General features: G+C 40.3%; 1 pseudogene; it reads left to right on the top strand.

Annotated features, from left to right (window-relative positions):
• Positions 1 to 56,597: 56,597 nt before the first annotated feature.
• On the top strand, positions 56,598 to 57,663 carry LOC145157697 (histone H2B.3-like; annotated as a pseudogene).
• Positions 57,664 to 72,089: the final 14,426 nt, after the last annotated feature.

The raw sequence follows: 72,089 nt of genomic DNA, 5'->3' as shown, positions 1-72,089 counted from the left end.
GGCCTTATGTTATGTTCTTGTTTGATTGGGAGCTTAGGGTAGGATTGGATATTCGAAAGTGTATGGGGTCCAGCGTTATGTATGGCTAGCATACACTAATGCTGCAGGGTTGGTGGAAGTTTCATAGACGGGTGGTTGTGTGAGACCGGTAGATCAGGTGTGAGACAGTTAGCCTTCCTCTAGGGGCGAGGTTGAGCGACCACCATGTGTATGTATAGTGTTAGGGTGTTGTGGTGATACTTGAGACAAATATGGGTAGGTGTGGAAGGTAGTATGGGTCCCGTACTACTGAAAGCACAGGACCCATATGCGTAGCAAGGAAGTCACAACCCCTAGGGTTCAGCAGGGAGTTGGTTCCCGGTTATTTATGTGGATTGTCTGATATCTTCCTGTTATATTTTCAGTATTGTGGTTACGAGGCGTTTTGTGACTAGATCCGGATCGGGATCCGGACAGGGTGATCAGGAGGCCCCAGCGGCGCCTGAGATTATCAGCCAGGAGGAGCCAGTGTTGACAGTGGATCGGGTCAGGGAGATCATCCGCGAGGAGGTGGTCGAGATTGTCGGGGGTCAGATTCTGGAATTGTTTGGGACTATTAAGTCTGCTATGATGGAGTACTTTAATGACAGATACGCATCCCTTGCTGAGACGGCTGCCGCTGCAGCTACCGCGGCTGTAACAGCGGCGGGAGGGGGTGGAGCCAGTCGAGGCTACCAGTACCGGGACTTCCATAATACGAAGCCCCCGACTTTCGATGGGATTCAGGACCCTATCATAGCCATGAGGTGGCTGTCGGACATCAAGGGATGCTTTTTCACATGTTCCTGCCCGACTGACCAGAAGGTCAGGTGTGCCCTGAACATGCTGAGGTTCGGGGCGAAGGACTGGTGGAGGTTGATGACGGGGTCTTATTCGGATGAGCAGAGAGCTGCAATTTATTGGGATCGGTTTAGGGAGATGTTTTGCTCCCGCTACATTCCACGACTCGAGCGTGAGCGGCTAGCTCAGGAGTTCTTGGAGTTGAGATAGGGTACGGAGTCGGTGACGGAGATCACTCGTATGTTCGCTGAGAGGGCGATGTTCTGCCCGGAGTTTGCTTCCAGGCAGGCTCAGATGACGCATTATCTGAGCATGCTCAAGGCTGACATTAGATAGTTTGTTACTACCCAGCGATATGATACGTTGCTGGACTTATAGGAGGCCGCTACGCGGCATGAGCTGGAGATTGAGTTACAGTTGCGAAAGTAGAGACAGGCCCCGGTGCAGTCGCAGCCGGTGCCAAAGCGGTCTAAGACCGCTGATTCTAGGTTTTGAGGCCAGAGCGGCCGCACATGTAAGAAGAGCGGGAAGGGTCACTCCGGAGTTTTTAGGTCTGGTGGTGCGTGCCGCAAGTGCGGAAAGGAGGGGCATTATCCGAGGGATTGTGGCCAGTTGGCCCCGGTTCAGAACATGAGGATCTGTTATCACTGCCATCAGGTTGGTCACGTGAAGACTAACTGTCCATAGCTTGTTGCAAGATCGTTGCAGGCTCCAGCGCCGGCTACATTGAGGATTACTGGTGAGGTCAGGGTGGAGCAGAGCCTCTGAGGGCTCAGGGACGTGCCTTCCAGCTTACAGCAGAAGAGGTCATGACAGCGCCAGATGCAGCTGCTGGTATGTTTCTATCTTTTATCTTATTGTTTATTATTATATTGTGAATTTTTCCATCCCTTTCTGCATATGACATAGGGACATTGGAGAGTTTAAGGAATTTAGTATCGAGGGGTGGTAGACGGTTAGTATCCAGGGGTGTTGGTGATCAGAAGTTAGGATATAGGATCTCTGTTCCAGGACTAGTAGCTGTGAATCAGAGATGCATAAGTGTTCAGCTGGGATTCGGGTTTCTTTTGAAGTTCGGTTGCACCATGATGAAAGGGTTATTCTGCGGAGGCTGTTCACTCCAGGGTTAATCGATCCATAGTTAAGTATGATAATACCTAGTAGGGACGGTTAAGCTGTGTTGGTTTCGCCGCCAGCAGGTAGTAGCTAGTGTCCCAAGTGGCGGAGAATTGTAAATTCTCAGATGGAGCATCGATCATTGAGGGTTCTGTTAGCTGCCGGGGTTAGACAGTACTTTCAGCACAGGTATGCGGGTACTTAGCGCATGTGGTAGATGTGCGGGTCAGGGATTGAACCACGGCTTTCTGAGTGGGTGGACGATCGACATGAGGCTGAGGGTTAGGCAAGGGTTATAGTCCGCAGAATGGATCAGGAGTTCGTAGCCCCAAGTGGGTGCGAATAGGATGTATAGGAGAGAGAGCACCAGGAGGGGGTGGGCCAGTGTGATGCTCAATAGTTTAGAGTGGTCCGGATAGACTGAAGGCTGGTGGGGCGTACCAGTCAGGCCGAAGGCTCGGAGAATGGTCCAGACAGGCTGAAGGCCCAGAGAGGCGGTCCAGACATGCTGAGGGTTCTGAGAGTGGTCCAGATTGGCTGAAGGCCTGGTGAGGCGGTCCAGTCATGATGCAGACTCTGTATGTGTTGTAGATCTATGTGCGGGTATTGAGTAAACTGTTATGCTATAGCAATTAGTAGGACTGTCCCAGGTATTGAGCATGCTGCTGGAGTGGACTGAAGACTTCGGTGTATTTCTGGTTTGATCGGAAGTCGTTATTAGAGATCGGATGGAGTACAGAGGATCTTGGTGATCTCATCAGTTCGGAATGTCTCCGAGGTTTCATCTTCTTGGATCGGGTAATACTCCAGTTGGGGACTGGGAGTAGATCCGGATGGGTATTCATCAGCTTTATGAAGGCTTGGAATTAGAATGTCCTGTCAGTCAGGTTCTGGGAACCGGGTTAGATCTTTCTCCTGATCGTCTATGGACACATTGCACGTGGGTAGGGTTGAGGCGGTCCTGCTCTATGCAGTAGGCCAAGATACCCGGTGTGGCCCGACAGAAAGTCGTAGGCACGAATGCTCAAGGGGAGTGGTAGGGTTGAGGCGGTAGGCCAACAAACCCTGAGAATTTCAACCTGATGGTTGAATTGACTTGGCAAATTGGTATTCCAACCCGAAGGGGTGATATGGACTATTATGAGTGTCGTACTGGTTGACCGGTAGAGGTAGGTATGTTGTTGGTGGTAACTGCTTGCAGGACTGTATTCTATGGAAGTGATGGGCGACAAGGAGCGACATGGTGGATTATCGTCGATATAATGTGAACATATTATCCTGATGGTCTATTAGATGGCAAGGTATGCTGATCGGACTGAGGCGGTCCTGCTCTATGCATTAGGCCAAGATACACAGCGCGGGCAAATGGTAAGTTGTAGGCACAGGGGTTCAGCAGAATATGACCCATGGTTCTATTTATGGGTAGAAACCTCAGGTTCCCAGGGTTGAGTAGTTCGTTAGTAGTAATGGGAAGGGAACTAGCGAGGATTGGTATGTGTGGTCTGTTAGGGAGACGGACCAAATTCAAGTTTCCAGATGGCGGATTTTAGGTGGAGTAGGGTTGTGTGCCGCATGGGTTTATGGATTCGTTTTCCCTGGAAGGAAAGATTCCCATTGGGTTTAGTCCCCTTCGAAAGTTGTTGGATGTCATGGTTGTGGAGGTGCCCCTCAGGATGTCAGGTTACCATGGATGGTAAGGAATGATTTCGAGGACGAAATCGAATTTAAGTGGGGGAGAGTTGTAACATCCCAAGTTTTGTCATTTGTAGTCCCTGGAGATGGAAGGTTAAAGCCATGAAGAGCCTAAGGTCTAAATTGTAATTTTGGGACCAGGAGGAGTATGTTGCGCGTACATAAGGCTACATTGAGCGTACTAAGGCGCGCCTTAGTACACTGGGCGTACTCATAACAGAAGGAAACCCTAATATCTCGGGTTGGGGGCTATATAAACATCCTTATGGCTCATTTTCTCTCCTTCTTCTCAGCATCCATCTTCCAGAAACGTCCCCAAACCCTAGTTCTTGTGTGTGAGAGTGAGTTGGTGGGTATTTTGAGCTCTTGAAGGTGAAGCCATTGCAACAAATAGTTGAAGAAGGAGATTGGCTTGTAAATCGGAAGTTGTGTTGTGCCCTAAAAGCTCCAGAAGGTCAAAAGCTTTAAACTTTATGCTTGTAGGTCATAGATCTAGCCTTTCTAGCATTATGAAACCATTTCTTGTCCCAAAAACCCCAATATGGTAAATGATGCATTTTGGACGAGATAAGCTGTCCTTTCTGGACCTTGAAGACGTCTTAAGTGATAAAAATGAGGTTCCAATGGCTTAAGATGTCCCATGTATGTAGTAGAAGGGTCTTAATGGATTAAGACCTTGGATTAAGAGCTTTCTGGACGTCCAAAGTGCTAAAGTTTGAGACTTTATGAGTCCTAGGCACATTTGGTCACTGGATATGGAGTTTAGGATTAAATGCTTAAGCCATTAAGCACTTATTAGGGTTTTGGTGAAACCCTGCGTATGCCCAGCGTAAGGTTCTGTACGCCCAGCATACTGAGTCAATGACCCCGTTTTCCAGTCAATACGAGACTCATGTACGACTCGCGTAGCCTTGGGGTACGCCCATCATACGCCTTCTGTGGACTTTTGGTGATTTGGGCTTTGGCTTTGGGCTACTTTTTGGGCTAGTAGGGTTTGGGCCTTACTGGACTTTCTGAGTAGATATGTTTTGGACCAATTTTGGTGATAGTGGATCATGGGGTTAAACCCAATAAGGAAGTTGGGCCCAATTTAGTAAATTGGGCCAATAATGGGCCTTGCATAAAGACTTTCAAGGTTATGGACTTGGAATTGGGCCTTGGCCCAATAAAAGAGAATGGACATGATGGATTGAGTGGACCCTTAGCCTAGACTGTTATGTTCTGTATCGACTCGGCATTTAATATGTGATAGTTTGGGTTTTCCGGTGAGACAGCGATCAGAGGTTTTTGGTGCAGCAACACTACTTGCGAGGTGAGTTATCCTCACTATATCAACAGGGTCTAAGGCACCAAGGCCAGCCCTTTCTCGGATCATTTACTGGTTGTATTTGATATGTTTATTGATCTGTTAGATCTGCATCCTGGTAGTTAGGATGATATTATGTTTAGTGACCGGGTTAGGTCGGTATCCTGGTATATAGGATGATGCTATGTTAGTGACCAGTTAGGTCGGTATCCTGGTTAGGATGTTGCTATGCTATATGATCTGCTAGATCAGTTTGTTTGTCTATGGACTGTTATGTGATTATCTGTTATATGTGCATATGGTTGTTTGATTGGGGTTGGGTTGACGCGGGTCCTGCTTTGTGCTGTAGGCCAACATACCCAGGGCGGACCGGATAGACTGCAGACCCAGGAGGGCACATAGTCAGGCCCAACGCCCGACGAGCGGTCCGGATAGGCTGAAGGCTCCGAGAGGGCGGTCCAGACGTGCCGAGGCTTGGAGAGTGGGCCAGATAGACTGAAGGCCCGACGCGGGCGGTCCATTCAGACTGTAGACTTAGAGAGTGGACCAGGTGGACTGAAGGCCCGGTGCGGGCGGACCAGTCACACTGTAGACTCAAGATGCATAGATGTTCTATGTTTGTTATATGATATGGTTATGGTATTGTTGAGGTTGGTATTTTGGGGGTAACTCACTACGCCTTGAGCTTACATCTATCGATTATTGTTTCAAGTACATCGGATGGTCGCGGGAAGGCAAAGGCGTGACCGTAGTGTTCCTCGATTTATGATTATGATTTTTGGGAACTCTGATATGATACTATTTTGAAGACAAATTGTAAGTGAGTATCTGATTCGAATTAGCAGTAAGTGAGTATCTGATTCGAATATGTGTTCACAGTCCAATATGATTTCCAAATCCAAGATAAGTTCTAGTTCCGAGATGAATTCCAAGACCAAAATGAGTTCAAATTCCTTGATGAGTTCCAAATCCGAGATGAGTTCCATTTCCGAGATGAATTCCAATTCTGGGATGAATTCCAATTCTGAGATGAATTCCATGTCCAAAATGAGTTCAAGTTCCAAGCCAATCCTTAGTTGCGATTGAGTGCAAACGGTCGCAATGAATTGCAGTCTAGTGTTTCGGGATGCAAATGCAAGCCTTGGAATGTTAATGAATGCAAACGGGGAGTTGGATGTGATTGGATGCGAATGATTGCAATAAATCACAATCTAGTGTTTTGGGATGCGAACGAAGCCTTGGAATTGAAAGTGCAAGACTTAGTGTGCGGACAAGGTTTGAAAATTGAAACCTTGAATTAACATAAGATCAATGTCTGCTGCTAATATTTGGGTCCAGTCAAATCTGGTAAACCGGACTTGTCTTGAATTAAGAAGATCAACAAAGTTTTCAAAATAATATTTAAGTAAGATAAAATGAGTACGTGCAAAGTAAAGACAACTTAAGAACAATGAGAATAATGGAGAAAGAGATTTGACTTGCAAGATACTTAGTATTTGATGTGAAGAGAATATTGCTTCTTAAAAAGATTACAATGCATGGAAGACCCATCTCCTTAAATAGGAAAGGAGTGATAAAAAGATAAAATACAAGACTTGCATGGAGAATGTAAATATGATAAGTCAGAAAAGCTGACACACAGGATTTACTCAATTTTGTCCCATGAACTGTATAATCAACAAGTACTAAACGACAAGAAGCATTAAATGCTTTTACAGACTCAATAACATCTAAAACTAGGAATGTCTTGGATAAGTCTTCATCTCGAAAGAAGCTTGACTTCGGAACTCTTCACATCTCAGAATGCACTTAGACTTCGGTTCTGGTTTGGCTTCGGATTGCTGGAGGTTCACTTTCATGTATCAACAATCTCCCCCTAAGTGAACTTAGCAATCAATCAACTTCCTCACTTGGATTCATCAAACACAAAGGGATGGGCACTTTGGAGCCAGCTTCAGACTTCTAAGTACCACATGAGATGTTCGAGGAACTTCTTCTTGACATGCTCAGGAGAATCACTTTTTGCAGCATTGGAAATGAACTTTTGAAGGATCTTTGTCAGAACAAGATGTTTGTAAAGAAATCTAAAGAATTCTTTTCGGTTATTCTTTTTTTTGAGATAGACATAGCCGAGTTCCGGTTCTTCAATGGGGCCTTCTGCCAAGATTTGTGCTTCAGGGAGTTCGGTAGTGATTTTTGCCAAAATGTTCTCGGTTTCGAATAGGTGAGCAAATTCAATGTCGGACCTACAAAACTCAGCAATATAGTCCTTCAAGAAATTGATTGCAACATTGTAAGCTCCGATTCTCATGTCACTGGATTGGCATTCTCGGAAGTGAGCAGAAATGGTGAGAATTTCATTTGGGATGATTGAGGAAAAGTGGGCATCCATGATGGTGATGGTTGATTCTTTGTTCCGAGAGACATAATATATGTACAACATACAGTTAAGATCAAACTTGCTCTGAACCTTGTTACCGTATCCAATGATCTTGGTAATCCTATTCCGAGACCATACTTCTTTTTGAGGTCTGGCATTGACGGAGTAAAAGGTCCGCAATCGCTCACGCTCTGTCCTGATGATTAATTAAGGATCATTATTCGGATTAAGAGGATTATACTTGATATAGAAGTGACTATGAGGAGAGATTGGTAGGTCAAGTTGATCGGCATCCTGTGTTGGAAGATCATAATACATGAAGGGCACAAAGTGTATTTCGTAAATTACTCCTTCTCGAAAAGAGGAGATATGCCCAAAATCGGATTCAAATCGTCTTTCAACGCTTGAATTTGGATGCTTTCTTCCAAAGCTAGATCGATTTGTTCTTGAGACCAGCCCTCGGACTTTTTCAACGTCTTCACTGGGTTGTCCGATTCAGTAACAATCTGCTTTCCTTTGTCTTGTGGAGGTACGTTCATGCTAGAGATGATTTGTTGACCCGATTCGGTGATGATAAATTTCGGTGAAGGAGGAAGATCATCAGGTTTCCGGGTTGGAGAACCTACATCAATTTGAGTGATCCTCGGAGCAAGGATTGAAGAAAGCATAGATTGAGTAGCTCGGAAAGCGTCGACGGTTAGCTTTGTCTTGATTTTTTCCATATCTCGAATTCTTCTGAATGTTTTTGATAATGATGATGGCCACGTAACCGAGGACCATTTCAACTTATTTGCATCCGAAAGGACCTTCACAGGTTGTTCCCTGATAGCTTGAAGTCCTAAAATCCCATTTTCAACCAGTTCTTCATCCTCTTCATCATTTGACTAAAGAGGTTCAAGAGTTTCAACCTCAAATATTTCTTCATCAGACGATTCATCTCTGAGCACAAACTCTGAGACAGGTTTCTACTCAAGTTGTCTTTCTCTTTTACTAACGCCTTGTCACACCCCCGAACCGAAATGGCGGAAACGTCCAAGGGTGGATGACGTCATTTCACAGTATCATAACAACTGGATATACATGAATCCTAGCAACCTAAAACATCATACATTAAGATTACATGTTTACATTGTTTACAAACGTTGTTTGTTCAAAATTCAAATACAAGTAACTGAAAAGTAGAAATCATGATGCAGCAATGCCTACCCTCAAAATGGTTTGAATACCTGTTTACTGGTTTCTGAGAATACAAGTGATTTTGAAAAGTGTCAACAATTAAGTTGGTGAGTTCATAAGCATTTTGTATGAGAAGGATTTGTAACGCTTTCGTATAAAATGATTTTGTATACTTCTAGAAAATCTGATACTTTCTTTAAAGACGAGTTGTAAGTTTCATACTCAAGACTAGAGTGTATTTATTTCCTTTGTATCTCTTTCTTGAAAAATGATAGTGTATGTTTCCAGAAAATCCAATATTTTCTTAAATGTGAACTGTAGTCTTAACCCCACGACAAAAATGAAAGAAATGTTGTACTGCAAAATAGTATGTAGTTTTATCTTCTTATAAAATTAGCGAAGTGTAAGTTACCCCGTAAACCGAGTAGTTTCGTTAATCCCTATGTCAGTTATTATAACCATGCTTAATATGGCTGATATGACTGATATGCCCGAACGACGTTCTTTAGGCATCAGAGCTGGTGGACTTTTCTTAACCTATACTTGTCGGTCTAATTGTAGCGAACAACTGAGGTGCAGGGTTGTCAATCCCTTATAGATCTATACATAATTATCTCGCTCTCCCTCATGGAGACTCTGGTTATAATGCAGGACTTAAGTTGTACGCTAGGTAGGTACGGTGAAGAGAATGTCTCACAAGAGCTTCAACTGATTTACGTGAACTATGACTCATTTTTCTTGTAAAATGAAATAATTATACCTTTGGATAATTATATGGTTCTTCTGAAATGAAAGTGTGGTTTTATGACTCTCAAACTATACCAATTATAGCTTGTCTTATATGTTTGTTCAAACTATTTATATAATCTTTTATATAAAAATAAAGTTGTAATCTTGCCTAATGTTAAAATATGTAGTCAAAATATAATGTATTTGGGTTGTAACCCACCAAAATAGTAAATAACTATATTGTAACCGTTTTTGCTAGAAAAGCTATCTTTAGGTAAAAGTTGTCAAAACCTTGTAGTTTTACAAATTATATTTTCATGATGATATTTGTATCATATAATGAGTTAGTATTTTTGTTAACTTTGCATATCAAAACTAATACTCCCTCTGTCCTAAAATTATAGTCCATCTTTCCTTTTTGGTTTGTCCCAAAATAATAGTCCGCTTCTAAAAATAAATAATATTTTTACCAAAATACCCCCTCATTATTACTTAACCAACTAAGCATTTAATGGAACATTAAATGCAAAGTGAGGATAAAACTGTCATTTTATTGTATTAAGTTACTGGTAATTAATGTTTCCTTAATCTGTGTGTTTTTTGTCTGTGGAAAATAATTTTGGGACGGAGGGAGTATATCACAAATATTGTATAAAAAGTAGTGATAATCATAACTTTGAGCAAATAATGGTTTATACTTCAACATTGAGAAGTAACAAACAAGTACTTATGTAACAAATAAATTTTGACTTGTATCCCCCCCCCCCTAAAAACATGAAAATCTCGAAAAAGTGGGGGTATGAACTCAGCTTGGGTGGTTTTGGTGGGTTGCTTGAGGTGATGAAGTGAAGATTTCAAGCCTAAACTCTTGAATGGGGTTGATGAACTTCCGTCGAGGTGATATTATCCTAAGGGTTTAACACATTTTAATGTGTGTAAATAGGATGATATGGACATGAAAATGTATTAAATCACTAGGAAATCACGAAATACTTACTAATGTTTAAGAACCCACTTGAAGGATTTGGTATTTGGAAGCTTTGGTTTTCTTTTGAGAGGATTTGAAGTTGCAGCAACAAGTAATGAAATGGATGGGGATTTTGGGGTGGTGATTTCGTTCATTATAAGGAGGATATTAGATATGACCTTTTCCTAGTTACCTGTTGGGTAATATGTTTATTTGTTAAATGTTTTGCTTGGAATATTGTCGAGTTTGCATGGGAAATAGGGTGGGATATCACATCTTAAAGTCAAACCTTATCCTTTATATCCCACTGGAATCACTCTAGGATGAATCACCCTTGAGTTTTTGGCCGTAAAGAAGGTGATTTCGGCTTAGGCATTGCTGAAATCCCTTGTTACACACTCCTATTGATGATTTCGGTCCTAAAGTGCTACAAACAAGTGATTTCGGTTTTATATGGAAGCGTTTTCGGCCTTAATGGGCTATACACTAGAGATTTTGGTCTTGTAGTAATCTCGTGGATGTGTTTTCGGTCTTGAGGAATAGAAATCACTAGGATGGTGGCCTTAGACTCGAGAATTTAATGTAATGGCATAAATACATGTTTTTATGATAAAACCATTTGATTCTTGTTTGACTTGCATTGACCTTTCAAGGTTCATTTCAACATGAATTTCCAAGTGTATATTATCTTTAATCATACAAATGGTGCCCTCTTGGCTTTCAATAAACATTATTGCATCAAAGTTACATAGATATACATTGTGGATACACCTATACACAAGACCCCTTAGACTTGGTTTGACCCAAAATTTTCTAGTTGTCACATCATCCCCCAGTCAGAGGGAATTTCGTCCCGAAATTGGCATCTTGGACGGGCTCTTGCAACTAGAGAAAAAGTTGTGGGTACTTCTGTTTCATTTGATCTTCGCGCTCCCAAGTGAATTCGGGTCCCCGTTTGGCATTCCAACAGACCTTCACTATGGATATTCGGCTCTGCTTTGTCCTCTTGACCTCCCTGTCCATTATTTCTACGAGCTCCTCAACGAAGTGGAGATTCTCGTTTACTTCAAATTGGACACGTGGAAAGTAGGATCTATGTTGCTGATTTCTTGTGGTAACCGAAGTCTATAGGCCACTGGACCGATCCTGGCGAGGATCTCAAATGGTCCAATGTACCTCAGATTTAATTTTCCAAGCTTCCCAAAGCGTATCATCCCTTTCCAGGGTGAGACCTTTAACATCACGCAATCTTCGACTTGGAATTCCAAGGGTTTCTGTCGTTTATCTGCGTAGCTCTTTTATCGTTCTCTGGATGCCTTTAGTTGTTCCTAAATTTAGACGATCTTCTCGGTGGTCTCTCTAATGATCTCGGGACCGGTGAGAGTGCTGTCGGGTACTTGCCCTCTTTCTAACTGTGTGTCACCCACCTCGGCCCAGCGCAGACGGGATCTACACTTGCGTCCGTATAGGGCTTCGAATGGTGCAACTTTGATGCTAGTGTGATAGCTGTTATTGTAAGAGAATTCGATGAGTGGTAAGTGGGTATCCCAGTCCTTACCAAAGTCTATCACACAAGCTCTTAACATATCTTCTAGCGTTTGTATGGTTCTTTCGCATTGACCGTCTGTTTGAGGATGGTATGTTGTACTCATATCGAGTTTGGTTCCCAGGGAATTTTGCAGCGACTGCCAAAACCGTGAGGTAAGTCTACTATCTCTGTCGGAGATAATAGATATTGGCACGCCATGTAATCGTACGATTTCCTTTATGTACATCATGGTTAGCTTCTACATCTTGCCTATCTCTTTTATTGGCAGGAAGTGGGCGGATTTGGTTAACCTGTCAACGATCACCCAGATGGTGTCAAGTCCGCCCGCTGTCTTGAGCAACTTGGTTATGAAGTTCGTGGTTATCCGCTCTCACTTCCACTCGGGTATGTCTGGTTCTTGTAGCAAACCCAAGGGCTTCTGATATTCTACCTTGAGTTTAGCACAAGTCAGACACTTGCCCACGTAGGTAGAGATCTCGGCTTTCAAGTTCGACCACCAATAAAGTTTCTTGAGGTCCAGGTACATCTTGTCCGAACGTGGATGGACGGAGTACTTTGTCTTGTGGGCTTCGTTCATGACAACGTCTCTGTACCCACCAAACGTCGGTGTCCAGATTCGATCCATGAGGTAGTAGGCTTCGTCATCTTTGATTGTAAGGTTCTTATCCATCCCTCACAAGGCTTCGTTTATGACATTCTGGAGTTTCAAGGCTTCCAATTGAGCCTCTATGATCTGCGAAGGCAGTTGGGAATGGATAGTCAAGGTTAGTGACTTTAGTCGGTGACCCGAGTATTCTTTTCGGCTCAGGGCATTTGCTACTACATTGGCCTTGCCCGGATGATATCAAATCTCGCATTCGTAGTCATTCAGTAGCTCTACCCATCGCCTCTATCTCATGTTGAGCTCCTTCTAATTGAGAATGTGCTGGAGGATCTTGTGATCCGTGAAAATGGTGCACTTTGTACCATAAAGGTAGTGCCTCCATATCTTCAGAGCAAACACTACTTCTCCCAGTTGAAGGCTACACCCTTCTGGGTTAGGGCAGTGAGTGGCTTAGCGATCTTGGAGAAATTCTGTATGAACCTCCTGTAGTAGCCAGCGAGGCCTAAGAATTGTCTGATCTCCTTTGGGGTTCTTGGTGTTGCCCAGCCCGCGATTGCCTTGATTTTGGAAGGGTCCAAGTGCCCAGACCACGTGACCTAGGAAATCCACTCTTCGGATCCAGAATTCGCATTTGGAGAACTTTTCATACAACTTCTCCGCCTTTAATGTGTCCAAGACCTGCCGTAGGTGTTGACTGTGTTCTTCCTTACTTCGTGAGTAGACGAGTATGTCATCGATGAATACAATCATTAATTTTTCTAAGTAAGGTCGACACACACGGTTCATTAGGTCCATGAATGCCGCATGCGCATTTGTTAGACCGAAGGGCATTACTACGAATTCATAGTGACAGTAGCGAGTTCGGAATGCGGTCTTGGGGATATCTTCCTCCCAGATCCGCAGTTGGTGGTACTCGGATCTTAGATCTATCTTCGAGAAGTAACTCGATCCTTGTAGCTGGTCGAATAGGTCGTCGATTCGGGGAAGAGGGTATCGGTTTTTGACAGTGAGTTTGTTTAGTTCTAGGTAATCGATGCACACGCGGAACGATCTGTCCTTCTTCTTTACAAATAAGACTGGAGCTCCCCAAGGCGAGAAACTTGGCCTTATGAACCCCTTGTTCACTCAGTTTACTGGAAAGTTCTTGCATCTCCACAGGAGCTAAGCGGTTTGGCGACTTGGCGATTGGTGTGGCTCTGAGTATCAAGTCGATTCTGAATTCAACTTGTCGTTCGGGAGGTACCCCCGGGAGATCTTCGGGAAATACATCGGGTAAGTTGCAGACCTCTGGGATGTCCTTCATGTCCCTTTCTCCTTTCTTCTCATCGACAATGTGAGCTAAAAAGGCGTGGTTCTTCTTGTGTAAGCACTTCTGGGCCTTGATACACGAGATGATTCGGAGGTTTGTATTGGGTTTGTCAGTGTATATGACCAAGGTTTCGTTACTTGGGAGGTGAAGCCGAACGACCTTCTCGTAACACATAATATAGACACGGTGAGTACTTAGCCAGTCAATGCCGATGATAACATCAAAACTCCTTATGGTAACTGGCATTAAGTCGATTTGGAAGGAGTGGTTGTTCAAAGTTAGCGTGCATCTGATGTATACATCATTTGTTGTTTCAGTTTTTCCATTTGCCATTTCTACGGTGAATATTTCGTTTAGTGTTTGAGGGTTTTATTTGAGTAGATGTTTAAACTTATGACTCACAAAGCTTCTCTCCGCACCACTATCAAATAGTATTCATGCATAAATGTTATTGAAGATGAATGTACCGGTGACCACTGCAGGGTCCTTCATCGCCTCCTCGTGTCCTATTGCTAGGAATTTTCGTGTTCCGCCAGTATTTTTGTTGTTGGCCTTCGGACATTTCCTCTTGTAGTGCCCCGTTTCCCCACAACCATAGCACGCTTGGCTCACCCCAGCATTTGTGGGTTGGGTTGCCTGTCGTGCGGATGTTCTGCAGTATCGGGCAGTGTGCCCTTTCCTGTTGTAGTTTGTATAGTGCATTTCCCAACATGCGCCATTGTGGTTAAAATGGCACTTGTCACACTTTGGGAGTGTATCGGCATATGGCTTGGTAGGTGCCGGTGCGGCAGGGGCGGCAACGGCATGAACCGCCACGATCCGCTATTTCTTTGCGGGCTCCTGGGTTGGTTGACCCTTCTTCTTGTTTCCGAACTTCCTCTTGTTATCACTCCCCTTTTTCTGTTCGGGGATGAGAGTCATTATGCCTTGTCTTACTCCATGATCAATGAGTTTTTGAGCGAGGCGCTTGGCGCTGTCGAATCTGGGGACAACAATTACATTCCCCTGAATCTGGGGAAATAACCCCCAGATGAAGCGTTCCACTTTCTTGCTCTCTGGAGTGATCATTCCAGGGCATAGGATTGCCAGGTCGCTGAATCTGGCGGTGTAGGCTTCGATGTCAGAGCCGTTCATAGTGAGATTCCAACGCTCCTGTTCTACCTTCTGTACCTCGCCCCTTAGGCAATATTCTTCGAGCATCATGATTTTGAGATCCTCCCAGCTCATCGATTTTGCTACCTGGAGTGTTAGGGCTTTGATGTGGCCATTCCACCATGAAAGGTCCCTATCAGAAAAAGTGCAGACTGCAAACTTGACTTTTCTCTCCACTAGGCAGGCACAGATTTCAAATATTGATTCCGTCTTCTCCAACCACCGTGTCAGAGCAATGACGTCACCGCTTCCATTGAAGGGCTTGGGCTTCCAGTTTGCAAAGTCTTTATAAGTGCATTCCCTTGGGTGACCTTGGTTTTCACTTTGATTGGAACTGTTTGTCCCATTTCTGCCTCCATTGCTGCTACTGCTGATTTGGGCCACGACAGGAGCCACAACAGCTTTCACTGCAGCTTGAAACACTGTATTATCCATTTGCGGAGGAGGCGGCAGTGGTGGGGTTGTTGATGTGTTGTTCTTTCGCCTGTTGGACTTCCTTGGTGGCATGTTACTTCCATAAAGTTTAAATGTAGAATGACGATAAGTTTATGAGAAAAGTTATGGATCGGGCATTATCGTCATGAAATGCCTTGTGTATGTATGTGTATCAATTCTACTTGTTCTTGAAATTTGCAAGCAATTCACAAGGAAATTTACTATGACAAGTAAACAATTGCATAACAAATAGTGACATCCAATGAAATAAAAATGCATAACTATTTCATTAATAATATGGTTCTCGTACATAGTTTTGGTGAAAATTTGACCTTTAAGAAGGTCTACATGAAAGGGTAGTGCTAACTCTTACTCGTAAATAAAACAAGATATGAGTAGTACATGCCCTACTCACGGCAGGTAGTGTTCTGTGGGCTAAAGGATGAAGTCGAGGCACCCTGTAACTCTGTTATCCGATGCTCAGCTGCAATCACACATTCCTCGAGAGTTGTATGCCTCTTTGATACTCTCGCACTTCCGATCGGGTGGTGGTAAGGTCCTCGTAGAGACTGTCAATGAGATGACATGTCCGAGGGTAGTCCCTCTCCAGAAGTCGAGTTTGTGCGTCAGTGGCCTCAGTAATGGCTCCTAGCTCCACGATCCGGTTGGCCGACGCCCTGGTCTGATCTCCGACGTGGGAGATGCGTTGTATCATGATAGGAAGAGCCTTGTCTGCCGGTCCTCCATTTCTGAGGTTATAGAAACCTCGTTGCATGCCTTTGGGCGGGCGCTGGTGTTGCTGCCGGCTCCACCTCTCCAAGTCTTCCGCCCAACGAGGCGTGGGTCCATTGTATTCTAGCGGTGTGCGGGGACTCGAACGACGTGAGGAGGATTTATGACTTCGGACTCCACATCTGATTCCTCCTCGTCCTCCTCCTCTTCCTCTTCTTCCTCTTCCTCCACCTATGGATCCTCTTCGGGTTCCTCCTCCATTAGTTCCTCAGGATCCTCTTCGTGATCCTCTTCGATCCATCCCCCATTTCCCTGTTTGGGGAAGTACGGGTCTCCAGGTAGGTGAAATCCTGCCATGTTATCCAGTGCGAGAATGGAGATGTAAGACATGCATGAAGAGTTGAAGTGTATGTATCCTAAAATACTCCTATAGTATCTTAATTGTCTATGTTCGATTCTATAGTTCTTGATTTTTGGTAAGTTTTAGACTCGTTGTTTACCACGACCATTCCCCAGCATATGTTAGTCACACATAGGCTAAATATAGTTTATCAGGCTATATTTATTCAAGGTCTAATTACATATCCCAAGGCCTACTCGTTGTTTTCAACTCATCATACTACTTTTATTATGCTTTCGTTATGACACTGTCCTAACTTGTATGTACTTATACTTTACTTAAAATATTATTATATTTTTAATAGTATATTTGTAGTCAGAGTGTTTTAGCCCCCATTGTATTTATAGTTGTATATCTTTGTATGGTTTGATATATTAGTTCACTATAAACAATGCTCTGATACCAATTTGTCACAACCCCGAACCGGAATGGCGGAAACGTCTGAGGATGGATGGCATCATTTCACAGTATCATAACAATTGGATATACATGAATCATAGCAACCCAAAACATCATACATTAAGATTACATGTTTACATTGTTTACAAACGTTGATTGTCCAAAAGTCAAATACAAGTAACTGAAAAGTATAATTCATGATGCAGCAACGCCTGCTCTCAAAATGGTTTGAATACGTGTTTACTGGTTTCCTGAGAATACAAGTGATTTTGAAAAGTGTCAACAATTAAGTTGGTGAGTTCATAAGCATTTTGTATGAGAAGTATTTGTAACGGTTTCGTGTAAAATGATTTTGTATACTTCTAGAAAATCCGATATTTTCTTTAAAGACGAGTTGTAAGTTTCATACTCAAGACTAGAATATATGTATTTCCTTTGTATCTCTTTCTTAAAAAATGATAGTTTATGTTTCCATAAAATCCAATATTTTCTTAAATATGAATTGTAGTCTTAACCCCCAGACCAAAATGAAAGAAATGTTGTACTGAAAAATAGTATGTAGTTTTATCTTCTTATAAAACTAGCGAAGTGTAAGTTACCCCGTAAACCGAGTAGTTTTGTTAATCCCTATGTGAGTTATTATAACCATACTTAATATGGCTGATGTGCCTGAACGACGTTCTTCAGGCATCGGAGCTGGTAGAATTTTGTCACCCTTGTCACAACCAGGAAATTCTATGCTTTTGTAAACATTAACAAGGAGAAAATTGTAACTAAAACTTGAAAGCATGCATGATGTTTATTCAATGACAACAAAATTCCATCAAACACTCTATACAAACACTTCAAATGGTCAACGAAAGATTGGAAAACCCTGAAAATCCCGGTTTAAGTCCATTATGGACTAGGATTTCCTTATTGGGCCTAATGGACCAATAAGTCTCCAATTTGACTATTTTGGGCTTAGAACCCTTAAATGGGCTCTAATTGGACCCACTTTCATAACATTTAACATTTTGAGCCATAATGGATCCAAAATGAATTTGTTTACCTTAATGGGCCTTATTGGGCCATAATTGACCTAATTAGCTTTAATGGGCCATAAAACCCATTCGTTTATGATAATTGGGCCGTGAACTATCCAAAAGAGTCCAATGGGCCGAAAACCTTCTCTATGAACCTCATAGTTTTGAACCAAGGCTAGAAGTGGGCCAAATTAATCCATATCTTCTTTCATTAGGCCCATTTCGGCGCAAGTAAAAAAAAAGAAATGAGATTAATGGATGATTGGGGGGTTGACACCTCATTTTTGTATGTAGGATAACAAGGCAATGTTCTCATATTTCCATGCATCTATCACCTCAAGACCTTCTCTCCCCTCTCTTCTTATCACTCTCGGCCGAGAGCTCCACAAACACACACCAAACAATTCATTTTCAAACTCACTCAGACTCTTCTTCAAGATCAAGGAAAACTCTCTTCTTTCTTTGTCATTTTCCTAATTAGCTTTAATGGGCCATAAAACCCATTCTTTTATGATAATTGGGCCGTGAACTATCCAAAAGAGTCCAATGGGCCGAAAACCTTCTCTATGAACCTCATAGTTTCGAACCAAGGCTAGAAGTGGGCCAAATTAATCCATATCTTCTTTCATTAGGCCCATTTCGGCGCAAGTAAAAGAAAAGAAATGAGATTAATGGATGATTAGGGGGGTTGACACCTCATTTTTGTATGTAGGATAACAAGGCAATGTTCTCATATTTCCATGCATCTATCACCTCAAGACCTTCTCTCCCCTCTCTTCTTATCACTCTCGGCCGAGAGCTCCATAAACACACACCAAACAATTCATTTTCAAACTCACTCATACTCTTCTTCAAGATCAAGGAAAACTCTCTTCTTTCTTTGTCATTTTCGTGATCTTGGTGTGTGATCCCAAGAGTTCTTCATCAAGTATCACCATCCTTGGTAAGTTGTTATCATACATAAGCCTTGATTTTTATTCTTAAGATAATAATACTCTCTTATATGGCTTCATTTCATGATCATACTTCCTTAGAACCATCTAAGTGCAAGAATCACCTCAAGGAGATCACTAGGGCCGAGAACTACCTCATCTTCTTCCATTTTTCTTTAAAACCGAGAACAACAAGCAAAGGTGAGTTCATACCCCCTTGTTTTTGGTTTTTAATTGCTTTGGGGGGGGAATACAAGTGCTATGTGTTGATCTATGTGTATTTGCATGTTATATGTGATTTCTTTGGTTTGTGTTGTGAAAATATGATATTATTTGTTATATCTCTAGATCTATGGTTCAAGTGTGAAGGATACATAAACAAATAGATAATAAACAACATACTTCAAAGATCTAAGAGTCTTTATGTTTAAGTAGTGAAAAACAAAGCCAAAGATTCTTTATAAGTGTCATTTTTGCAAAAATAACAAAAATTTGGATAAGAAATGTCATTTTCGATTTTACAAGGATAATATGGTATTTATATGAATAAAATCTAAATTTCATGGAAAGAATACTTCTCAAAGGGTCAAAAACATAAATTTTAGTTTATTGGGCTTACATTTGGGCCTTATGGTTTTGGGCCCAAAATTGCGAAAAAGGTAGAGTTTTGGGGAATGAAGTTGTAAATTTATCAAAATATGAGTTAAAACATAAATAAACTATTTCAGGGGCTGAAAATGACTTTAATGCAAAAATTGGACTAAAAATGCAAAGTTTTGGATTTTGGGGTCAAAAATGTAAAACTTGCGGAATTTGGGCCAAAAGTGTAAACTTTTTACAAATAAGGGCTGGAAAGGACAAATACAATAGTTTTGGGCTGAAATTATTATTTAAATTATGTTTGGGCCGAAAATGTCAAGAAAAATGGTTTAAGGACCAAAAATGTCAATTTTCATCAAAAGAGACTAAAAGTGTCATTTTTACTAATAAAGTGGCTGAATTGGTCAAAATAAATATTTTTGGGTCAAATAGACTAATATTTAAACTATTGGGCCAAGAATATTAAATTTATAACGCATGGTTTCAAAAATGTATATAGATATATACACATATATATAACCAAAGCTTCGTTATAAAACAAACGTCAAAGTATTTTTAACATCGCGAATAAACATTTGGTATACAACAAAACCTACACTACGAACTTAAAATCGATAAACAAATAAACGATACAATGATTGAGCCCAAAAATCTTCTGTTCGTGCTATTGGGCCTTTGTGGCCCAATTTCATGATTATTGGGCCCAATATATTCAAACATGTTTATTGGGTCTAGGTGACCCAATTACATGCTCAATGGGCCTTTATCAGCTTTAACATGCTATTGGGCCTTAGTGGCCCATTTGCATTGCTAATGGGGCCCTAACATTCATCATATGCTTAGCAGGCTATAACGTGTCCGTAGCATACTCGACAACCTATAACAACATACATGATTAGTGGGCCACCGTTGTCCTCTGTCGTGTCTGTTAGGCTTACTTCATATTCACGTAAACATCATTTGGGTTGTAAAACAAGGTTATTCAAATTCATTGGGATTTCGTGAGAAATAACGGGTGGCACCATTAAGTGTCGGCCGTAGTCTGTAGTTATAATCAGATTCTCCTGGAGGGAGAGCGAGAGTTTGTGTATAGATCTATACGGGGGTGACTCCCCCACACCTGAGCTGTTCGCTACAGTTAGACTAGGCCAGTCTAGGGTGACAAAATCTTGATCAAAACCGGCGTTTGGAAAAATGTCACGACAGGCGAATTAGTCATTATTATGCATGGTTATAACGACTCACATAGAGATTCATTACCATCTAAGTATTCATGGGAAATCATATTCATACACTGTGTCGATGCAAAGCGGTTCATACAATAATACAAAACTATCACACTATTGGAAAACATCGGGTTTTCCAGGGAACGACATTATTCACTTCTACATACAACAACTACTATACAAGGAACAGTTACGAAATGCATTCACTTTTACATGTTTTGAAATCACATACATATACACTTATGGGATTATCACATCATTTTTCGTAAACAGTTTTTGTTACAGAAAATATCGGATTTTCTGGGTTTTACAAACAATACAGACTATTTTTTTATCAAACATGCTTATGAACTCACCAACATTGTATATGTTGACCGTTTTCAAAATAAATTGTATTCTCAGGTAATAGATAAGCTGAAGAAAAATCATCAAGTGTGCTAGGATATTATGTTTTTTGTGACTCTCAAACAATTCCTGTTATGAATATGTAATATTTATACAATGTACTGGATGTGAACAATGACAGTTGTACTATGTAATGTTGGTGATGTATGTGTTTAGTTTCATGTATATTCATTGTGATGATATTTCAATTAAAGTCACACGAGCCCTCGGACGTTTCCGCCATCTGGTTCGGGGGTGTGACACCCTAGACTTGCCGGTCTAACTGTAGCGAACAGCTGAGGTGCGAGGTTGTCAATCCCATATAGATCTATACACAACTATCTCGCTCTCCCTCAAGGAGACTCTGGTTATAATGTAGGACTTAAGGTGTACCCTAGGTAGGTACGGTGAAGAGAATGTCTCACAAGAGCATCAACTGATTTATGTGAATTATAACTCCTTTTTCTTGTAAAATGAAATAATTATACCTTTGGATAATTATATGGTTCTTCTGAAATGAAAGTGGTTTTATGACTCTCAAACTATACCAATTATAGTTTGTCTTATATGTTTGTTGAGACTATTTATAAAATATTTTATATAAAAATAAAGTTGTAATCTTGCCTAATGTTAAAATATGTAGTAAAAATATAATGTCTTCGGATTGTAACCCACCAAAATAGTAAATAACTATATTGTAACCATTTTTGCTAGAAAAGCTATCTTCTGGTAAAAGTTGTCAAAACCTTGTAGTTTTACAAATTATGTTTTCCTGATGATATTTGTATCATATAATGAGTTATATTTTTGTTAAATTTGCATATCAAAACTAATATATCACAAGTATTGTATAAAAAGTAGTGATAATCATAACTTTGAGCAAATAATGGTTTATACTTCAACATCAAGAAGTAACAAACAAGTACTTATGTAACATATAAATTTTGACTTGTATTCCCCCCCCCCTAAAAACATGAAAATCTCGTAAAAGTGGGGGTATGAACTCACCTTGGGTGGTTTTGGTGGGTTGCGTGAGGTGATGAAGTGAAGATTTCAAGCCTAAACTCTTGAATGGGTTTGATGAACTTCTGTGGAGGTGATATTATCCTAAGCGTTTAACACATTTTAATATGTGTAAATAGGATGATCACTAGGAAATCACGGAATACTTACTAATGTTTAAGAACCCACTTGAAGGATTTGGTATTTGTAAGCTTTGATTTTCTTTTGAGAGGATTTGAAGTTGCAGCAAAGAGTAATGAAATGGATGGGGATTTTGGGGTGGTGATTTTATTCATTATAAGGAGGATATTTGATATGACCTTTGCTTAAATACCTGTTGGGTAATATGTTTATTTGATGAATGTTTTGCTTGGAATATTGCCGAGTTTGCATGGGAAATAGGGTGGGATATCACATCTTAAAGTCAAACCTTATCCTTTGTATCCCACTGGAATCGCTCTAGGATGAATCACCCTTGAGTTTTTAGCCATAAAGAAGGTGATTTTGGCCTAGGCATGGCCGAAATCCCTTGGTACACACTCCTATTGATGATTTCGGTCCTAAAGTGCTACAAACAAGTGATTTTGGTTTTTATATTGAAGAGTTTTCGGACTTAATGGGCCATACACTAGTGATTTCGGTCTTGTAGATCATGGATGTGTTTTCGGCCTTGAGGAATAGAAATCACAAGGATGGTGGCCTTAGAATCGAGAATTTAAGGTCATGGCATAAATACATGTTTTTATGTTAAAGCCATTTGATTCTTGTTTGACTTGCATTGACCTTTCAAGGTTCATTTCAACATGAATTTCCAAGTGTATATTATCTTTAATCATACAAATGGTGCCCTCTTGGCTTTCAATAAACATTATTGCATCAAAATAACATAGATATACATTGTGGATACACTTATACACAAGACCCCTTAGACTTGGTTTGACACAAAATTTTCTAGTTGTCACACTTCTTCTCCCCCTCTTGCATTGGAAGGCCCTGCATCCGATGCAAGTCTGGCATCACCTTGGAGTTCACTCAACCGTTTGATCACTCTTTGAAAACTCATGTTAATCTGTTTGGAGAAAACATCGTAAGCTTCAGCTGTAAGAGCTTGAGCTTTAAGACGGGAAAATGTTTCATCAATAATGACGAGCATCTCATCAAACTTATTTTTCGGAATATCAACAATATTCCAAGTGGCTCAGATAAGCTTGATAAGAACTTGTTGCATAATCATATTCATTTCATCCTTTTTTCGAATCTCCTTTTCCAGCCTTTGAATTTGTTTCTCATGAAGAACATGAGTTTGCTTGATGATTTCGTTGGTAGAACTAATCATGTCGTCATGAGTCTTGATCATAGTGGTGGTGGTGGAGATGTGATGATCGAGTATTTCTTTATATTTATGTTCTACTTTTTCAAGAATGTGCTTGAACCAGAGGGAAATGAGTTGGTCAAGTTGATTGGCTCGATCGAGTTCAGAGGGGGGCAGCATCTTTGATCTCAGAATGAGATTTAAGAATGAGCTCTAAATTGGAATCGAGACTTGTAACCTTCTGATCATTCGTGGAATCAAGGCCTGCGACTATCTTGTTGAGGGAGTCAACTTTGGAGACAAAAGATTTAACATTGTCTCGGAGTTCTAACAAGGAAAAAGGATTTGAAATGTTTTCATCCAACGATCCTATGTCCGAGGTAGAACTCTCAGACTTGTAATCATCGTCATCATCATTAGCATCATCTTGAGGTTCGGAAGGCTTGGGATTATCAGCAGGATTGGCTTGATCCTCGTTGCCTTGATTGCTTTCCTTAACAGGAGGGGATTGCTTGTTGGCTTCAACATCTAGTTATTCTTCTTCTTCTTTGGATTCCTCGGAGGAGGAGAAAAGACAGAAATCATACAATGGTTTGGAGGAGGAAGGTTTCTCTAATGTCTTGAAGGATGTGAGGATCGGAATGACATCAACAGATGTGCTATCATCTTCAAACATTACATCATCCGAGAGATCATTGTTGGTAGAAGGCTTGGGAGTTTCTTCGCTTGTGAATGTCGGAGGAGGATCATCTGAAACACTTGTAGGATCAGAAACATCTCCTGTAGCGGTTTGCTGAGCTTATTCGGAAGGATGGAACACCTGATCAGTCTCTTCATTGGATGGAAAAGTGAATGAAAGACAAATTTGAAGAGCTCTTTGACGCATGGACATAAGCGTTTACTCCACTTGTGCTCTTGTTAGCTCCGAATTTCTAGAGTGAGCCTTATCAACAAAATCAAACCAGTATTTTTCAAACATACCTGGTCGTCCTTTACCTGAGGTAGGTATCAGACTGGTTGAGGCTTTCGAAGTAGGAGGGACTGCTCCAGCTTCGGAAAGCTTAGAATTAGAGGCAGGAGCCCCTGATTGTGCTTGTGTAGAAACGAATGGATTTCCAAAAAGACTCGTGGGTTTGTCCCATGGGGCTTCAATGGACTATTTTCAATACCTACACCATATTTTTGGGAAGATGGGGGTAGATTATGTGCAGACTCGCCGTGAGTATGTGCATGTGATATTGAAACTCCGAAGGGTACTTTAGATGAGTGGATGGGAGGGGTAGGCGATGATCCAGAGTCAGATCGAATGCCAATCTGTGAGTTCTATTGAGAGGATCCATTGGCTTTGGTTCTCCTTTTGGTTCGGACTTATGAGGGAGAGGCCTTTCGTTTTGCCATTTTCTTCTTACAGCCACCAGTCGAAACTGGTTTTTTCACATCAGAGGGCTGAGCATCCGAGACTAGGGTAGATTGTGTTGGGTTGTACACAGTCGAAGTCTCAAGATGATGTTTGAGATATCGTGAGTCTGATAGAACAACGTCTAACATATGAATTGGCAATTATCTGATATGTCCGAAAGAGGATTGGTTTGGTAACCTATAACTTTTAATGGCTTTGAATGAGCAACATACCTCTGGAATGTCGGAATTGGGAGGAATGGCTTCATGTCTCTCAAGGTAAAGTTGTTGCAGAGTTAGAGCCCAAAATCTTGGACTTGATATCTCGTTTGGCTTCCTCTTGATGGCAAACTTCTGAAAGTCTTGCAAGAGCACCTTGGTCAGATCAACAATGTTGTTTCTTCCAGAGAAGATGTTGTACACGACGTACAACCAATCCTTGCTCATGGTGTCTGTGCCACCATGCTTGTCGGACTATCCACAGAGGATGAGATGCATCAGTACGGTCCATAACCCGGGAACTACATATTTCTTAAATTCATTTGCCTTGAATTCTCCTTTATATCCGATTTGATTGAGAAACGTCTAAAACTCTTCAGTTGAGGGTTCTTGAACACGAAAACCCTTGGGGTTTTCTGGAATGCCGATAGCCTTAAGGAAGGTACTTTTGTGAATAGGAACAATCTTGTCGTCGGCGATCTTCACTTCCAGTATGTCTTTTTCGATCTTGATCCTTTCAGTAGCTTTGTGAAGAATGCATAGGGGAAGGTTATGGTTTAGGATTTTTGTGAGAGGAACTGCGATAGGATGGTTTGAGATGAACTCGATCGTTACTAGAATGGATTCATCGTAATCCATTGGATCAAGCGAAAAGAGTTGAATGGTCTCTCTAAGTATAAACTCAGTTGAGGAAGATGATGTAGATCCCTTATAGGATTTCTTCTTGGAGGTTTTGGAAACTGCTTGAGAGGACGCCATTGATGAATGTTTGAGAGCTCGAAGAACAGAGTATAGAAAGAAAGGCTCTAGGAAGATGATAGTAAAAGTGAAAATTGGGAACAGTTAGGATTCAAAATCCTTTTATAGGTTGGATATTTCGGGTCGGGTCGATGAAAGTAATGATGACACCCGAACACGGAATGGGCTGCATTTAATGTATTGCCGAAAACGGCATCCTGAACAACTGTATCACACAAAAGATGAGACGCTTGTTTCTTCCAAAAGAGAAAACGGTCGTTTCAGTTCTGATTTTGTAATGCGCTGTATTGGAACGTGTGCCAAAGCACGTTTATAGAGAATTAAAAAGATAAACGTGTCGGAATAAAAACTTTAATGAAAACCTTAAAATTCTTTTATTGCTTAGGATCTCGGAATAGTCAGATTCTGAGATAAGATGTCATAAGATACTTCGGAAAGAAAATAAACACGTCATTAGTACATAATAAAGAGTTCAAGATGGCACAGTATCAAACTGAGTATCAAAAGTAAAAATGCATAAAGATCTTAGAGGACCAGTTTCAAAAGATTTGAGATTTCGAGAACTGAAGGAACAGAGCTCGGAAGAAGATAAGAGATGAACTCACATTACCGTTTCAGATTTGAATTCCAAGATGAACTTCGTAACACACTTGTTTTTGACATAAACTCTGAGATGGGATGATTGCAAGTACTCTGATGTAACTATATAGGTCAGAAGCTTCAAGTTATGAGGAAAGTTGAACAACTTAAAAACTAGAAGAAGAGGTTAGACAAAAAGATACATATGATGATCCTATATTTTCCGAGAGGAAACGATTCCGAGGAGAAATGAATTTGACTTTGGAATTATTTTACTTTCTAATGTTTCCATTAGAGAGTACAAGCCTCTTGGAAGAATTATGGATCAGGCATCATCATTCCCATTTTGTTCATAAACACATTAAATTTGGTTTCGTCTAATGGCTTAGTAAAGACATCAGCAATTTTATCCTTAGATGCAAGAAAAATGAGTTCGATGTTTCCTTTTAAAACATGATCTTTAATGAAATGGTACCGAATATCAATGTGCTTAGTCATGGAGTGATGGATTGGATTGTGAGAAATCGCAATTGCACTTTGAGAGTCATAATAGATTGGAATCTGTTGAAATTGATAACCATAGTCTAGAAGCTGAAATTTCATCCAAAGAACTTGCGATGTCCAGCTTGCTGCAACGATGTATTCTGCTTCAGCTATTAAGAGAGCAATATAGTTCTGTTTCTTGGATCACCAGTTAACCTGTAACATCCTGTTTCGGATTGTCCGTGATTAGGGTTCGTGGGCTGCAACCGGGCACGAGGAGGTCTCGAGGTTGCGATGAGTTGCTAGAAGCTTAGGGCATCTCGTCACCTTCCCGTGGGTTTGAGATTCATTAGAAATGGAGTTATATCGAGGAAGCAATGGAAGTTTGACGTTATGGCAGGATAAGTCCTTTAATTGAAAAGGGTGGCAGCAGAGTACGATGGGCGTACATGTGTGTACGCTTAGCGTATTCATGTCCGTGAGTTTCAAGCAGATCCACCTAGTACGTTGGGCGTACCAGAGGGCACGCTGGGCGTACTAGGCCTAGAGTGAAAACCCTAATTTAGGGTGAGTCCCCTATATAAAGGATATGATGGCCTCATTTCTGGCCACCATTCTTAGATATCAAACCCTAAGTGTGCCCTAACCCTTGTTTTAGAGCTTTTGAGTGCATTTATGAGCCTTGGAGAGTGTTTGTGTGTTCTTCAAGAGAAGAGAAAGCTTTGGAGAAGAAGGAGTGGGAGTCCAAGCTCTTGGATCTGAGCAAATCTGAGTTGGGAGCTTCATATAGAGGTATAAAGCTTCAAACTTTACCACTCTTTTGATTTGTGCATGTTATGGTCCAATTTAGGGTTTTTGGTCCCAAAGCTTGAAGCTTTATGATTTGTTGCACTCCAGAGCCTAATGTTTGTCCTTTAGAGTATTTCTAGTGAAGAGGATCCATAAAAATGAGGTCTTGGACGTTGGTTTCAAGCCATGCATGAGTTATGAGCTTTTTGAGATAAGAGATTGGGTGTTTTGTGTATTTGTGATCAAATCAGCCATGCAAAGGCTTAAAGTCGCTGACATTATGGAGTAAGTGCTATTAGGGAGTCCAGATCTGAGAAATGAGCTAAGGTCTTAACGGGTTAAGACCAAGAGAATGGACTAAGCAAAGCTGGGCGTACGCCCGACGTAATTCCAGTACGCTCCGCGTACTGGGTTGGTGTCCCCGATCAGATTCGTGCATACTTGTGTACGTTGAGCGTACCAAGGGAGGTACGCCCCGTGTAACCTCTCTATGAGCTTTTGTGCTGAATTTATTATTGGGCCCTAAGGGTTGGGCCTGGACTTTTGGGCTTGTGTATTAGTGACTTTGAGCATAGTAATATTATATTCGGCTTTGGACCATTGAGTTAGGCTTGCCTTTTAGATGGAGAGTTGGGCCTTGGGAGAGCCCATCTATTATTGGGCCTTGGTGGGCCCAATGGGTTTTAGCTCATTGATGGGCTGGTTAGTGGACTACCTTTAGACCTAATGAGTGAGAGTTTGGACTTAGTTCCTAATTGGGATGATTGTGGTTTTGCACAGAGTTAGTGGCTGGTGCATAGCAGCAGCGTTTATAGGGGTGTTCATCATCCGAGGTGAGTCTTCTCACTATACTTACCATGAGTGGTATCTTTGTGTGACTGAGATGTCTTATGTGTTTATATTGAGTACTGTGATATCCTGCATTATATCTATGTGATTTATGCTGTGTATTATTCTGAGTTACTGAGTTAGGACCAGAGGGTCCACAGAGTTAGGACCGGAGGGTCCATCAGAGTTGTGGGACCGGAGGGTCCCACTGAGACACATTGATCGTAGGGTCTTACAGAGTTACAGCCTCGAGTGGCTAATGAGTTGGGTGTGGTATTTTGGGGAACTCACTAAGCTTCGTGCTTACCGTGTTATCTGATATGTGTTTCAGGTTTTCTCAGGATCGCAGGAAGGCGTCGGCTTGATTGTACACACCAGAGAAAAAGTTATATTTTGAGGATCCTGGATTATTAATTATGGATTTGTGTTTTGTAAATTAAATAAATAAGATTTCTGTGAAACGTGTTATGAGATTTATGTGAAATTAAAATGAAATTTTTGTTTGAAAATTTACGGTGTTACAAGTTGGTATTAGAGCCTTGGTTTGAGGGATTCGGATGCACCTCCGGGTGTGTTTGGACTCAAACTAAGGATTTGAGAAAAAAATTTCAAAAAGAGATAATTTTTTCTAAAATGAGAAAGAGTTTAAGAGAAAACGAGTTGGAGCCGTGTGTACAATCAGCCAGAGCCCGAACGGTGATTTCCCAAAATACCCTTACTTATTTGTGTTATGAGTTATTATTGAGATATTAGTGATGCATGCTAGAAGATAGGCTAGGTATTTCATATCTTAGGGCTAGAGTTGCCTGATTTGTGATGCCTTAGCCTAGGAATTTTGCTATCTGTGATGTGCTTTGAGAATGTGCGGAGTAAGAGTATCCAGCAGGAATCTTTTAGAGAAAGAGAGCATGTGTAGAGGAGTAATCTAGGAGAGATACCTAGATGAGCAGTGGATGAGCCTACTGAGAGAGTAGTTAGATACCCGCATGGGATAATGTTGCTTGAGTACGGTGATACCTTTTGAGTGTGTGTAGAGCAAGTGGAGTGGTAACCTAGAGTGGTTTTACGTGTTGGTAGGGATTATTCGATGCCCGAATGCTGCTTGCTTCGTGCTTTGTGGAACTCTTGATGATGGGAGTCAGCTACTAAGTGAATATGACGATATTCAGGAGGTAGATGGCTGGCATCATAAGGAGTTCTTCAGCAGCTGATGGCAAAGAAGTGAAGGAACCTAGGAAGAGCCTAGGGAGTGACCTTAGTCAGATGTGTACGCTGATAGAGGAGAGTATTCGCTGGGAAGCGACCATATTTAGCGGGATTGGTGGTCGAGAAGGTTGAGGAGCTACTTAGGAATTCTGGGACAATCTGTGTGGAAAGTACGGGTAGATGTGGCAGGTAGTATGGGCCCGTACTACTAAAAGCAGAGGACCCGTACTCGAAACAGGGAGAATACCAGAGGTTCTAAGTAGCAGATTAAGAGGAGATAACATGGTTCGGGTACCATGATTCATATCAGATTGAGAGGAGATAACATGGTTCGGGTACCATGATTCATAGCAGATTGAGAGGAGATAACATGGTTCGGGTACCATGATTCATAACAGATTGAGAGGAGATAACATGGTTCGGGTACCATGATTCATAGCAGATTGAGAGGAGATAACATGGTTCGGGTACCATGATTCATAGCAGATTGAGAGGTGAACACGTGGTTCGAGTACCATGATTCGTGGTGGTTAGAGCTTCTAGTTTTACCAGTTGCTCCATTATGCTAATCGGTACGGTGCCTTTGCCATCGGTGTTGTACCTGGTAACAAGTCTATCCGAAACTTCACTTGTCTATCAGGTGGTAATCCGGGAAGATCTTCGGCAAAGACTTCCGGATAATCACACACAACCGGTATATTCTGCACCTCTTTCTTTTCCTTCTTAGCATCGATTACGAATGCCAAGTATGATGCACATCCCTTGGACAAACATTTTCTGGCTTTCATCAGGGAGATGATTCCAGAATTTACTCGGCGTTTGTCCCCGTACACCATAAAGGACTCTTTTCCGGGTGGGTTTACCCTTACTATCTTCTTTCGCCATTGAATCTCAGCATCGTTGACGCTAAGCCAATCCATTCCCAGAACGATGTCGAAATCGTTCAATTCTATGGGTAACAGCTCCTCATGGAATTCATTTCCGTTTAGGTCGATGACGATGTTCTTAATACGATTACTAACAGATACGAACTTGCCACTGGCAACTTCCACAATTAGGGCATTATCAAGTTTTTCTACAGGCAATGCTAATTTTCCTCCAAATATATGCCATACAAAGGAATAGTTTGCTCCCGTATCAAATAGTACATTGGCAGGCAATCCATTTACAAGAAAGCTACCTGAGGCGACGTCTGCTGCTTCCTTTGCAGCCTCGAGCATCATCTGGAAGGCTCTTGCCTTCGGCTTCGGTGGAATGTTGGGGCTTCCTGCCTCATTCTTCTTCGGACAGTCCCTCGAAATGTGCCCTTCCTCGTGGCACTCATAAAAGACCTTCTTAGTGAACGTGCACTCGTTGGCATAGTGCCCAGGTTTTCCACATTTGAAACAAGTGACTCCTCCGTCACATTTCCCCTGGTGCTTCTTCTTGCACTTGTCGCACCATTTGGCTTCACCTCCTCCAGACTTCTGCGTACCAAACCTTGAGAATTTGCTTTTCTTGCTGAATTTCGACGACCCATCAAAATTCCTTTTCTCTCCCACCTCCGCCCTCTCCAGACCCTTCTCTCGTATCTGGGTCTCCACATTCTTAGCAGCCCAGATGGCGGCTTTCAGAGTGGTTGTTTGCTTGACCATTGGACCGAAGTCCGCTGGTAATCCGAGGGAAAACTTGTTAACCTTGGAGAGTTCAGTTGGGACGAGGTGAGGAACAAGCTTCATTTTCTCTGTAAAGCTTGCAACGTATTCAGTAACGCTCATTCTTTGCTTCTTCAGATTCTGGAATTCGTTGTTGATCTCCAAAAGATCCTGCTCAGAGCAGTATTGCATCTTTAACTGCACCATAAAATCCTCCCACGACATCTTGCTCGCTTCTCCTTTGGGCAGTGAATTAGCTAGTAGCTTCCACCAGCATAGTACTCCAGATTTCAACAGAGGAACCGCGAGAGCGGTCTTCTGCCTGTTGCTACACTCGTAACTCTCAAACATCGTTTCCATCTCGGAGATCCAGTTCATGACTTCCACCGGCGTCGGGCTTCCAGATAGACACGGTGGTTTAGATGCCATGAAATCCTTGTATTTGCATCCACGTCCGTCATTTCCTCCATCCTGGTGGTTTTGCCTAACTATCGGTGGGTTGGCTTGACCAACAGTCCCACTGTAGTTTCCTCCTTCAGATGGCCCATCATTCAGCTCGGGCTCTACGATTGGTATGGTAGCTTCCTCGCGATTTTGTTGGAGCAAACGCCTGGTTTCCTCCATTTGACGATCCAACATCATCTGGATCATCGCTTGCACTCCGGCCATCGTGATTGGCTCAGGAACATCTGCTACAACAATTATTTGCTGAATCACTGGGGGTTGATTCCTATTCCCATTTGCATTCCCAGCTCCACTGCGGGTTCTTGCGATTTTGATCTATACACCGAATAAGGTGAATTTAGATCTTTATTCAGGATAGACGTTTAAATCATCCTTATCTCTCCGAAACGTTCACATGCTAGTTCTAATATCGTAGTCGTACGTTTAGAATCCTAAACACATAAGGTTTCCAGATCCGGTCGGCAACAGACCATAGATCCGAACAAATAACAACATATCAGGCACAAAGCATTTAGCACATAAAAGCATTTTAGGCATAATTCCTAAAATAAGCTAGTGCTCACACCTCACAATCATCGCTTAGCATTCTAAGTTTAAGTCTAGAAATCCTACAAATTCCTAGTTCGCTTAAACTAATGCTCTGATACCAACTGTGACATTCCCATTTTCACGGCCAGAAAAGACCGATTTTGTTTATGCTTGTTTGAAAATCAGAGTAACATTTTAAATAAAGGTGTTGCGGAATTTTTTCCAAAACAAAATATGATAAAGATTTATCAAAAGCATTTCCAAGGAAATGTATTTCATTAAAAGACTCGGGATGTCATGTTCGATACAGATCAAAAGCATAAACAGTACAATATAAGCCTTACTACATTATTTCATATCTACAGGCCTATATCCGTAATCCCTCATCCAAAACATCACATCTATGCTCGAGCGCCACTACCTGTAATACATGAAGCTGAGTGGGTCGGGCTTGGGAGCCTGGTGAGCACATAGGGTTTTCAACCCACAATAAATAAGTTTATTAATTTCATCAACCAACAATAACCCGATTACCCGTTCCCGTTATCCTCACTTTACGTCCCTAAACACCTATCATAAGGGACCTAGCCTAAGGATCATCATCAGGATGGACACTACTGTTAAGGGGGTTCCTCAGGAATAAATGTCCTAAAGGCAACCATGAGGGGGATGGAGTACACCGGTGAACACATCGTTCACAAACACCTACAGGTTGCGAGCCTGATGGTGTTCCACTGGACTGTCTAGAAGAGTCCGTGGTTGTCATCCATACTCCGCTAGATGACAGAATCAACAACAACAACATCGAGGCCTCTCATCATTTTATCACACATCGTCTATTACATCTACCCATGTTTTACCCCAACATTTTGTAGATATAAAATACATATACAGTTTAAATCATTTAAAACATGTATAAAAATCTTTCATCAGCATGGACAACAAGTATTCAGACAATATGCACACGTAGCACGTAATTTATATTAAATACTTCATATCTATGTGTAAGATGAAAGTAACTATGCACTCACTTGATTAGGTGGTGACTCGGTACTTGAACAGCGCTTCGTTATCTCAAAACAATTTTTCCTTGACCAAATCCTAGTATTCATACCACTAGAGTTTAGTTTTAACGTTAACCGCGACTAATTAATAGTCTAGCTATTATTATTATTATATAAGCGTTAAATAACACCCAATATAACTCATAATAATAGCCCAAATAATTATTTTAAGGACCTAATAACATTACTATAATTATTTAAAAGTTATATTAAAAATTGCGTAGGCGTAGCTCACTTACAGCGGATTTTAAAGAAAACCGGGCTTTGCTCGGAGCAGCGTTTCCGAACCGAAAGACCCTTTTTCTCGGGACTCCGGGAGCCTCGGGGCTTCCTTAGGGTGCTAGGGATTTTTCCTAGGGTTTAGGGGCTCAAAATAGGCTAGAGAGAGAAAGTAAGTTAGAGAGAGAAGTGAATTGGTGTGAATTTTTCGGGAAATCTCGCAACTATTTATAGGCTGCTGAACCTCGGACCTACGCTGCGTGTGTAGCAAGTTACGCGGGGCGTAACTACGGATAGGGTACAGGTGGCGAGGCTTCGGTGGCGCTACGTGGCCATCTCTCGGACCGCACAAGATCAAGTACGCCGGGCGTACCCAATTTCGGACGCGGGGCGTAGCGAAGGGGCGACGTGTCCTTCATCCGAAGCGAGACCGTGGGGAGCAAGCAACGGCTAGGATCTTGCCACGTCATCACAGTTTCGCAAATTGCACACTTAACTTCTAAAAATCATAACTTTCGCATACGAGCTCCGTTTTCGACGTTCTTTATATCCACGCGTAGACGGGAACGTACTCTACAACTTTCGTTTAGACTCCATCGGCTAATTTTGACTTTATTTTAAAAGTTATATTTTTAACAGGCCGGGACAGGATTGGTCCGTTAAAAATTCATAACTTCTTCATTCGACGTCCGTTTTCGTCTGTCTTTTTATCGTTACGCTACTATTAATGAGATCATCGATTCTCGTTTAGGTTGTGTCGGCTAAAAACCGCTCGATCTAATATTCGAACTTCGGGCTGTACACTACTAAGCCGAAACTTCGAAAAATCATAACTTCCTCATACGAAGTCAGATCTGGGCGTTCTTTTTATGGGCGCTCTCGGTTTAACGTATTCTACGAATTTCGTTTAGATTGCTAAGGCTAAAACTTGCTCTAGCGTAAATTCACTATTTATGCTTTCCGGTGTCGTGTCGGCTTCGTCGCGAAACTTCGACGGGTCATAACTTCTTCGTTATAACTCGGATTTCGACGTTCTTTATATCTCCGGAATCCTTGTTTCGACCACTACAACTTTATGTAAAGATATAGGGATTATCTCACATTTTAATTTTGACGCTTATTTTTATTCTTTATTAATTTTACATTTATAATTAAATAATAAGCATATAAATTCACATAATTCACAAAATACTTAAATATTTCATCTCTATTACATCAAAAGAGTTACAATAGTTGACCTAGACTATTACATCGTCTAAAAATGCTTAGCCCCGAAACCCGGGCGTTACAATTCGCTCCCCCTTAGTATGATTCCGTCCCGGAATCATGCGTCAGCAAACAGATGCGGATAGCGACTCATCATGTCATCCTCTATTTTCCAAGTGAGATTCGGCCCATTCGAATGTTTCCAACGGATTAGCACCAAGTCGACCATCTTGCGTCGTAAGTTCTTAGTCTTACGGTCAACAATTGCCCCAAGCTCTTCAATCAGCCTCATGTTTTCATCCATTCTTAATTCTGAGATTGGAATTACGTCGGGAACTTCTCCCATGAATTTCCTCAGATAACACACATGGAAGGTGTTATGAATACCATCGAGTTCTTCGGGAAATTCAAGCTTGTAAGCTTGGTTCCCAATCTTTTGAAGAACTTTGAACGGTCCAATAAACCTTGGACTCAACTTTCCTCGTTTTCCGAATCTTATAAGTCCCTTCCACGGTGAGACTTTAAGAAAAACTGAATCCCCAACTTCGAAGGTCACCGGTCGTCTTTTCTTGGCAGCATAGCTCTTCTGACGATCTTGAGCTGCTAACATTCTTTCCCTGATCACTTTCAGCTTCTCAGCAGCCTCATGGACTATCTCGGGGCCCATATACTGCTTTTCTCCGGCCTCAAGCCAACAAGACGGAGTACGACACTTCTGTACGTACAAGGCTTGATAAGGCGCCATCTTGATGCTCGAGTGGAAACTGTTGTTGTAGGAAAATTCTACCAAAGGTAAGTGCTCATCCCAATTACCTTGGAACTCGAGGGTACATGCTCTCAACATATCTTCAAGCGTTTGAATCGTTTTTTCGCTCTGACCATCAGTCTGCGGATGGTAAGCAATACTCAAACACAACTTCTTACCCAATTCTTCTTGTAGACTTCTCCAAAACCTTGACTTGAAACGACTATCACGATCGGATACAATCGTTAGAGGAACACCGTGAAGTCTTACTATCTCCTTCACGTAAGCATTTGCGAGCTTATCCATAGACCACCTTTCGTTGGCGCTATGAAGTGTGCACTCTTAGTGAAACGATCCACGACCACCCAAATCATGTCGTATCCGTTTTTCGTCATGGGAAGTTTACTCACAAAATCCATGGTGATGTCTTCCTATTTACCCATGGGTACAGGTAAAGGTTCTAAACTCCCATACGGTTTCTGATGTTGTGCTTTAACTCTTGCACAAGTTACACACTCGGCCACATGCTTTGCAACATCGAGCTTCATCGTCGGCCACCAGTAGTAGGGTTTTAGGTCCCTATACATTTTAGTGCTACTGGGATGAATCGAGTACATGGTCTTGTGAGCTTCTTCCATCAGAAGATCTCTTATTCCTCCCATCTTAGGTACCCAAATCCGATCTTGGAATACCTTCAGTCCTTGACGGTTTGTACCGAACACCAATGTCTTTCCTAAACGTTCTTCTTTTCGGTCATTCTTTTCTGAAGCTTCTTCTTGAGCTTTCTTTATACTTTCCACAATTGTCGAGAAAACTTCAATTCTCAACGCTCTTGGCCTTTTTCTTTCAAGATTAACTTTCCGACTGAGAGCATCAGCAACAACATTTGCTTTACCGGGGTGGTAAAGTATCTCACAGTCGTAGTCCTTGAGTAATTCCAGCCAGCATCGTTGCCTCATGTTCAATTCCTTCTGATTAAAGAGATAATGGAGACTCTTATGATCAGTGAAAAGTTTGCACTTCGTGCCATAGAGGTAATACCTCCATATTTTCAAGGCAAATACTACCGCTGCCAGCTCCAAATCATGAGTGGGGTAGTTCTTTTCGTGCTCCTTCAATTGTCGAGATGTGTATGCTATCACCTTTTCTCTTTAGGTCAGAACACAACCCAACCCGACTCCAGATGCGTCGCTATAGACCGCGAAGTCTTCAACTCCATCGGGTAGAGAAAGAATCGGTGCTTCACATCATTTCTTCTTTAGCTTCTTGAATGCTTCTTCGTGCTTCTCGCTCCATGTATAACTAGCTCCTTTGTGGGTCAAAGCTGTCAACGGAGCAGCTATCGAAGAAAAGCCTTGGATAAATCGTCGGTAGTATCCGGCTAATCCTAGAAAGCTTCGAATCTCCGTGGGACTTTTTGGTCGTTCCCACTTCATCACAGCTTCGATCTTTGCTGGGTCAACCATTATCCCCTCCTGGTTAACCACATGACCCAAGAATTGGACTTCTCGGATCCAAAAATCACACTTGGAGAACTTTGCATATAGTTTCTCCTTCTTCAAGACTTCCAACACTTCTCGTAGATGCTGGCCATGCTCCTCCTGGCTTTTCGAGTAGATGAGAATGTCGTCGATGAACACTATCACGGATTTATCGAGGAATCGTTTACAAACCCTGTTCATCAAATCCATGAATGCTGCCGGAGCATTGGTTAGTCCAAACGACATAACCAAGAACTCGTAGTGTCCATATCTTGTTCTGAATGCAGTCTTCTCAATATCCTGCTCTCTCACCTTCAGCTGATGATATCCTGACCTAAGATCGATCTTTGAGAAGTAGCTCGAACCTTGCAGCTGATCGAATAGGTCATCAATCCTTGGCAATGGATACTTGTTTTTCACCGTTGCCTTGTTCAGCTCTCGGTAGTCTATACACATTCTCATGCTTCCGTCTTTCTTCTTCACGAATAGCACCGGAGCTCCCCAGGATGATGAGCTAGGTCTGATAAAACCATTGTCCAACAACTCCTGAAGTTGCGTCATGAGCTCCTTCATCTCCGTCGGTGCTAATCGGTACGGTGCCTTTGCTATCGGTGGTGTACCTGGTAACAAGTCTATCTGAAACTCCACTTGTCTATCAGGTGGTAATCCGGAAAGATCTTCGGGAAAGACTTCCGGATATTCACACACAACCGGTATATTCTGCACCTCTTTCTTTTCCTTCTTAGCATCGATTACGAATGCCAAGTATGATGCACATCCCTTGGACAAACATTTTCAGGCTTTCATCAGGGAGATGATTCCAGAATTTATTCGGCGTTTGTCCCCGTACACCATAAATGACTCTCTTCCGGGTGGGTTTACCCTTACTATCTTCTTTCGGCATTGAATCTCAGCATCGTTGGCGCTAAGCCAATCCATTCCAAGAACGATGTCGAAACCGTTCAATTATATGGGTAACAGCTCCTCGTGGAATTCATTTCCGTTTAGGTCGATGACGATGTTCTTAATACGATTACTAACAGGTACGAACTTGCCACTGGCAACTTCCATAATTAGGGCATTATCAAGTTTTTCTACAGGCAATGTTAATTTTCCTCCAAATCTATACCATACAAAGGAATAGTTTGCTCCCGAATCAAATAGTACATTGGCAGGCAATCCATTTACAAGAAAGGTACCTGAGGCGACGTCTGCTGCTTCCTTTGCAGCCTCGAGGTTCATCTGGAAGGCTCTTGCCTTCGGCTTCGGTGGAATGTTGGGTCTTCCTGCCTCCTTCTTCTTCGGACAGTCCCTCGAAATGTGCCCTTCCTCGTTGCACTCATAACAGACCTTCTTAGTGAACGTGCACTCGTTGGCATAGTGCCCAGGTTTTCCATATTTGAAACAAGTGACTCCTCAGTCACATTTCCCCTGGTGCTTCTTCTTTCACTTGTCGCACCATTTGGCTTCACCTCCTCCAGACTTCTACGTACCAGACCTTGAGAATTTGCTTTTCTTGCTGAATTTCGACGACCCATCAAATTTCCTTTTCTCTCCCACCTCCACTCTCTCCAGACCCTTCTCTCGTATCTGGGTCTCCACATTCTTAGCAGCCCAGATGGCGGCTTTCAGAGTGGTTGTTTGGTTGACCATTAGACCGAAGTCCGCTGGTAATCCGAGGGCAAACTTGTTAACCTTGGAGAGTTCAGTTGGGACGAGGTGAGGAACAAGCTTCATTTTCTCTGTAAAGCTTGCAACGTATTCAGTAACGCTCATTCTTCCCTTCTTCAGATTCTGGAATTCGTTGTTGATCGCCAGAAGATCCTGCTCAGAGCAGTATTGTATCTTTAACTGCACCATAAAATCCTCCCACGACATCTTCCTCACTTCTCCTTTGGGCATTGAATCAGCTAGTAGCTTCCACCAACTTAGTACTCCAGATTTCAACAGAGGAACCGCGAGAGCGGTCTTCTGCCTGTTGCTACACTAGCAACTCTCAAACATCGTTTCCATCTCGGAGATCCAGTTCATGACTTCCACCGGCGTCGGGCTTCCAGATAGACACGGTGGTTTAGATGCCATGAAATCCTTGTATTTGCATCCACGTCCGTCATTTCCTCCATCCTGGTGGTTTTGCCTAACTATCGGTGGGTTGGCTTGACCAACAGTCCCACTGTAGTTTCCTCCTTCAGATGGCCCATCATTCAGCTCGGGCTCTACGATTGGTATGGTAGCTTCCTCGCGATTTTGTTGGAGCAAACGCCTGGTTTCCTCCATTTGACGATCCAACATCATCTGGATCATCGCTTGCACTCCGGCCATCGTGATTGGCTCAAGAACATCTGCTACAACAGGTATTTGCTGAATCACTGGGGGTTGATTCTTATTCCTATTTGCATTCCCAGCTCCACTGCGGGTTCTTGCCATTTTGATCTATACACCGAATAAGGTGAATTTAGATCTTTATTTAGGATAGACGTTTAAATCATCCTTATCTCTCCGAAACGTTCACATGCTAGTTCTAATATCATAGTCGTACGTTTAGAATCCTAAACACATAAGGTTTCCAGATCCGGTCGGCAACAGACCATAGATCCGAACAAATAACAACATATCAGGCACAAAGCATTTAGCACATAAAAGCATTTTAGGCATAATTCCTAAAATAAGCTAGTGCTCACACCTCACAATCATCGCTTAGCATTCTAAGTTTAAGTCTAGAAATCCTACAAATTCCTAGTTCGCTTAAACTAATGCTCTGATACCAACTGTGACATCCCCATTTTCACAGCCAGAAAAGACCGATTTTATTTATGCTTGTTTGAAAATCAGAGTAACATTTTAAATAAAGGTGTTGCGGAATTTTTTCCAAAACAAAATATGATAAAGATTTATCAAAAGCATTTCCAAGGAAATGTATTTCATTAAAAGACTCGGGATGTCATGTTCGATACAGATCAAAAGCATAAACAGTACAATATAAGCCTTACTACATTATTTCATATCTACAGGCCTATATCCGTAATCCCTCATCCAAAACATCACATCTATGCTCGAGCGCCACTACCTGTAATACATGAAACTGAGTGGGTCAGGCTTGGGAGCCTGGTGAGTACATAGGGTTTTCAACCCACAATAAATAAGTTTATTAATTTCATCAACCAACAATAACCCGATTACCCGTTCCCGTTATCCTCACTTTACGTCCCTAAACACCTATCATAAGGGACCTAGCCTAAGGATCATCATCAGGATGGACACTACTGTTAAGGGGGTTCCTCAGGAATAAATGTCCTAAAGGCAACCATGAGGGGGATGGAGTACACCGGTGAACACATCGTTCTCAAACACCTACAGGTTACGAGCCTGCTAGTGTTCCATTGGACTGTCTAGAAGAGTCCGTGGCTGTCATCCATACTCCGCTAGATGACAGAATCAACAACAACATCGAGGCCTCTCATCATTTTATCACACATCGTCTATTACATCTACCCATGTATTACCCCAACATTTTGTAGATATAAAATACATATACAGTTTAAATCATTTAAAACATGTATAAAAATCTTTCATCAGCATGGACAGCAAGTATTCAGACAATATGCACACGTAGCACGTAATTTATATTAAATACTTCATATCTATGTGTAAGATGAAAGTAACTATGCACTCACTTGATTAGGTGGTGACTCGGTACTTGAACAGCGCTTCGTTATCTCAAAACAATTTTTCCTTGACCAAAACCTAGTATTCATACCACTAGAGTTTAGTTTTAACGTTAACCGCGACTAATTAATAGTCTAGCTATTATTATTATTATATAAGCGTTAAATAACACCCAATATAACTCATAATAATAGCCCAAATAATTATTTTAAGGACCTAATAACATTACTATAATTATTTAAAAGTTATATTAAAAATTGCGTAGGCGTAGCTCACTTACAGCGGATTTTAAAGAAAACCGGGCTTTGCTCGGAGCAGCGTTTCCGAACCGAAAGACCCTTTTTCTCGGGACTCCGGGAGCCTCGGGGCTTCCTTAGGGTGCTAGGGATTTTTCCTAGGGTTTAGGGGCTCAAAATAGGCTAGAGAGAGAAAGTAAGTTAGAGAGAGAAGTGAATTGGTGTGAATTTTCCGGGAAATCTCGCAACTATTTATAGGCTGCTGAACCTCGGACCTACGCTGCGCGTTTAGCAAGTTACGCGGGGCGTAACTTCGGATAGGGTACAGGTGGCGAGGCTTCGGTGGCGCTACGTGGCCATTTCTCGGACCGCACAAGATCAAGTACGCCGGGCGTACCCAACTTCGGACGCGGGGCGTAGCGAAGGGGCGACGTGTCCTTCATCCGAAGCGAGACTGTGGGGAGCAAGCAACGGCTAGGATCTTGCCACGTCATCACAGTTTCGTAAATTGCACACTTAAGTTCTAAAAATCATAACTTTCGCATACGAGCTCCGTTTTCGACGTTCTTTATATCCACGCGTAGGCGGGAACGTACTCTACAACTTTCGTTTAGACTCCGTCGGCTAATTTTGACTTTATTTTAAAAGTTATATTTTTAACAGGCCGGGACAGTATTGGTCCGTTAAAAATTCATAACTTCTTCATTCGACGTCCGTTTTCGTCTGTCTTTTTATCGTTACGCTACTATTAACGAGATCATCGATTCTCGTTTAGGTTGTGTCGGCTAAAAATCGCTCGATCTAATATTCGAACTTCGGGCTGTACACGCTAAGCCGAAACTTCGAAAAATCATAACTTCCTCATACGAAGTCAGATCTGGGCGTTCTTTTTATGGGCGCTCTCGGTTTAACGTATTCTACGAATTTCGTTTAGATTGCTAAGGCTAAAACTCGTTCTATCGTAAATTCACTATTTACGCTTTCCGGTGTCGTGTCGGCTCCGTCGCGAAACTTCGACGGGTCATAACTTCTTCGTTATAACTCGGATTTCGACGTTCTTTATATCTCCGGAATCCTTGTTTCGACCACTACAACTTTATGTAAAGATATCGGGCTTATCTCACATTTTTAATTTTGACGCTTATTTTTATTCTTTATTAATTATACATTTATAATTAAATAATAAGCATATAAATTCACATAATTCACAAAATACTTAAATATTTTATCTCTATTACATCAAAAGAGTTACAATAGTTGACCTAGACTATTACATCGTCTAAAAATGCTTAGCCCCGAAACCCGGGCGTTACAGCGCATAAACTGAGTGGGTGTGTGCACTTATCTATGTTGGGTTGTGGAGCATGAGTTAGTGAACCCAGCGTAGTGATGACTTGATGATGAGATTATGAGGTGGTAAGAGAGCGAGTGGATCCGAGTGGGGGTAATCACTTGGGATTATCGGGGAAAACCCAGGGAGTGAGCCTAAGGTGAGTCAGTGAGCGAGAGAGTAATTGTAAGACTACGGGGAGCCGTAGCATCCATGAGTCAGTGGGAGAGGGTATCGTGGTACTACGGGGAGCTGTAGTATTCACTGGATAGCGGGAGAGTGCTGTGATACTGCGAGGGGGGGGGGTAGTATTCGCTATTCTGCGAGAGAGTATCGTGATACTGGGGGGAGCCGTAGTATTCACTGGTTAGTGAAAGAGTGTTGTAATACTGCGGGGAGCCGTAGCATTCACGAGTCAGTCAGAGGGTGTCGTAAGTCTGCCGGGAGCCGTAGCATTCATGTGACAGTAAAGGAGCGTATTAAGACTGCGGGGAGGGACCGTAGCACTCAATAGTCGATAAGAGAAAATATTGTTCAATGGAGAGCTGTAGTATTCACTAGTCAGAGTATGACGCAGAGGAGTTCTTAGGCTTGGGTAGCCTTACCACTTGAGTTTTCGGAAACCTGGTTGCCGAACCAGGGGCGAGAGTGGGGTCTCTGTGTCGGTCGGAATCGTTATATTCCCAGGATGAGGAGGTATTATAGAAATCGAAAGGAATTGAGAGATGGTGTGTGCGTAAATTTGCGAATCTTGGGTCATGCGTTGAGTAACAGATTGGAAATGAGTGGTTCCAATTCTGTTGTTGAATCAGACTCTCGAGATTGAGTCTGGATCCATTTGTGTATTGAGTAGGCGAGTTGAGGTTTCAGATTCACGGTTAGGTTTCATTATGAGGGGTATTGATCTCCATCTGATCTCTTAGACCGGAGTGGGTCAGTTTCGTCGGTATGGGAAGAGCCTCGAGACGCATGGAATCAATAGAAGATAGAGGTCGAAGGTGAGACGATTTCAGATGAGTTGTAGTATTCGCTTAGGGTAAAGTGAACTTCGTGACTTGTGTGTCGCAATGAGCCGAGATAGTTATTGTAAGAAGGAAGCCGGTAAGACGTTCCTGATATGCAATGAGTAACCTTTGGAGGTTCCTCTATTGGGTCGAGAGCTGAGCTGGTGCTCGGTGTTGAAGGGGATATTTGAGAGGGAGTTGGGGCTTATGTCCATAGAGGTCAGAGGATACTTCCAGGCGAGCATGATCTTTTTCTTGACTTTAATGTCAGAGTTTTTGGGTTCATCCTTTCTGTTCCATTTGAGTTGCGATCGGGATCGATTAGAGAATCAGAGTTGGAAGAGTGTTCTTAGAGTTTTTAAGTGCTGGAGAGTCATATCGAGTACCGCAGTGGCAGTTGGGTCTGTCCTTCTTTGGGTCGGGAGTCCCTCTTGGGATCGGGTGTCTTGGGAAGTGATTGTTGTATGATATGAGGACCTTCGGTGGTGCTTCTCGGGTTTGGGTTCGTTTTATGTGTTGGCAAGAGAAGATTTCAAGGGGGAAATCTGATTCAAGTGGGGGAGAATTGTAACATCCTGTTTCGGATTGTCCGTGATTAGGGTTCATGGGCAGCAACCGGGCATGAGGAGGTCTCGGGGTTGCGACGAGTTGCTAGAAGCTTAAGGCATCTCGTCACCTTCCTGTGGGTTTGAGATTCATTGGAAACGGAGTTATATCGAGGAAGCAATGGAAGTTTGAAGTTATGGCAGGATAAGTCCTTTAATTGAAAAAGGTGGTAGCAGAGTACGCTGGGCGTACATGTGTGTACGCTTAGCGTACTCATGTGTGTGAGTTTCAAGCATAGCCACCTACTACGCTGGGCGTACTAGGCCCAGAGTGAAAACCCTAATTTAGGGTGAGTCCCCTATATAAAGGATATGATGGCCTCATTTCTGGCCACCATTCTCAGACATCACACCCTAAGTGTGCCCTAACCCTCGTTTTAGAGCTTGTGAGTGCATTTGTGAGCCTTGGAGAGTGTTTGTGTGTTCTTCAAGAGAAGAGAAAGCTTTGGAGAATAAGGAGTGGGAGTCCAAGCTCTTAGATCTGAGCAAATCTGAGTTGGGAGCTTCATATAGAGGTATAAAGCTTCAAACTTTACCACTCTTTTGATTTGTGCATGTTATGGTCCAATATAGGGTTTTTGGTCCCAAAGCTTGAAGCTTTATGAGTTGTTGCACTCCAGGGCCTAATGTTTGTCCTTTAGAGTGTTTCTAGTGAAGAGGATCCATAAAAATGAGGTCTTGGACGTTGGTTTCAAGCGATGCACGAGTTATGAGCGTTTTGAGATAAGAAATTGGGTGTTTTGTGTATTTGTGACCATATCAGCCATGCAAAGGATTAAAGTCACTGACTTTATGGAGTAAGAGCTATTAGGGAGTCCAGATCTGAGAAATGAGCTAAGGTCTTAACGGGTTAAGACCAAGAGAATGGACTAAGCAAAGCTGGGCGTACGCCCGGCGTAATTCCAGTACGCCCCGCGTACTGGGTTGGTGTCCCCGATCAGATTCGTGCATACTTGTGTACGCTGAGCGTACCAAGGGAGGTACGCCCCGCGTAACCTCTATGTGAGCTTTTGGGCTGAATTTATTATTGGGCCCTAAGGGTTGGGCTTGGACTTTTGGGCTTGTGTATTAGTGACTTTGAGTATAGTAATATTATATTCGGCTTTGGGCCATTGAGTTGGGCTTGCCTTTTAGATGGAGAGTTGGGCCTTGGGAGAGCCCATCTATTATTGGGCCGTGGTGGGCCCAATGGGTTTTAGGTCATTGATGGGCTGGTTAGTGGACTACCTTTAGACCTAATGAGTGAGAGTTTGGACTTAGTTCCTAATTGGGATAATTGTGGTTTGGCACAGAGTTAGTGGCCGGTGCATAGCAGCAGCGTTTATAGGGGATGTTCATCATCCGAGGTGAGTCTTCTCACTATACTTACCATGAGTGGTATCTTTGTGTGACTGAGATGTCTTATGTGTTTATATTGAGTATTTTGATATCCTACATTATGTCTATGTGATTTATGTTGTGTATTATTCTGAGTTACTGAGTTAGGACCGGAGGGTCCACAGAGTTAGGACCGGAGGGTCCATCAGAGTTGTGGGACCGGAGGGTCCCACTGAGACACATTGACCAGAGGGTCTTACAGAGTTATAGCCTCGAGTGGCTAATGAGCTGGGTGTGGTATTTTGGGGAACTCACTAAGCTTCGTGTTTACCGTGTTATGTGATGTGTTTCAGGTTTTCTAAGGATCGCAGGAAGGCGTCGGCTTGATTGTACACACCAGAGAAAGAGTTATATTTTGAGGATCCTGGATTATTAATTATAGAGTTGTGTTTTGTAAATTAAATAAATGAGATTTCTGTGAAACGTGTTATGAGATTTATGTGAAATTAAAATGAAAAATTTGTTTGAAAATTTACGGTGTTACATAACCAATCTTCCACCCAAAAATTGACAACCTCCAAAAGTGCTCTTTCTATCCAGTTGAAGACCTCCATAGTTTGAGTCGGAATATGCATGAAGAAGGAAACTTTCATTTGTCGGATACCAAATTCTAAGGTTCTTTATTCCTTTGAGATATCAGAATATTTTCATGACAACCAGAAGATGAGACATCTTCGGATTAACCTGAAATTTTGCACACAGGCATGTAGAGAACATGATGCCCGGACAATTTGCATTAAGGTACAGTAATACTCCAATCATTCCCCTATACTTCTTCTAATCAACAACAACACCTGATGGGTCCGAGAATATCTTGTGTCCAAAACCCATTGGGACCTTTGCAGAGGCATACGTATCCACTGAATACTTTTTCAGAAGTTCGAAAATGTATTTCTCTTGATGAATAAATATTCCTCTATTGGTTTTCTTGACTTGAAGTCCAAGGAAGAAACTTAATTCACTATACATGCTTGTTTGGAATCGACTAACCATTAACTTTTAGAAATAAGCAACCATCGTTGAATCCGTGGATCCAAAGATGATGTCGCCAACATATATTTGGACTAACCTGAGATGGTTTCCATTTGATATTCGGAATAAGGTAGGATCAAGAATTACTCTTTGAAAACTAGAATGCTTCAAAAAATCAATGAGAGTCTCGTACCAAGCACATGGAGCTTGCTTGAGGCCAAAAACAACATTTTGAAGTATGTAACAATAGTTTGGATATGAAAGATTTACAGAACCAGGGGATGTTGAAGATACACTTCGGTATCCAGTTCACCGTTGAGAGAGACACTTTTAACGTCCAATTCGTAAACTTTAAATCCTTCGTGAGCTGCATAAGTAAGAAAATTTTGGATGGCTTCAAGACGAGCAACAGGAGCAAAAGTCTCGTCGTAATCGAGTCTTTCGATCTGAGTAACTCTTTTGGCCACCAATCTCACTTTTTTTTTATTATAACTCCAGCATCCTTGAGTTTGTTTCGGAAGACCCATCTTGTGCCAACAATAGGGTGATCCTGAGCAGGAGGGACAAGAGTCCACACTTGATTTCTGTCAGATTACGCTAACTCTTCTTGCATTACTGTAATCCAATCAGCATGTTCTAAAGCTTCCTTGATGGATTTTGGTTCAACCGTTGATATGAATGTCGAGAAGTGAAACTCATTTTGGATGTTCGTAGCAGAGCGAGTTTGAACACCAGCGTTGAGATTTTCAATGACTTGATTTGAAGGATGATCCTTTGTCGGGATGTGCAATCTTGAAAGTTCTTGTACAACAGATGATCTGATATCAACAATGGGGTTGTGTTGCTCCCCATGAACAATTTGAATTTGAGGATGATGCTCCCCCTGAACTTCTGAACTGGATATGTTGACGTCGTCATTGTTCAGAAAGTCAAAGAAGTTAGCATCGTCTTTGTTGTTGTTCGGAATGGGATCAAATTCAGTGAATTGATTTGCTGCATCTTGAAATCCATCAACATTTGATTTTAGGGTTGGATGACTATTATCCCCCCCCCCCCAGCCTGAGAATGTTGAAATTGATCGGAATCAAATGGAGGAAAGGTGGTTGTCATACTAGAGACATTTTGAGAAATCGGAGCTTCAACTGAGGAGGACGGTCCTGATCGAGATTCTGATTCAATAGCAGTTTCTAATGGTCCGAACAGGCTTTCGAAGTCGACTTTATGGATCATTTGGGAATTCGGAGACCCAGTAAGTGGAGCATCAGACTCCATGATGTGAGTGGTAACATGATTTGGACCTGAGTTCTGAACAAAATTATCATCAAAAGTGACATCAAAGCTTTCTTTAAGTACACGAGTTCTACGATTGAGAATGTTGTAGGCTTGGGATTTGGTTGAGTATCCCAAAAAGATTGCTTCATCGGATTTTCATTGAAACTTGGTGAGTTGATCATGGTTGTTTTTGATAAGGCATCTGCAACCAAATATGTGTAAGAACGAAATACTTGGCTTTCAACCATTCATGGATTCATACGGTGTCATGTTGAGACGGCGATTGATGATGCTTCGATTTTAAGTGAAGCAGGAAATGGACACAGCTTTAGCCCAAGGATGGAGAGGAAGATTTGCAATGATCAATATGAAAATTTTCTAATGGTTCCAAAATAGACTTTTCAATGATAACATGATGACCTTTCTTGGGTTGCTTCCCACACTCACACGCAGCACAAAGATGATCATTTTTTATTTTGAGGAGTGGCAAACCTTAGACCATTTCACTAGAAACAAGATTATTCTTGTATTGGAAGTTGAGATGAGCGAGTTTCTGATCTCATATGCAACTTACGCCAGGAACGACCTTTGAAAGAGGACAAAGTTGAGGCTTTCTGATAATCATGTTGTTGTCTAACGGATACATGTTTTTGATGCGATCATATTTGTTTAGACATTCTTTCCGGTCATCTGTCATAACGTAACTATGATTTTTGCAGAATTCAACTCTTCGGTTTGCATCAGTGAGTTGAGAACCACTAATCAAGTTATGCTTGAGATTAACCACATATGCCACATTGGAGACAGAGAAATTATCATTGGTCAAGACGCTATAACCTCAAATTTGTGAATTTGAATTGTTGCCATATGTCATGTAACCAGCGTTAGTAGCGAGCTTTAGATCATGCAGAAAGTCTTTATGCCAAGTCATGTGCATGGAACAAGCACTGCTAATATACCATATTGAATCTTGTTCTGAAGCACAGAGTGCCTGCAAAATCAATGAGTTTTGGATTTTTTTTTTTTTACTTTGAGTTAGACTTAGGGACTTTGGCATGGGATTTGGACTTAGATTGTGACTTTTGAGCAATTGGCATCTTGGAGGGATTGTTCTAAAATTATTTTGGAAAGAAGCAGAATGTCAAGGTCTTTTCATTTATCCAAAAATCGTATTCAACCAAAGGTTGTTTGGATACTGCTTTTCTTGGACGACCAACAGTTTTTCAAGATGTTGTAGGAATCATTGTGTTGACAGATGTTAAAGATGTGTTTTCAACCTTTTTTCCTTTCCATTCAAACTTTTGTTTTGAATTGTTTGAAGATTTCTAAACAACAGTGTTTGCTGCTTTCGAAGGAATATTTTGTTTCAGAAATTGTTTTGGTTTGAAAATCATGCCATTGGATTTAGCAATAAACACAAAAGCAACTACCCGAAGAGAGTCAGTTTTCACAGAAGGAGTCTCAACAGTGACCTTTTTTGGACTATTATTGATAGATTTGTTTTGAACAACTGAACTAGGAGGAATATATGGCCTCTTATGGATCTTAACAGGTATAAAGGTATTGTGGTTCCTAGTGGACGGACTAACTGTTCAAGACAATTTCTTCTCGGACTTCTCAATGAATCTGGAATCTTGACTAAACCTAATTTATTTGTTAAGGGCATTCTTAGCTTCGGTCTTTGGCTGAACAATGTCTTTCTTATTCAGCCAAGATTTCTTTCGAGAGTCAGATGATGACTTGGAAGTTTCTCCAGTGGATGGATTGTTGAAACAAGGCTTAATTGGCACAAGAGTTGATTTTGAAATCACATCAAAGTTAGAGATACATGAGTTAGATGAATTGTCACACATAATTTCTTTATGTACATCACTATCAAATGATCCCCAAACGAATTTGGATTTGTCAGAGTCATGTCCATTTGTCTCGGGAATTATTACGTCAACAACACAATTGTTTCGAGGGACGGAGTTCAGAATATGAACACAAGTACAATTGTTGTTAGGGAATGAATCCTAAGCTTGATTCAGGTCTAGGGATATCAGAGGCGGAAGAGGTGTGGAATCAGGACATTTAACAATGATAGGTTTGAACTCAGGAATCATAGATTGGAACTGGTCTGAAGTCTCAAGAAGGGGAGACAGTGGTGAGACAGGGGTATCCGAATGAGTATTGTTAGGAACATCTCCCATAAACGTTAGACTTTGAAGTTCCTTCAAGGGACGAACGACAGGTTTTGGAAACTCGCTTCTGAGACCTGGTGCTTTAGACCATGGGTAACAAAAATTATGTCTCATTCGTTCGTTTGCTTCAAGAATATCAATAGAGTTATGCAAAGCATCAATCTTGGAATTAAGACGTTTATTATTAGAAACTAAGATATTCCTTTCACAAAAAGTGATTTCACATTTGTCTTTTAAAATGATACATTCATCTTTAGACATTACAAGCTCTCTCTCTACCAATTATATCTTAAGCTTGTGATCTTCCAAGCGTAATCTAAGACGAGTCAGTTCACTATCCAGCTTCTCACTAACTTCTACGGCAGACTCATAGGCTCCATGAATAACTGTCATATCTGATTGGATTTGAGTTAGATAGGGTTCACAAACTGATAAATCAAAATTATTGTCAGTGATCATGGATTTTACCTGTTGGATGATGCTTCTGCCGGGAGGATCGTTTGTTGCCATGTAGCAAAAGTTCGGCTCAGCATCATCATCGTCTTCTTCTAAACCTTAATACTAGTATCCTTCATCACACTCGATCGACTTTCTTGCCATAAGACACATGTTCCTTCCACATCTCACTTCATCCACATCTCCAGACGACCAGTACCCATCAACATTTCTTGACACCGTGGTAACAAAAGCTTTTTCACTTTTTGGCAGCTCTTGAGCTCTGCGAGCATGGTAGGCAAAATCTTTTACCTTCAGTTTTTGAGAAGTTTCATCCAAATAGTCTTTTTCAAAGTGGATTCCGAGACCACATTTGTGACAACCTATCTTAGGTTTGAGTGATTTCGGAACATCCTCAAGTTCCGAGGAGTGATTTGGAATGTTTGGACGGTAAGTTGGTAGGTTTTATGAAGGTTTAGGAAAGGGTTGAGGATTACTTTGATGAGGGGCATGAAATCAGTTTTGATAAGGTTTATGACTGTGATTCCAGGGACGTTTGTACTTCATATACAGTAGTGTGAATTCTTGTTGGAAACGAAGTTCGGACTCAGCTGGATCGAGATCAAGATTTTCTTCAAATGAATGGTTCGGAACAGGTGGAGTAGGTGGGGTAGGAATTGTTGGTTGAACAAGTGAAACAGGTGGGCTCGGAATTAGTAGGTTAACACAACTAACTAAGGCAAGAGGACCTCCTGACAGTTCTCTTAATGTTTGAGCAACATTAGATTCAAAGCCATGCAGTTCATCAATTAGCTGATAGAGCTTCAGTTTCTTCAGAGATCCATTACTCTGAAGACATGACTTGACGTTCCCCCAATCTTTTCCGAGGCTGTTGATGAAATCCATATTGTACTCGAGAGGAGTTCTGACTATACCATGTGCATTCATATTGTTCACAACCATCTTGTACTGATTCGAAGCAGAGGTTATGGATTCACCGGGAGTTGCGGCGAAGGTATCAAATTCGTTGATGACAGAAGCAGACGCTTATATTTCATGTTCTCGGAACCTTCGAACAAGTCTTGAAAAATGTCCCAAATATCTTTGGCAGATTTGCACAACTTAATGTGCTCAAAAGGAGAAGGAGGAATACCAAACACCATCTCTAAGAATGCAATCTGGTCTGCATGAAGCTTTTCGATGTCAGTAAAACGTGTTGGAGATTACTCTCTTGATCCATGAGAGTAGTAGCAGCATCTCTGACCATTTGTCTTACTGGAACATGAGGACCTTCTTTCATAGATCTCCATATTTATTCACCTTTTTCCTTACCAAGTAAAAATCTCACCATTCAAACTTTCTAGTGATCATACTCTTCAACAACTAGCAATGGGGCACGCAATGGGCAACCCATGCTATTTGTTGTTTGCATTGAATACATTTGTTGAGTTTTATTAGGAGCAGTCATTGAAGTTAAAGTATTGGAGAAGAAGTAGTATATAGAAGAACTATTATCTGAACACAGAAATGATTAAGATACCAAGTTAAGCTCAGATCAATTATAATCTGATCTTATGTATTCAAGAGACAACCACTAAGGCTTTGATACCAATTGAAAGTGCAATACTTAGTGCGCGGATAATGTTTGAAAACTCAAACCTTGGATTAACTTAAGATCAATGTCTGCTGCTAATATTTGGGTCCCATACATTCTGGTAAACCAGTCTTGTCTTGATGTAAGAAGATCAACAAAGTATTCAACAAAATATTTAAGTAAGATAAAATGAGTATGAACAAAGTAAAGACAGCTTAAGAACAATGAGAATAATGGAGAAAGAGATTTGACTGGCAAGATACTTAGTATTTGATGTGAAGAGAATATTGCTTCTTAAAAAGGTAACAATGCATGGAAGACTCGTCTCCTTAAATAGGAATTGAGTGATAAAAAAGACAAAATACAATACTTTCATGGAGAATGTAAATCTGATAAGACAGAAAAGTTGACACACAAGATTTACTCGATTTTGTCCCATGAACTGTATAATCAACAAGTACTAAACGACAAGAAGCATTAATTTTTTGTACGGACTAAATAACATATAAAACTAGGAATGTATTGGATAAGTGCTCATCTCGGAAGAAGCTTGACTTCGGAACTCTTCACATCTTGGAATGCACTTGGACTTTGGTTCTAGTTTGGCTTCGGATTTCTAGAGGTTCACTTTCATGTATCAACATGAATGTTATTGCATGCGAACCGGGAGTTATATGCGATTGGATGTGATTGGATGCGAATGATCGCAACCCATCACAGTCAAATAGTTACAAATAACTTCAGAATGATATACAATTCGATCAGAGTGGTGTAGCTTGGTTCCAATGGGTTGTTACTTTGTGTTGGATACAATGGGTTAATTTTGGATGCGAAAGTTATGGAATGCGAAAGCCACTACATGGATGTGAACCTCAGAGTGGTTATCTGATGCGATTCTCCGAAGGACTACTTGGATGTGAAAGCTTACGACTAGATGCGAACGTCAGAATAAGACTAGTTGCGATTCTTGGAGACCAGATGCGAATCTCGGAAGTCAGATGCGATTTTTGGAAGTCTGTTGTGATTCTAGGATTCGAAAGTTGCTTTAGCAGGATGATAAAGAATTTCACATTCGTAATCATTTAGAAATTTGACCCACCTTTGTTGTCTCATGATGAGCTCCTTCTGATTGAAAATGTGTTGAAGGATTTTGTGGTCGGTGAATTTGACACACTTCTTTCCGTATAGGTAGTGTTTCCAAAATTTTAACGCAAACACTACAACTCCCAATTCTAAGTCATGGGTTGTGTAGTTGGTCTTGTTTGGCTTAAGTTCTCTGTATGCGTATGCAATTCTTTTTCATCAATACGCATCTAACCCTTGGTGAAAGGCATCGCAAAATACTACACGCCTTTTGTTCCCTCTAGAAGAGACAAAATCGGTGCACTGCACAAAAATTGTGTCGATTTGTAGAAGGCAAACCCTTGTCTATCTCCCTAATCGAACTTTTTGTTCTTCTGGGTTAGAGCGGTGAGAGGCTTGGCTATTTTGGAGAAATTCTCGATGAAACTCCAGTAGCAGCCTGCAAGCCCTAGGAATTTGCATACTTCGGTTGGCGTTGTTGGTTCCTTATAAATACATACTCACTTCGATCTTTGAGTAGTAGCAGGATCCTTGTAGCCGATCGAACAGGTCATCGATAGTCGATGCACATCCTGAACAATCCGTTCTTCTTTTTGACAACAATACCAGAGCTCCAGATAGAGAGAAGCTTGACCGGATAAAGCCTTTGTCAAGAACTTCTTGGAGTTTATTCCCGGGCAGAGGTTAGCAAGGTAGTTAAATCGGGAGGTGTAAGCAGTCACTTCTGACCCTTTCATAGTAAGGTCCCACAATTCTTGTTCTAGAGTGAAAGTCCCAAACCCTTTTAGATTCGTAGATCAAATATAAACAAGAAAGAACAATAAAGAACAATGAAGAATAGAAAAAGTAAATAACACAAGAGATTCTCCAAATTATCTCCTTCACCAAGAAAGAGTTTGTTCTCACCAAGAAAACTGGTTGTCACAAAGACAATTACGACACCAAGCCGTTTACAAGACGCTTAACATTAGGGTTAACGCTAATGTTGTGTATATACTAATCTAATCTAGTGAATCCCTTTAATTAAGGGATTTTTTCTATTTTAAATATAAAGTGAACATGTAAATAAGGAATGGATCATATCAAATCTTCTCTAGATTTGGATATCAGCACGAACACTTAACAAGTTGATCAGAACATCAGCTTCAGCGTCATGGAGATCAGCTTCAGCATCAGTCATCAGCGTGAGGGTCAAGCTGATCAGCTTCAGCTTCAGTAGATAGTGAATGCCCATCAATAATAATCATCAGCGTATCATCTGATCAGTGTGTCATCAATGTATAACCATCAACGTCTGGACACACTGATCAGTCTTCACTAGATGGTGTCTTCATGCCTTTGGTGTTAATAGAGTCTTCATGGTCTTCCACTCATCAGGGGATGTTCTTCAGTCTTCGACATATGAACTTCCATCAACATATCTTCAAATTAACTAACTAAGCTAGTTCTGACCGATCAGCTTGTCTAAGTTATACTATTTACACTTACTAATACAAAACTGACTGTCTACAATGAGCATATAAACTATAACTATGAAGTATATATTTTGCATCATAAAATCTATACAAATGAGTGACCGAACAACCCCCCCCCCCCCTATTTGATGATGTCAAAACTAAACTAATGAAGAATGAAATAATGAATGAATAACTACATCTGAAGTAGAATGCTGATGTCTGCTCCCCCTTAGATTTTGTTCTCCCTCAGGTAAACAACATCTGAGTTTTGCTCCCCCCTGAGATTAATAGCCTTCTTCTTTCAAGAGTGTTTACTATACAAAGAATGATCAAGTAACAATGCACCATAACTAGACTTTTCTCCCCCTTTTTATAGCATCAATAGGTACTGCCTCCTTTTTTTTAAGGAGACAGTAAGTAACCTGAAAAAAAAACATCAAATAAAGTTAGAGGATAAGATAGGTGTATCACACTATTGTGGTGTTGCAATAGTAGATCATTTACATATAATTGTGAAGTCTCATCAGCATATGGTTTTATACGTTGAATCATTAACTTCTTTTATTAGAAGAAAAGGGCGAGAATGGGTAGGTGCATGTAATACATCACGGTACATGATATACCCATCGGCACAGAGTTTTAAAGTTCTCATCAGTATCTGGTATTTGACACTAAATCATAAAACTTTTAAGAATAATGATAAGGGAAAGAATGGATTGGTGCATGTGATAGCCTACAGGTCATAGACTATCCATCGACACAGAATTTCGAACTTTTATCAGTGTGTGATATCTCATAATGAATCATCAAGTTCTATATTAGAAGACTTGTGGGAGGAGTTGTTAAAATCTTGGAGTATATCCACCATCAATTCATAATGGTACCATGTCATACCTCAATCTAGGAGGTCAAGGACATGAGAAAAAGATTGGCTAAGAGAGGGGATACCATCCTTGCCTTGTAAGAATATTCATTTTGTGACCAGGCAATATCTCGAGTTGAAGAATAGACTATGTTATCGAATTCAACACAAGAAATGGATGGCTCATTTAGTCTTAACATATAAGACTATGACCTATTGGTTTAAAGACGTTTGAAGTGAAGTCTCATTAGGTCATTAACCAGCTAGAAGACACGAGACTTAAGGCATATACAGCAACATTTATTCCAGGGACATTGATTTGTAAAAATTTATATACTTGGCTTATTAAATGCCACCGTCAAATCATGAAAGGTATAATGATATCATCACAAGAGACTGAATCAGATGAAGCATAGGTCTCAACTTCAAAAACCATTTCTACCTGCTTGTTAATTTGAGCTCATTTGCCTTTGTCAACCTTGATTGCTCCCCTTAAGCTTGTGGTTCATCAACAACTTTAGTTTCGGCTCATGAAACATGACATCTTAGAACATATAGTTCACTGTCAAATAGTTCTAACATGGTGCAATGAAATTATAAATATTGAACCAAATGTGTATTGACACATTAGATAGATCTTCAGCGAGACCTATTTGAAACAATTCAAAAACATCACATGATCAAACATCCATGGTATCTCTTATTCAACTGCAAATCAGTGCGTAAAACCAAAGAACTTGAACATACAAAAAGATATGCTGATTAGAAACTTTAAGGGGAAATGACTTCTGATGTTCATTGATAATTTGAACATCAGACACATCGTTAGATTTGTCCCCCAAAACTGCTGATTTGATTCTAAAATTTATCCCCTTCGTTGTTGCAGGCCTTATTTCTATCAAGAGATAGAAAATATACAATTGAAGATCTTTGCTAAAAGAACCTGCACAACACTTGTTTTTGTAGTTTTGATTTAAGGAATTACCAGAAGAGTAAATATATAAAAAATAATCAAAGTTACTAAAACTAAATAACATTTAGTAGACAGGGATTAAACAGAACGAAAACTAACTAAAACTTGAAAAACAATTTTTTTTTAATTATGACTAGAAAAAGAAAATGAAGATAAAAATTAAATGAATGAAATAAATTTTAGAACTAGAAACAAAAAAACGATATAAAAATAAAACTTTTCTCGAGAAAACCAACACAATTACTTATTTTTGAATTTTTATCTTTAAAAACATAAATAAGATAAACATTAGAGGCAAAAATTTAAACAAATTTAACAACTAGAAATAAAATAAAAAAAATTATCCTACAAGAATAGCTAATTAAAACTTTAGAAAAAAAATTATTTATTTATTTATTTATTTATTTATTATTATTACTATTAATATTATTATTATTATTATTATTATATTTTATTTATTTATTTTATTTATTATTTTTTTTCACACTTTCTATTAGATTATGAAGTGGGGTCAAAGTGAAAATGTTTTGAGTTGACCACAAATGTTCGAGGGTGGTTCCACAAGGACCTTAGATGGGGCTCAATTGTCTTTCTCAGAGATCAATGCCGGTAAGCTTTGCATGATATCTAACCTTTCGCATTCCCCTTCTACGAACACATCCTCCTAATTTCATTTTCACTTCAACTTCAATAGTAGCAATGGCATCAAAGGCAGCTTCCAGAAAGAAACTAGTGGCAGAAAAGACTCCAGTTGAGAAGGTACCAGTGGAGAGGAAGTCAAAGGCAGACAAGAAACTCTCGAAAGATGCATCGGATGCCGGAGAAGATAAGAAGAAGAAGAGGCACAAGAAATCAGTCGAGACGTACAAGATCTACATCTTTAAGGTTTTGACGTAGGTTCACCCTTACATTGGTATCTCTAGTAAGGAAATGGGCATAATGAACTCCTTCATCAACGACATTTTTCGAGAAGCTCGCTCAGTGTTATAAATCGGGGTAATAAAAGGCTTGGAAATTTTGAGAATCGTATGTACACTTTCAGATTAAAGTAGTTGGGTGGTACTCCCAACCTTTAATCGGATAAGACTTAGAAGAGTTTCAAGAACAAAGAATATGAAGTATGATTTCGTGATTGTTGTACCAGGAAAAAGATGACCAAAATAACTAAGTACTTCATTTGTCTGAAAACTGTCAAGGCAGTTTTCTTTTTCCAAAAACTACTCCAACTGTCAAAACAGTCATAAACTGTCACAAAATCGGATCATTAATAAAGGTCAAAACGAAGTCAAAAAAACGGGTTCATTTACAGAAGTCAAAACGAAGTCAAAAAACTGTCAAGGCAGCTCGACCCCAGCCAGGGGCTCTGCCCCTTGGACCCCGCCAGGGGCTGCCGCCCCTTGGACCCCGCTCCCAGGGGCGCTGCCCCCGGACCCCCGTTCGTTTAGGGGCTTCGCCCCTAAATGACAGTCTTCTTTGAATCTTGAATGAACTTAAACAAGTGTGCACTTTGCACCTTCCTTACTTGTTTAATATTCATCAAGAGTGATTTTTGGTCAACAAGTCAATCCATTACACTTAAATGCACATTGATGATACAAAATCACCAACACTCAGGAGGCATATAAGCTTGCAAGGTACAACAAGAAGCACACTCTATCCCCGAGGGAATTTCAAACTGCAGTCAGACTTGTATTTCCCAGGAAGTTGGCTAAAGCATGATGTGTCTGAACGTACCAAGGTTGTGACAAAGTTCACTAGCTGTTAGATTGTCTCGATCTTTTGACAACTTTTGAAATATGGGTTTAGTTGGATTTTGTGGTCTATGATGTAATTACTTTCTAGTTGAAAAGTTCTGGAATTGAAATCAAACTATCTTGTTTTGGCAATGGAATGTTTTGGTTAATCACCAAAAAAAAACGATTTTTGGCCATTCTTTGTTTGGTTCCCTTGTCTTTATCAGTTGATCCCACATGAACCTCCAAGAGAGCTTCAAACATGTTTTGTGGAACTTTATTTGGCAATATGATGTTGGTTGCTTAAGCTCTTGATCAGAGAACATCTTAAAATCTACAACCTTGATTCTTTATTTATTCCAAACTAACGAAAATGCCCCTTTGACTTCTGCAGCTCTTGACAGATCAAGCAAGCCATGATTTACTTCTGTTTGTAGCAACAGTCGACAACTTTAGTGTATCTTGGATCAGCTTTAGTTCAAACAATGGCTTCATCACAGACCTTTAGGCCTCTTTGAAAACATTCCAACCAATATACCCTTGACAACATTTACCTTTTTCTACTTCTTCTTGAGACTTTCTTTTGACTTATCTTTGAGGTACACGCTGACAGAACCATGATCAGAAATAGACTAATGCAACAATTTCTTTTTTTAATCCTAATTCATGTCTTTCCCATGTGAAAAAAAGAAAGAAATAGACTGCAGTCTCGAGAGTGATGCAAGCTGCAATTTGATAAATCCTTCTTTCTGTCAATGATTTTCAGACTTAGTCTCATGGGTATTTATACAAACATCATTCGTGATTCTTTTCTTGTGCCAAGTTGACAAAAATACCCTTAACAACCAGGCATCTTGTACAAAAAGGACCAAATTCACTGTACATTGACTTTCAAAGTATTTATCTAGACCTGACCACGTGAAAGACTTGAATCTACTCTTTTGAATTAATAGAATCCTATGCTTTTCTTCAACCAATTTTAGTGGAGAATCGCACGTATCTTTGACAGATGGAATCATGAACATGTGCTCAAAAGCCACGAGGAGATGATATTAGAAGCAAGAAAACAGAAGGCTTGCAGCATAATCCAATGATCTAATGACAACATTATTAGGTGATTGTAGGAACAACACTACCGAAAAGATACACTGGAAGTGGCTATAAAATCCGACATCGCCCAGTCAGTAGCAGAACCTTAGGTGGAGAATAATGTGATCCCCATGAAAACACAATCAGGCACTTCACCTTCTTCAAGTGAGGTAATCCGGTTGTTAGAGGGCATGGAGATAAGAAGAGCCACACAACAATACTTATTTTTTTAAATAAGACCGAAATGCCCCTACAAGTTGTTGTAGCTTTTGACTTTTAGGGTGGCAGAAAAACCACAAGCCTTGCTGACATTTCTTGTGTCTTTTACAGTTGATTCTTTGAGAGGCTAGGACCAAAAAGAAAAGGGGATTCCAACGAGATATAGCAGGAGTGGGGACAGGCAAACACTTTTTCGTGGAACAATACGAATAGTCAAAAGGGTTGGGAAAATACCAGGTATAGACATTTTTTGGAGTTTAATTCAAAAATATAGACAAAAAATTGGATTTCCAGGTAAAGACATGGGTTAAGGGGAGGTAGCTCCGAGGGGATCCGCGGAATGCACTGTAGCTCCGCGGAATGGCAAAATCGTAAATAAATCAGTGTATTAAAAAAAACTCAAGATCCATTCCGTGGAGCTACCTCCAAGGAATGAACTCATTCCGCGGAGGTAGCTCCAAGGAATGGATCGTCAAAAGAAAAAAAAACCTCCAGTGATTCTTTTATATAAAGATCTCCAATTAAAAGACCATTTTTTCCACTTCACATTCATTCCAAACATTGTCAAGAAAAATTCATACTATCATAATCTTTTCTTGAAAATAATTAGTTGGGGAATGAATATAAACCCCAAAGAATCGATGTGGAAAAAAAATTCTGAAGATCCATTCCTCGGAGCTACCTCAGCGGAATGAGTTCATTCTTCGGAGCTAGCTCCGTGAAATGGATCTTGAGTTTTTTTTAAATACCCCGATTTATTTACGATTTTTCCATTCCGCGGAGGTACAGTGGATTCCGCGGAGTGCCTTGGAGTTACCTCCGCGGAATCCATGTCTATACCCGGAAATTCAATTTTTTGTTTCTATATTTTGGAATTCAACCCCAAAAAATGTCTATAGCCAGTATTTTCCTTAAAGGGTTGTGATATGATACATGTGTACATCATCTCTGTTTATATTAGAAATATCACAAAACACGGATGGTTTTGCAACTATCTGCCAACGCTTGTTAAGTGCTCCAAATGCTCGTTCGATATATTTTCTTGTTTTTTCTTGGACTCTCTTAAATTTGGCCCTCTGAGGGTCATCCGGACATAACAAACTTTTAACAAAAATAGAAAAGTCAGGATAGATCCCATCCACAAGATAGTACCTAAATTTGTATTATGTTACTCGGAGTACAAATGACGAATCTGGGGCAGTACCGTCATACACCTTGTTGAATATTGGTGAATTATTGAGAATATTAATGTCATTAAGAGAACCGACACTACCGAAAAAGGCATGCCAGATCCACAAATCATGTGAGGCTACAGCTTCAAGTACGACCGTGGGATAATGATAATTGCCCTTTGTGTATTGTCCTTGATATGCATTAGGACACACATTCCATCTCCAGTGCTTGCAATCTAAACTTCCTAACATCCCAAGCAAACCATGCACATTTCCATGATGAGCATACAATTGTTGTATGCAACAAGCAGTAGGCCGACGCAAATATCGTGGACCATATAAAGACATGACAGATATGCAAAATTCATGAAGACTTTCTCGGGCGGTACGTACGGACATCCCCTAAAACTCTCGTCTAGTGCATCAGGGGGTGGCATATGCTAACATACAAAATACAACAACACATTTTTGAATTGGATCAAAGCCTAATGTACCTCTTGCGTCTGCGCGTTGCTGCATATACACAGACACTGAAGTCACACCTTCTACAATACGCATAAACAAATCTTTATGCATCCGGAACCGTCTGAGCAAATAGTATGTCTGCGGAATAGAATCCTTCAAAAAGAGCATTCTCGTCAAAAATAATCTTGCATGAGACGTTGGTGGGCTGCTTCACGCTGTCTTTAAATATATCTTTTTCCTTTACGTAGAGAATTTCGTGATTCAATGTTGTTAAGACGTTGTTGTAGCATATTACGTATGGAGACGACCGACTGTACTACGCTATCAAGAACATCGTCCGATGAAGATGACGAAGACGACATTGAAGTAATGCTTTGTATGTTTGAAGATTTAATAGTTTTGCTTTGATATGGCTTGGATTTAATGAGTTATATAAATTGAGTGATTTGATTCCTTACATGTGATTTGATTCTCTGCACGCGTATGACACCAAGATTCCTTGCAATAATCTATGTACAAGATTCCTTTCGCTTTGATTTACTCATGTATATACATATACACGATTTAGAATTCTGGGCCCATGTATATGCACACGATTTATAACTTATATATTTATATTTCTAAATATATATATATATATATATATATATATATATATATATATATATATATATATATATATATATATATATATATATATATATATAGTAACGACGTAAATTTTCAAACCAAATTTTTCATTTTTAAAAACACATAAACTTTTATAATATTTCATAAAACCACAAATGTCTCAAATGTCAACATAAATCCACAATAAATGTCAAATCCCAGAATCCTCAACATAGTCTCGGGCAGGTGTGTACAATCATGTCGGTGCCTTCCCGCGGTCCTGAGAGCTACCTGAAACACATAACACATAACACGGTAAGTACGAAGCTTAGTGAGTTCCCCAAAATACAACATGCAACACATTAGCCACTCGAGGCTAACTCGATACGACCCTTCAGTCAATGTGTCTCAGTGGGGACCCTCCGGTCCCACAACTCGGGTGAACCCTCCGGTCCTAACTCAGTAAGCTCAGGATAATACACAACATAAATCACAAAGACAATATGTAGGATATCACAATACTCAATATAAACACATAAGACATTCCGGTCACACAAAGATACCACTCATGGTAAGTATAGTGAGAAGACTCACCTCGTAACAAGCAAGTAATAATCTCGTACACGAATTTCGAACTAGCCTCCGCCTAACACATAAGATAATAATCTCTAATTAACACTTAAATCACGACTTGAAATAAACTAGGTTATTTTCCCTCTCTAACTCTTGGATTGGGAAAAAGACCATTTTACCCCTCCATGGTCACCATGACTCATAACTGACCAAACCCTAAATTCAACAGAAGTCAAACTCGAGTCAACAGTCCATGTTTGACTCAACCTTCCGAGTGCACCTATGTGACTCGCCGAGTCCCCAATGTTCCTCAGAACGTCGTAAAAACCCAACCTAACTCGTCGAGTTGTCTCCTCAACTCGCAGAGTCACCGTTGTCCAGACTCATCGGGGAAAACCCTAGCCGACTCGTTGACTCGGCGAGTCCGTTCAGTCTGAATTCTCATTCAGTCGTTTTAAGGCAGATCTACTACTCCACACTCTAGATCTAGGCTCCCAAGGCTCGAATGTCACGTAAAGCTTCGATCTTTACGTTCATGCATGGCATATTTTGCTCTAAAATGCCAATACAACTCTAACAAGGGTGAATAGGCACAATAACTCTTACATGGCTGAATAAAGCTGGGACCTTTGGACTCTATGGACCTCACAAGGTCCAGATCTAAAGTCTAGACCTCCTGATAGACTCAATGCACTCAAAGTCTGTAACAACAGAAAATTTTCAACCAAATTTTTCATTTTTAATTTCATAGAACACATATCATTTTATTAAACACCAAATATCAGTCAACAAAGTTTTCAAAACATTATATCAAATCCAGGATCCACAACATAACTCCATCTCAACTGTGTATGTGTGTACAATCATGCCGGTGCCTTCCCGCGATCCTCTGAAGTACCTGAAACACATATCACATAACACGGTAAGCACGCATGCTTAGTGAGTTCCCCAAAATACCACGTACATAAAATTAGCCACTCGAGGTTATAGATCTACGAGACCTTCTGGTCAATTGTGTCTCAGTGGGACCTTCTGGTCCCACAACTCTGGTAAATCTTCCTGTCCTACCCATGATGACCTTCCGGTCCTAACTCTGTTGACCTTCCGGTCCAACCATGTTGACCTTCCGGTCCAAACCATGCAAACATATACATATCACATAGAACATATATCACATAACACTTATAAACACATAAGACCTTCCGGTCACACATATTTACCACTCCAGGTAAGGTATAGTGAGAAGACTCACCTCGTGGCTAGTAGGTAACAGACAAGCACTCGGAATCCTGGACTAGCCTCCGCCTAACACATTATACAAGCATCTCAATCATTATCCGCCTTATTACTCATTTACACCTTAAGTCCTATTTTTCTCTTTTAACCCTCGGAATGGGTAAAAGACCATTTTACCCCTCCTTGGCCCCTCTTGCCCCTTATTGACCCACCTATGAAGTCAACAAAAGCCACCTGGGTCAACAGTCAAGGTTGACCTGACTCGCCGAGTGCACTCCTGTGACTCGCCGAGTCCACTCGTATTCTCCAATTCTCCCTAGGGTTCACTCAGCTCGTCGAGTTGACTCCCAACTCGATGAGTTAACACTGGGTCAAGGCTACTAGGTCAAACCCGCTACGACTCGTCGAGTCATCCCATGGACTCGGCGAGTTGGCTCCATCGGATTTCTCATTCAGCCACCTGAGGTCAGATCTGTAACTCTAGCTCATAGATCTAACCTCCTAATACTCAAAAGTTACGTAAAGGTTCGATTTTGATGTCCATGCATGGTATATTTTGCTCTATATGCCATTAAGACTCCATTAAAGCTTCCTAACTTCAAAGCTCCATGGTTGCTCAACCATGGCCTCCTACTTTATGACTCTCTGGACCTTACAAGGTCCAGATCTATAGAGTGACTCGAAAAAAGGGGGTTTGATGCACCCAAAACCCCATCAAGAAGTGATACAAGCCCTAATTTCACAACCAAGGGTTCTAACAAATCAACAAAGAATGTAAGAGCTTATACCTAGATTTGAAGCTTGAAATGGAGATGAAGCAGATCCACAAGCTCTCCTCCTTGATCCTTGAAGCACCTTGCTCTTCTTCTTAAGAAAGTGACTTCAATGAGTCTCTCTCCCTCTCTTGCTCACAATAAACGCCAGGGTTTCTCTCAGGGGGCAAATGGACACTGATGGGGGTGATATGGAGGCTATAAGTGCCTTTAAATAGGCCCAGACCCGAGAGAATTAGGGTTTCTGTCAACAGCGCAGACTTGGCGAGTCATCTCGCCGACTCGTCGAGTCCATTCATTAACCACGTCACCAAGTCGCGACCCTACTCGACGAGTTGAGGCACCAACTCGTCGAGTTCTTCCAAAAATTCTCAAAATAAATAATAAAATAATATACCTGGAACTCTGGATGTTACAAAGTCCCAATAAAAAGGTGGTAAAAGCGCTAACTTCCATAAACATGAGATCTAACCAATAAGATGAGAAAGGTGTAGGCTTTTTACCTTCCACAGAAGCTCTGGTCGGTATAGCGCTAGATCCAACCATTTCTCTTTGTTCCTTGCTGGATAATCTCCTCTTCTCCTCAAAATATGCACTAGAATACTCAAAGATTAGCTCTATAACTCTCTTAGCTCACTACAAACGTTTAGGGTTTCACACAGGGGAGTTGGGCAGCAGGTAAGGCGGAAATGAGGACATAAGTTCTTTTAAATAGGCCCCAACCCCGGAGATTTAGGGTTTCACCTCACAGTGCCAACTCGGCGAGTCGGCTCTTCGACTCGTCGAGTCAATCACTAAATCCGCGTGACCAAATCGAACTCTACTCGACGAGTTAGACTCACAACTCGTCGAGTCACTCATGAAATCCCAATAATAAATAATAAATAATAAAAGAAATACCTAGGAGTCGGGATGTTATATATATATATATATATATATATATATATATATATATATATATATATATATATATATATATATATATATATATATATATATGAGTGAGATCGGTTGAAAACTCATAGTTTCCCGATAACCCGAGAACTAAAGGTGGAGCATTAGATCAAAGTAAACTCATTAAGGGTTTGATCGTCATCTCAACAATCTCATTTAATGTTCAATTTTTTGTGTATAGGAAATATTAATAAAAAGGTCTTAAAATTAACATAATCAATCTAATTTTCATATTTTTTTTAAATAAAATTTTTTGATTTTTTAAAAAATGCAGATTTTTTTTTTGAAAGCTTTAATTTTTTTTTTTAAAAAGTGAAAAAATATTTTTTTAAAAACTGCAAATATTTTAAAAACAGTAAATTTTGAAAAATCATTAAATTAAAAAAAACTGGAATATTTATATAAAAAAAAACTATAATTTTTTTAACCAAAAAAATCAACATTTCAAGTGTATATATGCATATTTTTCAAGTACGTATATGCATCTTTCATATACTATAATATTCGTACGTAATCATATAAAAAATCTATTTTTATTTAATAATCTATAAACACGATAGTACAAATATTTTAATTTGATACAAATAAAATATAAAAAACAAAAAATACTGCAAAATTTCAAAGCGTTTTCATGTCTTCGTGTCAAGATTTCCATATTTTCTTTAATTTATCAATTTTCACCTCTTCAAGATTTTCCACAAATTCTTCCAAATCTACAAAAAAAATTAAAAATTGATAAATGCAATATAGTAATGATCCCTAAACTTTTTCTTTTATTCATCAGTAGCCTTTAAAAAAAATATTTATGTTGAGGTCGAATGGATTTGTGAGGTGTCGAAGTGTCATGAGTCTTTCTTAGTGTCGTAGTCTGTATTTCAACCTTCGTTGTATGTATTTCATAAGGGCACTTTGGTATGTCGAAGCTTAATAGAATTAGCCCATATGTATTTTTTGTTAACTTCTGTAATGCCTACAAATAGGTGTTAGGTTCTAGAGATAGAGTAACTTTTGGGCATTTCTTGTTCTTACTCTATTCACTCCTTGTAACCTTCAGAAGTTTAATTGAGCCATCCGGATTATATTTACTTTTGTGTTCTAGATTCAAACTATACTCTGATTTCATTTAATCTACTCGATCAATACGAACTACATTTGGTGTCAGATCAGGATTCTAGCAATTGATTTATGTATTCTTATTGTTTCAAAAGTTTTTAAGTCATTGTTCTAGATTCAAAAATATTCCGCACTTTTGATCCAGAAAATCACTTCGATTCAATTGTTTTGATTCGATTCTACTGTTTGTTTGGTTAATCAAGTGTTTAGTGTTTGATTTCTGAAAGATTCATTTGTTAGATTCCTCTTTTTCAATCTTTTCAACTTTTGTGTCCGTACAAATATGGCGAACTTCAATATGAATACGATGACCTCTTATTCTCATCTTCTTGGTTCTTCAACCAAAATCCCTATGTTGATTCTTGAATACTATGATCAATGGGCTGATAGGATGGAAGACTATCATAATGGAATCGATAAAGATCTCTGGAAATGCATTACTGAAGGAATTCGTCCTGCAACTCTGTTACAAGAGGTTGGAACTGCTAGTTCTAATACAAATGTTGGTCAACAAACAGAGAAACATATGAAAAATGAGAAAAGAGGCTTGCGTAAACTCTGTGGTGCTCTTCCACCGGTGGTTTACAACTATGTGTGTGGTTGCAAGACTTCTAAAGACATTTGGGATACTTTGAAAGACAACTATCAAGGGAGTGAAAAGACTAAGAAAAGCTCTATTAAGCAATGTCTGGTTGAGCTAGGAGAATTCAGACAAAAAGAAGGTGAACATATTGAACTCTACTTTGATCGTCTTAATGAATTAATCTTCAAATGCAGTTGATATGGAGTCATTCATTCAACAATGGAATTCAATTTGACCTTTCTGATGGGACTTCGCAAAGAGTGGCGAAATATCAGTCTTGTGATTAAGACTCAACAAAGCTTTGACAACTACCCTCTTGGTGATCTCTACAACGTTCTGAAGGCTCATGAAAGTGAGATCAATGAAATAGCTAACGAATTGAAAATGAGCTTGGGAGGTCCTCTTGCTTTAGTGTCGAAGATTTCTGGGAAAGAAAATGAGGTTGAGTCTATTGAGATGGATATTTCTGATAACGAAGGGTTTATCATGAACTCAGATGATGAAGTTGTGGCATACTATTCGAACAATAAAGTCAAGAAGTTTTACAAAAATCCATTCAATCAGAAGTTTAAAGGAGGTGATTACAAGGACAATTCATATGGGAAGAGTGTGAGAGAGGAAAAGAAGGTTAAGAAGAATGATAGCAAGTCTGAGGTTGCGAAGAAAGAGAAGAAATTGAAAGGTGAATCTAGTTTCAATTGCCATTACTGTAATGGTGCAAACCATATGGCAAGTGACTGCATGTTCAGGAGGAGAGATGAGAAGAAAGAAAAAGTGAAGGATGAGGCTTATTATGCTGCAAAGCTGAAAGAAGTCAAAGCAAAGATGAAAGGGATGTCTTTAGAGAGGAAGTGGCGAATGGGATGGAACGTATCAAATCTGGTCATCTAGATCAGATGATGAAGAAATGTGAAACCCAACGCATGGAGCAATGTACGCAGAGTACAAAGAGGGAAGAGAGGAAGAAGAGAATGTTACTGGAAGATGCTTCGTTTCTACCACAACTCACAAGTCTCCAATGACTTCAAAGGTATGTTCTCTTCTCGAATCCTTTAATATTCCTTGTAGTTCATATAATTCGATTTTATCTGATTTTGATGAAGCTATTACATATGTTAATGATTTGCTTATTTCTGTTAGTAGTGATGTTGAAAAGTCAAAATCATTACTGCTAGAAACACAGAGGAGAATGGGATCAAAGAAGTCTAGGATAGACAATCTAGAGTTACAGTTACAAAATGTAACTGGTGATAGGGATAATATGAGAATATAAAAAGAGATTTTGATGAAACAAAGAAATATTTACTGTAATTCTGCAAAAAGATTGTATGCTAAACTTACTGCTTTACATCATTCATTTTATATAAGTAAGGAACAACATAAGAAACTTTTACCTTTTTTAACTTTTGAAAGGTCCCGAATGATTCATATGCATATGGTATTGTTAAGATAGATGAATATTTGGATCCTAAAGATTTGGTTAATATTGTGAATGATACCTTGACCAAAAACGAACAAATCAAAATTTTTAAAAAGACAGAGAATTCGACATCTGAATCTCAAAACAATTTTGTTGATATAGAAGATGATTCTGACAATTAGTGAAATTGAGGAGGAGGAAGTTGTTGATTGTTCTCAGTTATATGTTATTAATGTCACTTCAATGACTAAGGGGAAAGAAATTTGTAATGATTCTTCAGTTAAAGTTGACACTGATCAACCCTCTACTTCGAACGTTCACGACCCTGACCGTATGTTTGTCGAAGATAGTCAAACCGATAGTGAAGATGATAAAGAAGATGTTTCGAGTGAAACAAGTATTCCAAGAATTGTTGTTGATAAAGTGTATGAGGATACAGAGAAATTCGAAAAGGTAATGAAGGAAAAAGGTTCTCATTATCTCGAATCAAACTCTGTCGTATATCCAAATTTCAAATGCACTGACAATGTGGTGTTCCCAAATCAAGTGTTTGTCACTGCTGGAAATGGAGAGAAAGTAAAACCTGAAATCAACAGAATTGTTGATGAAGATAACAAAGAAGTTTCGAAAAGGGTTTTTTTCTCAAATCAAAACACGATTGAAAATGTTGGATTAGTGTCTAAGTCTATAACTATATTTGGTATGTACTTGATCCGGTTGTGCATGGTCCTTTTGGGTTGCCTTCACCAAAGCAATTGGACAAGATGATTTATGGAGAGAGAGAGAGAGGATATTATGGTTTATTAATATATTATATGAATAATATATTAAAAGAGAAATCATATAGTTTAATTAATATTAGTCAAGAATTAGTTAAGAATTAATTTTGTGACTAAAAGAGATTAATTAAATAAAGGGGACTGGAACTGTCAATTATAAGATAATTGATTTTGGGCTGTGAATCTTTATGAATATAAGGGGGGACGAAATCTAGAGTGGAAGCTCACTCTAATTTCGTCAAAGGGGCCTTATTCCAGAAGATTCTTGGAGCTGCTTAGGGCCTAAGTCATCATATTAGGGTTTTGACTGAAACCCTAGCTGCTCAGCTATTTAAGGGACCCCAGGGCTATAGATTTCGACTACCAGAAGAAACCCTAGAGTTACTTTAGCCGAAATTATGCCTCCTCCTCCTCTCTTCTTGACCATCTTCTTGCCTTGGTGTTTGTAAGCCATTACTACACTTGTGGTACTAAGATCTCAAAGCTTGAAGATTCTTCAAACTATTGAAAGGTATTCATCTAAACTTGTATTAGTTATCAATTTCAAGTTTTTTATGCTAGATCTAGGGTTTGTAAGCTTTGGATAATTTTGCATGTACAATAGAGAAACCTAGATCCAAAGCTTTAGGGTTTGCATGTGCACATAGGAATGTTCTTTTGCTCAAAACCCATCAGTGGTATCAGAGCCAGGTTTGGTTTCTATTGCATTTGATGCATGGTGTGATTATTCTTTGATTGAAATTCAATTTTTGGCCTTCTGCCTGACAAACTCGTCGAGTCCCAAAGAGGACTCGCTGAGTCGGATGAACTCGACGAGTCCAGTAAGGGAATAGGCGAGTCGGGCAGTCAGACAGATGGAATCTTCGGATTTTTGCTTATTTTGACTTGGGATAATTACCATAAGTGTTTCTAATCGATAAAATCTGAATTTTATTGATTCTATATGATTATCTTTGTCAAAATAAAAGATTTTGGTCATTTAATTAAATAAGTATTACCTTATTTGATAAATGTTAATTATTTGTTTTATTTGATCAATTATCTTGCATGAAATTGGACTAGGTCAAAATTAGATAATCACCAAATTAGTTGTTTAATTGTTTATTTGAATTTTGATCTAAATAGTTTTGAAATGTTTCAAAACATGCCCTCAAGTTTTGGAATTTAAATTTTTGATTAAAAGTTATTTTTGAAATAATTAAATTCCAAACCTTAGAATTTTACAAGTTTAAAGTTCAACCCTATACTATTATAATATTATAAGAATAACTATTATATATGTATAAGTTAAATGCTAGTCTTACCGTTAGTAGGCCTCATTCACGAAGCCGATCTATAAGTGGGGTATAAGGTTATGGCCTATAAAATGACCGTTTAGTGGGTGTCCACTCTCACCCACCGCTTCCTTGATTGGTGGAGGGTCGTTAGCCGAACGGGTAGGATAGGGCAACCTAATTCCTCATTAAAAGTATAATGATTAATAAAGTAACTAACGTTTTTATAAAATTCCCAATCTTAGTTACTTCAGGAAAAATGTGAATTTGATGTTATTCCATTGAATTACACTTTGTACCCTTGCTAAGACGTTAGTGGAGCGTGTGTGGTTAACCGGCACACTAATTTGGCTCTAAGAAAAGGTGGCAAAGGGTGACTTGTTGTTTGTCATAGATCAATGGAGCGTGTGTAGCTAACCGACACATTGATTAGGTGACTGTAACATCGAGGGCACCAAGTACATTCGCATGGTTATTCACACCTTGTTTGTGATCCTCGGTATCCCAGTCACAAACTTGAAGGGCATATCTAGATTTAAACATGCCATTGAAAAGTTCAATGAATCTCAAAAGATCTAGGAGTTTCAATACATTTAAAACTTAATCACTTTTGTTTTTCATGGTGGAAATTAGTGAATCGTCATTCACTTACCTTCAAATTATTTGAAATTTAAATTACAACATTCCTCTTTTAAGTTGTAAATAATGTTGTTGGATCCTAGCCCTAATTTCTCATTTGGGTGTTTAATTGGGGGTTCTTATCTAATCAAACTTTGTCTCTTTTCCTTTTCAGATGTCAAACTCAAACAACGCTCAAGGCTCGAACTCTTCCGGCTCATTCTCACTCATGAATTTGTGTGGGAGGGTAATCTTCGATGGAAACAATTTTAATGATTGGATCCGCAATATAAGAATGGTTACCCGTTACGAGGACAAGGAATATATCCTCGACAAGGAGCTGAAGGAGATAAACCTCGAGACTGCTACTCCCGAGGAGATTGCTGCTTATCATACCCACGAGCGTGATGCTACGAAAGTCCATTGCATCATGCTCGCTACCATAACCGCAGAACTCCAAAAGTCCTACGAGGACTTCTACCCTTACGAGATGCATCACGATTTCATGGATAGGTACCATCAAAGCGCAAGGAAGGAGAGGTACGAGATCATCACTTCAATGATCACTACCAAGATGAGGGACGGAGAGTCTGTCACTGCTCATCTCCAGAAGATGCAAAGATATGTTGACCGCCTGTAGAAGTTAAATGTGGACTTCAATGAGGAGTTAGCGATTGACATAATTCTTCACTCCTTACCTCCTTGCTACAACCAGTTCCGCATGACCTACCACATGAAAAAAGAGGAGGTCACGTTGAGCAAGCTTCAAGGGTTGTTGAGGACTGCTGAGAGCAACCTCAAAGATAAATCTGTTGCATCAACTCTTACTGATGCCCCCGTCTTGGCTATTGGGCAGGGGAAGGGTAAGAAGAGGAAGGCTCCTTCCAAGAGCCACCATAAGGGAAAGTCCCAAGATGACACCTCTTCTAGTGGAACCAAGGCTGGTCCTGCTGCACCCTCTTCAAACCTAAAGGATGTAGAGTACTATCACTGCCATGACAAAGGGCATTGGAAACAAAGCTGCCCAAAATATCTACAAGATATCAAGGATGGAAAGATCAAGCCGTCCTACACAGGTATTTACACTATTCAATCTAATGATTCATCACATGCTATTTGTTGGGTTCTTGATACAGGATTTGGTTTTCACATTTGTTCTGATTTGCAGGATTTGGTTTTCACATTTGTTCTGATTTGCAGGGCCTAAGAAGAAATAGGGATGTGGACCAAGATTGGAGTTTACTCTTTAGTGCTTAGTAATGGATTAGGACAAGATTTGAATAACTGTTGCTATTCGCCAGAAATGGCAAGAAACATCATTTCTTTTCATGGTTTATATAAACAAGGATTTAGATTTTCGTTTGATAATGAAAAAGGTTCTATTAATGCTTTTCTTAATGGTGTTTTCTATTTTGAAGCATTGCCTTGTAATGGAATATATGAAACTGTGATGGTTGTAGACAATTTAGGAAATGATGTGTTGTGTATCGATTCTTCCAATAGTTTGGACAAAGCATTCTTGTGGCATTGTCGTCTTGGACATGTCAACAAGAAACGCATAGCCCAACTCCAAAAGGATGG

This window comes from Lactuca virosa, chromosome 2 (genome assembly GCF_052849685.1).
Source record: "Lactuca virosa cultivar CGN04683 chromosome 2, Lactuca_virosa_CGN04683_v6, whole genome shotgun sequence".
In the NCBI taxonomy this organism is placed as follows: Eukaryota; Viridiplantae; Streptophyta; class Magnoliopsida; order Asterales; family Asteraceae; genus Lactuca; species Lactuca virosa.
This window is presented reverse-complemented; position numbering and strand designations above follow the sequence as displayed.